We start from the raw sequence: 72,089 nt of genomic DNA, 5'->3' as shown, positions 1-72,089 counted from the left end.
AAAAGATGATTATCTTCAGCGTTCTTGTGTTGGCGAGTTTGGTCCTTTGGACCAAATGTCCTCATAAAAGAATTACATGTTATACTCGATTTTACGTGCATGTACAAAGTAATGATATCGTTGATATTACAAATTAACTATCTGACATTTGCTTTTTTATGTGACTTTATAAGAATCTTAAGAAAACCTGTCACAAAATCAGCATCATTATTAAAAATCCAATTCCAAAAGCATTTAAGGCATGAGTTGTTGTCATTTTTATAAACCGCTTGGAAAACCAAGGGGTTAGACACTTACCTTTTTCTTCGATATTATCCAGCCCGACTTCATTCATTGCCAAATGGTTTGTGTTAATATAAATAATATAAATATTCAGTTTGAAAAGAAAAAAAGTTGACTATTGTCGCTTTCCTTATCCATGCATATAAAGCATTCCTTTCTAAATATTCCGCCACCCAAATGCATTCAAATAATGTCATACATTGGCATTATGCCCACTCTATATTATATTCAAACAATACCATATTTTCACATTATGTATTCTCTAATTTTTATTTAATTTAATAAAATCTTCCATTCTCTGTAACATCTAAAATATTCCAATAATGAGACACTCTGTATGCTATTTCCTCGTTTCAATAAGAAAATATTTGCTCCCTTTTTTACTTCACTACTGAATTGTGTTGACAGAAAGCTAAATGTTCCAATTATATTCAAACAATTTCATCTTGATTATATTCAAATGAGGAACAAGTTTCTTTATATAATCCATATTCTTTAACAGACACAGTTGAACCAAGCCTTTTATTGTTTTCCACGGGTAAATTTTAGTATCCTATAGGATCGTCTTCTAGATTCATTTAACAAAACAAAACATATAGTTTGCACTAAGTAACAGAAACAAGACACGCATTTCTTAAATAAAGAAAAAATCTGGTCTTCATATAACACTTTAAAATAAATAAAAGATCTTTTCCCATTTTTGAAATTTTTATGCAAATAAAAAATGACAGCTTTCTCTTTTTCTTTTACATTATCGAAAAGTCATTAGTGTGTCCATAGTTCAATTTTAATAATAACAACACCGCTTTCTATTGAACCTATTTCTCACCTTGTCTATTCGCATCTTTTCAAAAGGCAGTTTTCTATCGCTTTACAGTGAAACAAAAACATCATTTGCAACAAGTTTATACAGATAAGTAGACTAAAATACATCTTCTAACTAAATCACTATTATATATATATAAATATGTTAAATATATATAACAATTATTATTACATATCAGAGACGACAACGTCTTTTCAATTCGTCAAAAATATAGAAGACGTCATTTTATTAGAGTAACGTCCCTTGCAACTAGTGGCAACGTGGTCATTGTTAATGAACATTACTATCCTCCTGATTATCATTTTATTGAAACCGGTCGAGAAATGAATAATAAATCATAAATATAACTTTGGACATTTATTTTCTAATCTTTTATAAATATGTGTATAGCGTTTATGCTATTTACGAAATCATGTAGTTGTACAGAAATCAAGAATTCAACTTTATCATTTTAACAAACAGAAAACAAGGCGTTAAACAGAATCAGAACGTTTTACAAAAATGTAATAACATTTCGCAAAGAATTTATGAATTAAAAAAGATAATCACATACATAGAGACTATACATTTAATAAAACACCAGAGGCATCTTCTGCGAAGAATCTATGCAGAACGTTTCATGACTTTAACAATAACAAACCAAAACAAATGAAACCACATACCTTTAACTAAAAATGCGTCTTCCCACAGAGAGTTTGTTCCCGCACATTTTAAATAAACACACCATTCGACAAAAGCAGTACCTTCATATAATTATGCGTTTCAAAAAATAAAATATATAATTGCATTTGTTTTTTATGTAAGCTTAAATACATATTTTCAATTATTAAAAAAGGAGACCTAGATTTGTTTCAAAACAAACTACAAGATCGTTTTTCAATAAATATAGATACTTCAAACAAACAAGATAGGTTGATGTTAAGTCAGTTCACCACTAGTAAATATGTCTTATTTCTCTGTTTTAGGTAAATGGCATCAACACACTTTGAGAGAATAAAGCAGATAATGGAGGACTTAAACAAAGTTTCCGGGTGAATATAATGAATACATATATGGTTTTATAGTTCAGACGTGTTCGGGATATAAATATGTCTTTGATAAGCTTTTCTAAAGCAGGAGAAACACAACATTGCCTCAACAGTCACTACATTACGTTGTAAGCTCTGTGGAATGTACCTTCGGTATGTTTTGTTTTTGTTTTTGTTTTTGTTCGGATTAACGTATGATATTATTATAGGATAATATTCAATACGTTAATTATACATTGTCAGCATCTGTTAATTGACAAAATAAAAGGACATTCATTATATAATAAAATCTGTAAAAAGATCCTTTGGAAGCAAACAATGCAACCAACAAGAATAGTAGTAAACTAGATTTTTTTTGCATTTTTAGTCCTTGGTTTGTCAGTTTGAAACTATGAAAGACAAACATGTAGGCTGTTCCATGAGAGCACATGTATTAGTGACGTAGTATAATTATTGCATGATAAGTAGTTTAAGATACTGGAAAATCATTGCTTTTCTTATGTTTATGCAGAAATTTCAAGTTCATTGTAATACAGTTATCAAAGGAAAATCAAATTCTACCATATTTTACAAATAATGTGTTGTCATGGCAAGGAACATTCCAAATCATTCATGCATGAAAATATAGAGATATGTAGATAACAAAAATCAGTAAAATTAGTTTAAAATGTTCCTTATTATCTTTAGTAAGTGATACGCATAATTTGTTGCATTAATGACTCCAAAAATGCACACCACGCACGACGACGTCATACTGTTTATATGTCGTTCTTAATGTCTTGTCTCAAAATGCCTTCGGTGACTTACTTTAAAAGCATTTTAACTCTTAAAAAGTGAAAACAATTACTTCAAATTTTCAGGTTTGAAATGTAAAAGAATGAACTTCGTGAATATTTTGTTACCTCAACTTTGATTTGTTGCCACTAATAAAGGTTTAGTCAAGGAACGGTCCATGTATTTTGTAAATGAAATATCAACCATTAACTTTTTGTACATGGCAATTTAATATTTACTTCAGGCTTAAAGAAGCTGGAATGAAAAACGTGGAAGTGAGGAACCGATGTTGCCGGGACTCAATTTTACACATAACCAGCTGTTCTATATAAACTTTGCTCAGGTATTGAAACCATATAATCTTGTATAAAATGGAAAAGTGTCTGCAAAGCACATTATATTATAGAATTGCTGTCGCGTGTACTGTTAATCTCTACTTCAAACAGTCTTTAGTTTATTTCACGTCTCTTTTTATTAGCTTGGAATTAGTTGGTGCAGCTAAAAATTATAAGCTGGGTTTAACAAAGTAGCATTGTAGTGTTGCTTATATATAAGTAGCATTTTTTTCCGTTTGAGATATTTTGGTTATAAGACAGTTTAACCATATAAAATGTTTATGTTTAAGGCAGTATATAAGACTTCATGAAATTTTATCCTCTAAAATTGTCAAAGTTCAATACCGGTTTTAAAAGTCGCCTACAAATATTCGTTGCACAATCGTTTATAGATATATTCATCTAACAACCAATTATAAAAATCCATCTAACAATCTTCTGTAAATGTGTATAAAAGTTTCGCATCAGTCATAAAGTTAACTGAAATATAGACTCTAGTCACACGATCTCTTTCACACAATAAAAAAGCTGCAAGTATTTCAATATCATTCTTTAGTTTGTTCTTTATTTTTGCATTTTGATTCTGTATGAAAGAGTTTAGTATAGCTGAGTGTGATGTTTAATGTATTCTAGACCTGGTGTAACAACATGCGAAAGGTAGGTATGATCAATTCCATAAACAATGGTGTTCTCAGCCCCGGACAGTTTAGGTACGTTTCATATTTTGAGGCACAAATATAGGAACCAGTGTTGAAATTTATATAGTTTATTTTTACAGCATTTTCTGACGACATGAAACCAGCCACAAATAAAAAATCAATTAGGATTTTCAACTTATATTCAAACATACACCACTCTGTAGAATTTTAACTATAAGTAGAGATACTTTTCAATAAAGTGCACACTGGACTTTAGCATGTTTTATGGTGTAAAGTGCTTTATTGCTTTTAAATGCTGAATGGGTAAATATGGTTTTGCTTATTATGTATTAGAACAACTCCTCAAAGTCCAATCCCACCCCATGAAAACAACGAAAAGAAAAAAGAACAGTAATTATTACTGGACGTCCTCAAATAACTCATGTCATTTCGACTCCAATTTGCTACTAAAAAATCGTTTAGGTCGCACGAGGTTTAATCGAAACCAGTACAGCGGTATTGTGTTGATTTAATATACTAGTATATTAAAACCTTTTAGCTCAGGTTGCTACTAGATTTAAATAATTGCTAAGGTCGCAGGTTGTTAGCGGTATTGTGTTGATTAATATCCAAAATGAGAAGATTGATTAACATTTTCTTCCCATTTGCCGAACTATTAACTTTATAGTGAACTTAATTATACAATCGTTATGTATTTGAACTCAAAATACAAACTTCAATTAGGCACTACCTTTTTCTGAAAAAAAAAATGAGTCTGTGAGCGGAAAAAAGATCCTGGGTAGAATATTTGGGAAATGGGGACAACTCCGCTAAAACTTTATTGTAGGCTTAGGTGGCTGTGTACATAGTACTTCATGCAAATCATCACTGTTTACCTCTATGCATGAAATAATCATGTTTAATTACTGCAATGGTCAGACTTTAAATGAAAACTTTGTAAAAATCAATCATTAAATACCATGGGGAAAATGTGATATTTTCTTTGTGGTGAAATTTGTCAATAAACAGACGATTTTTTCAAAAAGTTAAAACCCACAGAATATCACAAGGTAAAATATGTTGCGAAAGCTATTGCTGGAAAGAGAACAAACTCTTCTATCCATATATGTGCGTCAAAGTAAAGGAAAATATCTAGAAATATAAGAAAATCAAAGAAATAAACCAGGACTATTATATACATGACTATCTTATCCAGTATAGAAGAACTAAATAGATAGCTTGTTTTTCCATTGAATCGATATAACATCGACAGGACTGAGATTGACAAACGGTGTTCACTCAACAGTTCAACCCTATAAACATATTGTCTCCCTTGTGAATAGAGCGATTAGGGAAATGCTCTGCAATTGTATATCATCTATGAATATTTAATTTCTATTTTGAGACTACTTTCAGAGTGATTGGAACACTGCAGAATTCTCGAGATTTCCCTGCTGTATTCAATTGTAAGACAAACAGTTACATGAATCCACAGAAAAAGTGTTATGTGTGGTAATACGAGACACATTAAAAGTATTGTTGCCTTAAACGCACGAAGAAACTATAGATACTAGTATCTGAAAGTTTTAATATACATACGTTTTCACGAAACATAAATTGTATAAATTATTAAATGCAGAGTGAGTATCGCGTTATGATATACAGACCGTGTTAGTGTTGAAAGTACACAGAACAATGCCACATCACATCATCTTATATACATACTTAAATCGAGTGAATATAACACAAAAGTAGAGTAAAACAGTTTAGAATTTGCTTGTGATTTCCGCGAAGACAAACATTAACAAGGAATAAGGTTCACCAGGAAAGACAACACTATTTGGTAAAAGGAAACCATTTTTAATCAGTCCAGAAAAACAAAAAAGCAACACAATGCTTTCTATTTCATTATCTGAATTTTCCTAGGATAACTTGAAGCTTTTAATCCATACCTGCTAAAACACGATTAAATTTACTATTACATCAAAGATTTAAATTGCAAAACACAACTTGAAGTGTCATTTTTGTCGCACATTATTATTATTATTATTTTATATAGTAAATTGTAGTTTAAAGCAAGAATATATCATTTAAATTCTGAAATACTTTTTTCATGTTTTGTTCTGTTATCTGTTTGTATTTTGCTGTAGCTCTACGTATATGATTTAAATAAATAACTCACTATTGATATATATTAAAATGAACTATAAAAACGTACAGTCTCTCTGCTTAAAATTATATTTACGAATAAGTTTGAACCTGCAACATCGTGGGACTTCTATTTTCCCTGGTAAATATCGACAACAAAATGCCTATGCAATACACGTTTATATTTATATGTACATTACCTCGGACTTTAGAAATTTAATGAATAATCATTTAGATAAAAAAAAAAACTTTATTAAGGTATTATTAGTCGAGAGCAAGATCCCGATGGTATCTTTATTGGTTATTCCCGAGATTGGTTTACATTTATTTCCCACTTTTTCGATTAAATAGCTGAGGTTTTTGCTGGCTGCTTGATTGCGTCGCGTTAAGTGCTATACGTTTAAGTACGTTTATTAATAGCAACACACTAATTAGGTTGACCAATGATCATTTTCAGGATGTTTTTTCTTAAATATCAGAGTTGGGTATTGGATGCTTGATGTCAGGCTTATTCGTTAGCTGTTCGGATGCGTCACATAAAGGTGCATATTGTTACATGAAAGCAAGATACGGATCTGTTCTCATTTTTTCGTTTCAAGGAGCGCATTGAAGAAAAAGCGCACCTACTTAGCTGATCGAATATAAGTACAATTATAATAAGATGTAAAATAGAAGATCCTTTGGAAGCATAAAACGCAACCAAGAAAAAATAATATCGGATTCGGTTTTATCGAGTTGCTTCGTGAGAGGTTTAGAGGTGTGCAACAACCTACATGTTCTTTAGCATCGAGTTAAGCCTATTATCCTTAAACATTGAATGAACTCCATGGTCCCAAATGACCAGACAATTTTGAACTGTAAGTTTACTAGTTATGTCTATGAATATAGTTTTGTATACAGCAAGACTGTCTCTATGGTCTACTTGAATGTGTCACATTAAAATACAAACCTACAGGACAAGGCCAACGTCCTGGTTTGTAAGTTAAATTTTCATTGCCATTTTAAGGAGTTGCAAACAGCAGGGTAAGTACTGGTTCCTTTATTGCGTCATATTAAGATACATACCTACATGTCAAGGGCTAAACCAATGTCATTTAATAAAGCATTAAAACACCAGCACCAGGGTTGTCTATTATTAGCTTGATTCCGTTGCATATCGACACCTATCTACATGCATAAAGAAACATCCTTATCATTGGAAGTGAGTTCAAAGGATCGTTTATTGCCAACTTGTGTTGCTTCAGATCGGGACCAAAGTTCTGCTCCCTTGTCATTGTAGAAATTTATTTGTAATCAGTAGTGGTGTATTTTGGCTGTTAGACTGTATCACGTGAAGATAACAACACCTACATGACAAAATTAACAACCTTCCCATTGGATTCAAGGTCATTTCTATAAGTTCGCTTTAAACAACACTGGTGATTATTGACTGTTTGATTGCTTCTCATCAAGAGTAATGCCACTCTTACACTTGTGTTTTTACATGCTACACCTTCTCCGAATCAATCAAACTAGTCTCTTTAACGGGTACTCGTTCTTTTACTTACTTAATCGATTTGTGTTTACTGAGAGTTTGATAGCATTTATCGAATTTTGTACGTTGGTACGATAGACACAGGACGGATCTTTCCTTCATATATAACATTATCGAGCTAACGAACGGGAAAATTTATCTTTTGTAGACTTGTCGTCTTAGAAGATGCAATATGTGTTTGACAAATAAGAAGTCATGACTTACCGTCATTATCCAGATAACCATATCTGGTTCCATATGGAAACATAACACATTCAACAAGTAAATGGCAACTCATGTGTAAATGGATTACTTTAACGCCTTATGACTGATGTTGCTTCTGCATAAGTCCTTTGTGTGCTGCTGAATTCGGTGTTTCTTTTATTTTGAAACGCTTGTCTTCTTCTATTTTGCCGTGAGTACTGTCCGTTTCTATTATTTCTGTCATCTTCATCTTCTCGAATTCAGGATTTCTTACCTCCATAAATAAGATAAATAAGTCTAATTCATTAAATTCACTGCAGTAAAAGTGAACACCAACAAGCAAACGAGCATATTATCTGAAAGCTAAATGTTCTCGGTTAAGACAAATCTTCATTATTTTATATTGGTCGGAACATATAACTTTACCTTAAGTTATAGATTAAATAATATTGAACCTTCTTGCCGGGGAGTTACAGACCTTGTATGGCTTCAGCATATTCCAGTACCTGTGTAACTACGAACTCTTAATATAGTCTTTTTTGGAGGCAAGGGGTCCTGTGGGTTTGATATTGTCATGACATGGTTTTTAGGTAGGACTGGTATTGTTATTAAAATAATCGTTAAGTGCGTTTTTGAAAACAAACGGTACTTATATTTTTTATCAAGCTGACAAATAATAACAAAAATTCTAAATTGTAGGTCATGCGGAGACATACTAGTATCTATTCATGAAATTCATAAGAAGTATAACTCCATTGCAAATGTATATACTATAACAAAAAGTACTAGATGAACCTACATTGCTCACTTGACTTCAACAACGCAAATAAGTAACATTTTTGGTAGATTATCACCCAAGAAACATAACTAAAATTAGTTTAAAGCGGACCTACAGATTCAGAAAAGATGTTCAATGTTTTATAGCTTGAAGGAATTTGATGTAATTATTTTGAAATCGGGGTAGAGGTTTCGGAGTTGATGTTTTCTTTCGGTTGGTGTTGAAACAAGAATTTTGCATTTGAACGAATCTGATAATGGATCACCTAAGGAATATTGCACTGATAATTGGTTGAAATGTGTCCGGTGGCTTCTCACTTTGAATGCTAAGTATTAAGGTTCGATAAAATGATGTGAAGTTGCATTATATTCAGACTTCATCATCGTGTTACCACCATCGTTCTCTTACTGTTCGCCATCGTGTCGTCGCACTTCCCCATCGTACTTTCGCAATTAGTAATCGCGCTTCACCATTGAACTGTTATAATCGTACTTCGCATTTCTCATTCCTACTATCGCGCTTTACCATCGTTCCTTCGGTCTTCTCTATCCTACACTCGCGCTTAACCATCGTATTGTAACTATCGTACATTGTCATGCTTCGCCAACAACTTCACAATTTGTAAACGTACAACTACGTTTTACCATTGTACTGTCATCATCTTTCTTTTGCGTTTCGCCATCGTGACTCCGCGCTTGATCAATGTACCGTCACCAACATACTATCACGCTTAACCATCTTGATGTCACCAACGTAGTGAAGCGCGTCATCAGCTTACTGTCGTGCTTTACCATGGTTTTCTCACCATCGAACTATGGCGCTTTGCCATCATACTGTCGAGCTTCAGCAGCATACTGTCTTCCTTCATCATCGTTTTGTCACTATCAAACTGTCGCGCTTCGCCATCTTACATTCGTGTTTCAGTATCCTTTCTGGCTTCCTTCACCATCATATTGTTATCATAGTAATACCGCGCTTCGCCTCCGTACCTTCATGCTTCGCCAGCATAATTTCGACCTTCACCATAGCATTGTCACAATAGTCCGGACAGACTTCGCCATCGTATTGTTAAGCTTCAACATTGGACTTTCACCATAGCACCGTTGCCATTCACACTGACTTTCGCACTTTGCCATCATACCGTCGCGCATCACCATCGTATTGTCACAAACGTATTGACAGGCTTCACCATCGTTCTGTCGCGCTTCAACATGTATATTCTCTATGGCACCGTTGTACTTCACCATCTTTTTGTCACCATCGTACTGTAGTGCTATGCCGTCGTACCTTCGTGTTTTACAATCGTATTGTGACAATAGTTCTGACAGGCTTCGCCTATGACATACCATTTGGATGAAATATCTGAAATCTCCCGAGCGGTATCTTAATACACAACTGAGGTAGTGTAGTTGTCAGGTACTTCCGGCGTACAAGATAGTACTTGTTAGAATCCTATAAGGTCTGTCAATTAACTTACCTGCAATGTATGGAGTTCAGAACATCAAACAAACTTAATTGCAATAAACTGTTACGAACATGAAGCATGGCCAAATAATTTTACTCAAACTTTTAAGCAAAGCCAAATCAGTTCATGCGGACAGTTTGTCAGTTACTTCCGTACATTTTAGAAAATTGTTAGGGATGTCAAGTAACGTAATGCAATATAATGTTGAGAAAATCAATCAAAGCCAAATAATTTTACTTGACCAAATCAGGCAGAAAGTTGTGAGTTTCTTGTAGCGTACTTTAAAGTACTTTCTAGAAAACCGTAATGTTTGTCATCAAGCATAGTCAAATGATTATACTCAATCAGTGCAGGCGGAGAAGTTGTCATTTACTTCCGGCGTACTAGATGATACTTGTAAGAAAACTATAAGGGATGTCAAGTAACTTAATTGCAATGTAATGTTGTGAACATCAAGCAAAGCCAAGTGATGTAACACGATCAAATCAAGCAGATAAAGTGTCAACCGACAAATCTGATAGAAATATCAGGTAATAAATTTAATTGATTGCACTCTTATTTCAAAAATGCTTGATAACAAGAAAGGTAATATATAGTTAAAGGGATTTTATTAACAAACGCTAAAACAACATTTACAGTCAGTAAATATTATGAATAATTTTTTTTTTGAAGATAAGACATAACATCGAAACAACAAAACAATACACAACTTACGTAGGACAAGAATACACATTGCACTTTACTTTTTCAATTTGTCATCAATTACATCAGTTATACCGTCAGACAATAAATCGCTGGAAGAAATAGGGGACTCGAAATTAAGCTGAAAATTTAGCATATTCAAATTTAGTAACATATGTAATAAACGCTGCATCTTGGTAAAAGGATGCTCTGTAACATGTATATAAATTTCTGCAAAGAAGTATACAAATTTCATTTACTTTACGAACGCCTATTTACTAAGCTCTAAAACAAAACAATTTTTCCTGACATAGCTATTTGTTTGGCTTCATTACTTGACAAAAAAGTTCGCTTCACATAAACTTACTTATTCTGCTTCTTTGTCATCTTCATGGCCTATATCACTTACATCTACATGTATGCATATTTTCATCTAAATGGCCTATCTCGCATCATAAATGTGGCTATAAAGTCATTGAAAATTTACTTTCAACAAAACGACCTTCAGTTTATCAACAATTGTACCAGCTACTAAAACTCTTCTGAAATGATTTCTCAACTCCTTTGAATAATAAATAAAATAAGTATTTTTAAGTTCTTTTTTATAAATATGTACTAGCATTTATTAATTCGAATTTTTCTTTGAGTAAAATATATATTTAACTTTTACCTTTGAACATGTTATGATTTTAAAAACTATCAAATGTTTCTATATAAACAGCTGCAGAGACACTTATATTCATCTCAGTACTAAATACTGGCAAAAATATGTTGGTGTGAATGAATGTTAACAAATAAATACCCTGTAAATAAAATAATCATGTTTGTTTTTACTTCTGCTTTTTGTTCAAACTAATCCTTTATGAATTTCAATGTTTGTTAGGGATTTATTGTAGGATTTGAAAGTTATTAATGATAAAAAACTAACGGATATAAACTATGCAATCCTTAAGAAAAATAATGCATGAACTATAAAAGCATATAACGTAAATATCGATACAACCGTTAACTGAGTAATTTCTATGTATATCAAGGCTATAAATATCTGTGCTAAATATATTCACAAGCTATGTAGACAAAAGGGATATACATTAGAAACATTTTTGTCAACAATCAAGGACGAAATACAATGTATTTTTGTAACATTTGAAATAAAATTGTTGGCCAGATATTCATAAGTAAAGTTTATTTTTCTATATTCGGACGATGCATTATCTTTGTTATGTCTACACAATTGGTATAATCTGAAAATTAATAACAGTGGTTAACACAACAGTTATTCATTAGCAAAATTGTAGGCATTGGAAAACAGCAATACCGGACATTTTCTCGTTTTTTCTAAAAACATATGCGCATGTATTCAACATCGCATATTTTAAGGGGAAGGACACCAGACAAGAGAATGCTCGCAACAAATAGAACCATTGAGAAAATGTTGATATCTGTGTGATGTTTGTCTGTAAGAAGTCTTCCTTCAAATCTAATCACATTTAGGATTATCGATGTAGATTTTTATTTTTTGAATATAATGACCGCCAAAGCAGCACTAGAAAATAAAAAGCTAAACTATGAGGAGGATATTGAACTGTCTTAAATATTTATGGTATCGTACTTATCGATCACGTAAGTATCTTTATGATATACTCAACTATATACAGATTGTCTCTTAAGTTGTTTGTAAAATAAAAAAACGTCCCTTTAAGAAAGTGATTGACCTATTCTTCCAGTACAAGCAGTTATTCTTGGACTGTTAATGATTTATGATACTTTTGAAATTATCTGTAACGTATGTATCAACCTATTTCTAACCCTAGAGTAAAGATAGAAAGCAGTTCATTATATATCACACAAATCTGATTTGGTACATCACCGCTTTTTCCTTCGTAGTAAATACTGATGTCAGCTAAATAGTCGAAAAATATACTGTTGACGGCTATTTTTCATCTCTATGACTGATAATTATGGATGGCTACGTATGTATCAATCAATAGGGGGTCAAGCATTTTAACATGCTAAAATATACGTGTGACAGAGGTGATTATCATTACATTATCAATTGTTTCTTTATTTCAAAACTCTTGTCAATTATAAAACGGTTGCTGAATGACCTCTTACAGTTGCAAAATCATTATTCATGAAAATTCGACTAAAAGAAATTTAACCTAACAATCCATGAACAAGGGACAGGACAATGGACAACTTTGGATTTATCTGAGCTGTAATGATCTGTAAGAAAAAGATTATGTTTGTAGTTTGCATAAACTACATGCTCTTCTTGTAAAGAAAATCTGTCAACTGACAGGTACTTTTTAAGTTACCCCTCAAAACATGATTTTGTGAAATGTAGGGTGCAGCCAGTCAAAAATTGTTTTACATTGTCTCTTGCATCAGTGATTTTAGGTATGATAATACCAATTTATCTTACTTACCGAGACATTCTCCCTTGCTCTGAAAAATGTTTCCTGATCAGTTATAACAAGAATATTTTCAAAACCACCTCTGGAACGTTCTAATGACAGAAAATCAATAAAATTTCTATCTGTTGTGTAGTTGCAATGTTGACAAGTTGTGCTCTAGTCTTGGCTGGAGTCTTACTTTTTATACAACGATGACAGTGCTTCATTTTTAAGACTGCTTCTAAAACAGGACAGTGAAAACGAGATCGAACAAGAGCAAGTGTTCTATCACGACCTTGATGACCAAGACCATCATGAAGAGACCGGAAATTAAGATTCCTGAACTTAATGGCAAAACTAACTGTTGACCCGAAGCTGTGTTCCTTAACTAGATCAGTGTCAACGCTTTTGAATTTTACATTTAGATATATAGGTCAAGGGCTTTGTTTCCATGGTAACATCAATTTAATTCAAGAAACACAGTCTTATACTGAAATTTGAACAATTTTAGAGTTTAGTTTTAGTATATAAGTAACAAATTATCAACAGAAACTGAAAAATAGGTATTTAAAATCAACTGCCCTATTTTTATTTGAAAATGGCCGATATAAGTAACCTTTCATCCAAGTACATTCCCAAAAACATCAGTTATCATCAACCATTTTCTTACATTCCGCATACATTTCAATATAACTGCATAAAAGAAGCAAAATATTGATCATAATTCAGAGCGAAAGACTCATAAAAAATATTTCAGCAAATTATTGCTATTTAAAAATAGTTCAAATAAAGAAAATGCACAGAATCACGTACTTTCAAAATAAAAGCTTCTAATTTTGCGAGGTAACTGACACGTAACGTCATGGCGTCAGTGACGTCTTTTTAAGGCAACAATGTTTTGAAGCGTTTCTGTGGCAATTTATTCATCATTTATGCATTATCAAACCACGAAACATCAGATCGGAGTCAGGTTCATGATTTTTTTTCAGAAGAATGGATATACAAACACATTTAGTCTGTCGTAAACGTGGTCGTAAATTGTCACTTTAGCTTCCGGTTGGGCATGCGCACATACAAATATTAAGGTAACCTACCTCCTTAAAGCAAACTCATCTTCAGACTTCTTCTAAAATCACACTATGGGTTAATGTTTTCATAGCCATTGCCTACAAATTGTGTGATTTACATGTATTACAAACTGTACCTTACTGTTATAAAATGTGCATATTTATGTATACATTGAAAGAGTCATAAAGTAAAGGGGACAACAATATAGTTGAAAATAACGCAATATGATGTTCAGTTGAAAGGAGTTTAAATTTCCCCACCCCTGTTTCATACACTAATCGTAATGAAAACCTACTAAATGTTAATATTATGGCATATACATAAAGGCCCATACACTGTACATTAATTTCTAATGAAAAAAAAAAACATATGTTTGTAAGTTCTGTTTAAAAGTAAATATGAAATTGCTTACTCCAACCAAAATGTTAAAGCTTAATTTAGCCTATTTCAGCAAAAATAAAATGACAAAAATGGTAACAATGTACACTTATATTGGATGAGTATTTATCATTTCTAAATGTTTAGGCTCGTTTCTGAAAAGAAGTATCATTACATTATCAATTGTTTCTTTATTTCGAAACTCTTGTCATTTATAAAACGAATGATGAATGACCCTTTACAATTGTTTATGAAACCTGACTTATATTTGGCATCAGATTGATGCTTTACAAATGTAAATCGTTAAGACATGATGCAAACTATTTTAGAGAAAATCTAGTCAAAACTGTTAAGGGCTGTTAAGTCATGGAACTACATGTACAATTGTACTGATGAAATCATATTTTTCAGTTGCCACAAAACCCTTATATACCCACTAAAATAAGTAAATATGAACATAAATAGATAAATAAATCGAAAAAGGAACCTTGATATGTTTTTATGTAAAAGCGCGAAGAATCTAGTAAGAATTGTTATCAAGTCGATTATGCTCATAAGGTAATTAGAAATATCATGTCAATTATGCTAATAATGTAGCATAACGAATATTGTCAGCTATGCTCACAATATAACATTATACAAATATAAAATGCATTTAAGGTAGTTTTGCACATTTGATAAACCGAAAGTGACGGCGTAACATCATTTATTAAATTTATTGCACTGTTACTATCATTCTAACATTTTGTATGATATTAAAATATATAAATAAATAATTCAAAATAATGTCTTTATATTAGCGTGTAATGTCCGCTTCACTTTAATCATGGTTAGATATCTCAAAAATGAACCAAGGATCTATACATTTTATTTCACCGAATTATAGGCCACATGTTTATTTACAACTGTGAGAAATTTCACTGAAATCTACATTGTAGAAAAATTACTATTCGCGAAAATTTTATGGAAGTTATGATTTTCCAATAGGCTCCCTTTATGAAAAATTGCCTAAGCTCTAAATTTTTCAAATCAGTTTATCAGAAAAGCATGCATACAACCCTATCTTTTTTAGTTACTGAATTTTTTGGTATATTCTGAAGTTTTAAAAAAAATCAGAGTTTAATCAAATTCTACACTGTAGAAAAACTTTCGACCCGAACGTGCAGAACTACCTTAAATTTGTTAGTAGAAATTGTGAACCCATGAAATATAATGTCAAGCGAGGCGATAGCCGATGTTGACAATATTTTCCAAGCGATCACAATATCTGCTAGCACACTCAAATGTATGTTATGTCTGTTCTTTACCCAGCTGCCACCCGTAGCTTAATCTCAGAGTACCGCCGTTGGTTCTCCTCAACTATACTCGAGAAAAAATAAACACGCAACATCCATTTATGGAATATATTTCATTCGCGCAACTTGTATGCAAATATATTGATATTCGTTAAATCCGATCAGGGACTGTATTCATATTTAGCGTCTTAAGTATAAGTATAAGAAATTGATTATTTACTTAAGTATTACTTAGGTTAAAATTTGTTTTACTTAAGTATATTTGTTATTCATAAAACAATTTAATAAGTAAATCTTGTTTTTTATTGTGGACGAAAACATTAAAAAAACCCAATAATTTCAGACAGATACAACACGTGCAATTATGTTTAAAGTGCTTTTATCTGAAAAACAACACTTTAATCATGCCACGCTATTTTGTTTTCTGACTTAAGTCATTTCTTACGTATCTTAAGTTTTAGCTGCTCTATGACCAGGACTTAAGTTTTCACTTAGACTTAAGCTGAAATCACCACAAACTTAAGTAAAATCTTAAACCTAAGTCAAAACTTTTACTTAAGATGTTTTATGAATACGGTCCCTGATATGGTGTTTTTGTGATATAACACAAAACTTTAACTTGCATGTGTCGTATTCTAATTGGCAAGTACCCTACCCATCTGCAGTAACATTGTGAATACAATCCCCGATGAATATTCTTTTCCTTGTTTTTGACTTTGAGATGCACATGTTTGCTGATCAATCTCTTTTAACTCAAGCGTGCGAGTTTGTTTTAAAAATATGTATGTATAAGTTTGATAAGAAATTCTATAATGTTCTTAATTTTGACACATGTTCTGAATTTTAACACCAACGCATTTTTGACAAAGATGGTATAGTACTTAACATAGCCTACCAGTACTTAAATCATTAAATACCTTTTCCGATATTCAAAGCAAATATTTATACCACTAATAAAATAATACAGCATACACACAGAAGCGACCACATTAAGATTAGATTTTAGATTTACCTCAGAATACTAGATGCAATATCTCAAAAATGGGCCATGATATCTTCGAGGACATCTTTTATCTTTCATATCCATACTTATTACTCATTCCACACCAAAACATTTATTTTGGAATTTGTTCAATCCAAAAAGTAAAAAAGATTAGCCTATATTTTGCAAAATCTAGTTAAAAGCTATACATCTTCGCCTCTATGAATGATAGTAGGACGTTTTCTACATACTTGAAATGGACTTTTCCGGTGTAAAAGTATTGCCCCGAAATTTTAATTATTGTATGGAAGTGTATCTTTAATGCTAGCTTAGACATTCTTAAAGTTTTATTACAATTATTTATCTAAAACCCGCTTAGCTCAGTAGGTATGAGCGTTGGTCTACGGATCGCGGGGTCGCGAGATCGATCCTTGGGCGGGGCGTATGTTCTCCGTGACTATTTGATAAACGACATTGTGTCTGAAATCATTAGTCCTCCACCTCTGATAATTCATGTGGGGAAGTTGGCAGTTACTTGCGGAGAACAGGTTTGTACTGGTACAGAATCCAGGAGCACTGGTTAGGTTAACTGCCCGCCGTTACATGACTGAAATACTGTTGAAAAATGGCGTTAAACCCAAAAACAAACAAACAAAATTTATCTAAAAATCTCGCAACTGAAATTTTAAAACAGTGCAGTGTGCACAACGGCTGATATTAAACAATCGATTTAAGGCATGACAAAACCTAAACATTTAAATTGATCCTTATACTACCCTTTAGTACCCGTGGTGTTCATTCAATTTGTAATGATGTATGCTTTTAACTGTATTGTTTTATATTTTTTGAGAAATCAAGGTAAATGATGTTAGACAAAGGTGGGAGAAAAAATTAATTTAACATAGCGTGATAATACTATGTCGTGTCTTTCAGTTTGTAAAACAAAAACTTATTATCACCACTTTCGTTCAATTCATCAACCTCCACTTGGTACTTTGGAGATGATCTTATCTCTTTCGTCATTTGCCTATAGTCTTTTTCTGTTTTCACGGTGCACCGCTTCAGCTCAACTTTGACGTGTTGTGGCAGAACGGCAACACTGTCAATGAGACATCTCAGTGAAGTACTCGTCATAGTTACCCTATAGAAGTAAACAAACTCCAGATTTGTCATTTGTGGTGACAGTATGAGTGCAGTATCACCAAGATCAGTCAACTGAATAGCAACACTTTCAAGCCTTGGCAATTTTGGCAGAGTATCTTTAATAATATCAAACTGTTCGGGTTTAAAACAAGTGAAAGACACTAAGCTTAGATTTCTTGCTTCAGGCAGACACTGGACTAACGATGTTTGAACATCTGGTCGTAAGTTTCCTACACCACAGATCTCCAGTGAGGAAGAGTCAACATGCAGCATAGACACGGGTACGTCATCTAAATTAAAATTCTTAATATTCTGGTGACGGGACAGATCAAGGCAGAAACCTTCACACTTTTCGTGATCTATACATATTATATTTCTTAATGTGATATATGTCATTGTTTGTCTGGTCACCAGGTATTGAAATAAATGTTCGATATCAGCATGCCTCAGACGGATATGTTCCAGATTTATTGTTTGTAAATTTTCCATGCGTAACATAATGTGTACTGTTTTAGCAGACATTTCTTTGATATGTCTTTTGTACATATTGTCTCTAAACACTACGTAGCCGAGAATCAAACATGCAATTGTGTTTTCAGATCCAGAAAGTAAACGATAAAGATCTTGTTCTTCAGGAACAGCCTCGATGACTAATTTGAGTAACGAATGCATACCTTGCAGCTCGAGCGTTTCAAGTTTTTCTGTAAACTCCTCTGTAGACCGACATTCTGATATACTGATTGATTTAATCTTGTCTTTATTGTTCTCTGTTAGGATTTTAAGTATATTGCACGTGTCTAGTGTGACTGTGCTATCTATGATTATATCTTCGATATATAAAGGAGTATTATTTTGTCCATTATTGGTAATGATTTCTTGCGCAGAATCTGTCAGCATGGACTGCCAGGATTTCATAATTTCCCAATATTCAAGCCATCTTGGTAAATACGACCGGCCAGATATATAGTTATTCCTGAAATACTCTATTTTCTCATCAGAAGACAAATTGTCCATAAATATTTTAAAAATATGACCACATGCAACAGAATTTAGTCCGGCGAGAAATATAAACACATTTGACATTTTCAGTATAGCAGACAGTGTATTACATTCTCTGCGAATAATTTTTTTAATGTCTTGATTGTAGTAGTGCGACTGTATATAAAGGGCTGCGAAATACTCTTGGATAGATTTGTGTTGAAATGAAAGAGTGCTGCGTCTCTCTGAGACTGATCCATAGTCTTTAGTTTGTGATAAAAATCCTATTTCTAAACAAAATTGGAGAATGTCCTCTGATATAATGCAAAGAACTTCAGACCTATCAAATACAAGATTACTTTCCAATTTCGAACTAAACAGTTTTTCAAATGCTAGTTTAGCAAGAGCGATTAATACGTCGTAATGTGATTTACAAATTTCACTCAAATGTGGGCATGGAGGAATGTTTAATGATGTGCTTATTCCTCTTGGTGCTGAAGCTGCCTTTCCTAACTTTATTAAACCCCGAGATAGCGTAAGTTTTATTATATTAGTATATATTTCGCATTTCGATTTTCCTATTGACTTTCCGTCAAACCACAGGCAAATCATTTGCAACAGGATGTAGGGGATATATCGCAAGTTTTCGAGCTTCAGAGTCGACGTTGTACTTTCGAACTCTTTAGCGGTCTTTGATTCGCCCTGTACTGTTTTACTGTTCAGTACTTTAACAGCACTACTTATAAGCTCTTCCGATGAAACCCTGTCCAGCTCATTGATTTCTATGTGTCTGTCAATTTGAGTGGTACCCAGTCTGACATCGTCAAATTTCCAAGGCCGTGTTGTCGTAAGCACTGTGCATAGTTTTCGTGCTGGCATGTGGGGTGTTGCATGGACATCTCGGCAACCTGTATCACAGCTTATCGGGTGCGTCCATTCATCAAGACCATCTAGAAGAACTAAACATGTCCTCTCATTTAAGATATCCTCTAATACAACCCTTGAGTACCGAGAGCACCTTGCAAGATATTTGAGAAGGTTTCGTTCGATTATATCATCTAAACTGCATACAGAGGTGCTAACATCGCGTAAGGAAACCATGAATAAAAACTCAAATGTTTTCATCATATTTATATCTTCTGATTTGAATGTCTGCTCTAGCATTTCAGTGGATCTATGAGCTTTGCACCAGGTCATGCCGACTTTCTTCGCAAAAGATGTTTTTCCAACTCCAGGATTTGCTGTGACGTAAACGTCTTTGTACAATTCACCATCTTCGCGGAGAAACACGTCACGGTATGAATGTATTGGCGTCCTTTTAGGAAGTTTCTGAAACTGTCCGAACTTTGTTTGTATGTCAACGGAAGTAAGTGGTGGCTGCACATAAAAATCGGTCAATGGAACATTGTGTTCTTCTATGAGTGGGGCATAAGAAATTGTAGAGTAATGTTTTCTGTAGAACTCGATCAGGTCCTCTTTTATATCTGCAATGACAAAATTCTATAATCAGCATTTTCAGCAGCGTTTCTTTATTTATCTACATAATCGTATTACATGTTTAGCTTATGTACGTTTTTTTCTGTCATGGAAAATGAGAAAAAGGATCGTAATACAGCGTTTCTATTCAAATAATTAAATGTCCTTCTTGTAAATTAATGCATACCCGATATTTTTTTAATGTATGAATGGCATTGATAAATTCACTAAACAATCATACAAATAATAGTGCTAATTTAGAATAACGTGTACTTTTAATAACTAAAGGGAAACCGTTGTTAAACAACACGACAGCAAGAACAAGGAACTCAGATATGAGAGAGTTTAATTTAAATATTTAAAGGTGACAATGTCATTAAGACAATATATAAATTTATACAAAAATGTACATTGTAATTTAAATTAAAAATTTATTATTATTATTATTATTATTATTATTATTATTATTATTATACCAGATTTATATAGCGCCCTTTTCATGATAAACACGTTCAAAGGCGCTTTACATATAGCAGACGCAGCCACACAGGGCGCGAAATTCATCCTCTACTAGTACAAATACAGAGCGATCTGACAAGAGAGACAGAATGAGATAAAGCCCAGAACAGACAGAGAGAACGTTTTAGATACAGACGTATCCGGCTGAATTAGCCTAGCTCTTTGCAAATAGACAGTCAGCTTCTTTAACGTGCCTGGTGTATAGCACCGATACACGCGAAGCCGTCTTTCCTGGGAAAAACCAGTACAGGCCTCTAGTTAGTAGGAAGACACTCAAGAGCATCGCAGAAATTTCCAGTGCCTGGACCGGGATTCGAACCCCGGATCTCTGGATTGACAGTCCAGCATGTTACAACTAGATCATGGGTCATAACAAATAACTGACTTTTGAATTTGATCCCCGAGCTGTTTCAACATTAAATCATATTTGGAGAAAAATTTACATCTCAGAAATTAACACAAGACATTTAAACAATTTTAATTTCTATCTTCGAGCTTACCCTAAATACATTGCAAACTTAATATTCAAAGTCTAATATTGATACTTTGAAACTCGATTACTTTTAGCGCTTGTTTGTATTTCCGATATTATAACAATTTCAGATTCGATGGGAATTCAAATTTTCCGTTGTCACGATAGAGTTTGATCGTCCCGTTTTAGTTCGAAATGGAATTCATAATTTATTTGTTGGTGCCATCTTCGCAGAGCTTAAAAAAAACCCTGAATATCAAACAACTTGACTGCAATTTTAAAATCTAAATAAAAAGCGGTATGCTATCGGAGACACATGTAACACACATTTCATTACACCGATGTTACTCACTTTCTTGTACTTCTCGTTTGACCAATATTTCTGTTGCTATGAACTTTGTCTGACGTTGTGTATATTCACCTGCATCAATGTTGAAACTACAGTTTAGAGCTTATGCAACAGTACTTTGTCTACAGTTGAAATATGTTAGCGATATCCTGTAGAATTGTGGTATTGGACAGACCAATGTTAAATGACTTTTTGCTATTATAGTTCTGTCTTATCAAAAGCAGAAAGGGTAAAAGTTGTAGTGGACATTAACATATATCAAAAACATTCTGCATCATCGAGTGTTTATATGGATAACAAGTATTCGGTGCACACCATAAACCGGTTTAAGCTCCCCAGTAGTGTTTTGCCACTGACCGTTCCAAGTGACCCCACTGTGTTCCATTATTTGTTTGTTTTGTCGTCATGTGTTTGCTTTGTGTGTTAGCAGTGTGTACTTCTTCGTGCTGTGAGCTTCGTTTTGAGGAGGCTGCGTTTTTGGAACTTGGCATTTCCTGTTTGATATTTATTCTTGTTTTTACTCGTCTTTTTCCGTTAAGATAAGATGGACGTTCACATATTGAAATATAAATAGTTCCCATTGAACAACTGTGCAATGCATAAAATATATTTAGCAAACTTTCTGCCACTTGCAATTAAATATATAATGTTCAATTTCAATTTCATTTAGTGGCAATTTATGTAACGGCTGCGTGGTACATATGCATAATGCTCCGTGGAAGGCACCGGACATAGAATAATACATATTTTCTAACTAAAGGGCTAAGAATTATAACTTTAGTTCTGCATGTTCAGATATTTTTCTTTAAAGTAAACCTTAACTAAAACCTGGTTTTCAAAAATTCAGAATATAACAAGAACGATTGGCAAATAAAAATATAGTGCCTATGCTTGATTGTTTGCTAGATGGATTTAAAGAAGACATAATTGGGTATTATACCGGGCGTCAATATTTTTATTGTCATAGCTAGGACTTATTTGATATATTTTTCAGATACGTAAGCTAAATGACATTGTACTTAATTCGTGTTACGTGTTTACATAATTTTTCAAATGCTTTACATCTTTCGATCCTGTTTGGAGATTATTTTACCACACTCAGACAAAATATTTTACTACAGACAAACTCTAAGAGCTGATCAAATATAATCGCCGCTTAGTCCATTCGGCGACTAGTGATGTGCAGTCTAAAGACTGATCTTGCTGACTTGTGCACATTTCACCTAGTTATAAAAAATCCAATTCTTACAAAAATATACTTTAGAAGCTATTTTGATGTTAACGCCTGTTTAGAAATAAAAATAGTTGCAAAAAAATATTCATCAATAAAAAAATCTAAGAATGATACTCACTATTTACATGTAGGTATTTACAAGAATAAAAGAGAAAAGAAAGAACATTTGACCAACAAAACTATACACTCACCTGTAGAAATTGAACAAATCATTCGAAATTTATTATACAGAAAATGACTCATGATATTATTCATTTCTGCAAAACGCATTCATCCATAGTAATTGTGTTAACTTTATTCAATGATAATTGACCAAGTTGGCTAATACACATCATGATATTTATCATGATAATAATATTGTGGCATATTATGTGGAATACAACTCTCCTACTGCAACATTATTTTTTCATTTGAAGCAAAGTATGCGAATATTTTTTTATGTACATACTTCAGTTTCTCTTTTATTCTAATGAAAACCAAATGAGTTAATAGTAAGTAGAACATTTTGATAGACAAGATGATGAATAATTGTTTTTTGTGCATATTTATTTCCTAAAACGTGTTAGCATCAAAATACTTTCAAGAATCTAATTTTCGCAATCTTGGTATTGTATCTGTCTAGGGGAAATGTACTCATATTAGTAAGATCTATCTACCCGTAAGAAGAGACGCAGATGTTACCTTTTTCAATTCTTTCTTTTTCTTTTTCACCTGTCTTTGCTATTTCTTCTTTCTGCTTTTCTGCTTCTCTCTTGATTTCAGCAATAGAAGACTGTTTCTCTGCAATGATCAGATCCAAACTTGTCACTGTTAATGTTTTTACGTCAGCAATTAAGGCTTTAACATCCTGCATGAGCTGGATGGAGGACTGCGTTTTCTTTTCAATGGATTTCAACGCATCAAGTTGCCTATCTTTGATTGCATTGTCTAACACTGTAGTAATGTCTGCTGTGGTTATAGTTAACGTGTTTGATTTTAACTGAAATGAACAATTTGGTCGTTATAAAATCATCTAAAAAGGAACAATGAACATGAAAATGCCCATTTTTGGAAAGAAGCATATTTATGAAAAGGATTCACAAACAAGTAAAGGTTGAATTTTCAGGGTCTACACACTCGGTTTGAACAATATTAGGGTCGTAACTAGGAAGATTAATAGTTCTCATCTAGACGGTGGTAAATTTTACTCAGTCACATTTCATTATGAAATGTACCTGAGGTTATACTTTATTGGTCAGTATCTGTTGGAAATCGACACATGTTCAGTTGCCCAATTAGAAACTAAATCAATTCAAATACCGGTGTTAATTTAAAATGTTTGCTCTAAAATAATGTAATGTACAATATAAAAATTAACCGTATATAAATCATCAAATAAATCATCAAATTTTTTTCTTTTTTAGTTTACCTGCTTTAGTTTTTCCACTGCATCCTTAGCATTCTGATCAGTGGCCAGGTATTTTGCATCAGACAAAAGGTCAATTAAGGTATCGATGTATTGCACCAACATTGTCTCAGAGATATTCAAATCTGCTGAATGTCGTATATCACGACCTGCCTCCCGTGCCTGCATTGTAAAACAGTCATATATATAAACATGGTATATGTAAATAACACAGAATGGCCCTGAGCTAAGGATAATGAAACTGAGCAAATCGAAAGCAATTGTGTGAATATCACCCAAGGTTATTTTCTATTTGCAAATAAAAATAAAAGTCACCACTTTGGTTCTATTTAACATTAAAATCAGCTTCACGGAAATTCTGTGCAGCAGACAGGAACAACTGCGACGTCATCTAAGGAACGTTCTCTTTGACTTTACGCGGACATCGTCACAACATCGGTCCGCTTCCACTAAGCAGCGTTGACGTAATTATCATGCCGTTTCTTTTGCTGTTCATACTAAACGAACGTCATAATTTTCAATGGAAAAGAATAGGGCGAACGTAAATGTTTAACAATTGATCACCTGCGACGATCATGTATTTCAAGCGATGATAAGATATCAGAGGTGACTTGTAATTGCTATAAAGGACTTGATCTTTTTAAAATACTACTCAAATAAGTGCATATGTTCATATTTCCATCGCAGCTTTGAAATATCTGAACATTTGAATATTAGTATATTTAGCGTTAAAGGACCCAGTGCATCTTTTTAAATGTACTTCTAAAAATTTCTGTTTGGCCAACATTTATCTAGGAATTCATTTGAATTAAGTAATTGTACTTATCGCATGTTCATAGCATACAGTATAGTTATACTCAAATCATACATTTCAAGATATGAATAAATATTTTTGAGACGGTTTTACAAATTCTGATCGATTTAACCTAAAAGTACAATTTGTTACTTCTCATGCGGATTCAGTAATCCTGAACTCTTAAAATTAGCATTACCTTAGTACACACATTGTTCGGCTGACTAAGTTGGGCTGACATTTTGTTTTGGAAACGTTTGTTGTTGATGATAACAGTCAAAGTACCATTGAAATCAGTATCTGCAAGTCTGGTTACACCTGAATAACCATCCGGAGGCATGTAGCATTTTGCTATTTCAAAGGCATCATTACTCCACCTACTGGCATTCGTGTTCTTCCAGGAAGACCCATCATATCTGTGTTCACGTCGAATACTTTCCCGCATATCTTGGCATAATCCGTTTGGACATGGTTGATTAGGCTGTTTATCTGACTGACCTGTATCATGTAATTTACATCGGCCTTTCGAGCAGAAGTTTGGTGTTGGGCAGGCTAGAACATTTTCAGTAGTACAGGAGTTACAGACGGTTCCAGCAGGCAAAGCTTTCTTTTTGAATATTGATGCCAACATGTCCTTTTGAAATTGTGTCATTTCGTCACTGACAAAGTCGTCGAATCCTTGTTTTGCAAAAAGCAAAGCAAGAGCGCCTTTAAGCCAGTTAACGAACTCCTTATCCTGAATCATTGGTAGTGATGACGCCATTATAAATGTCAATCAACTGACTTTCCTAATATTTTGTGTTTCATAAGGTCGCAAGTAGAACCTAAAATAGTAAAAACGTAAGGTCAAACATATGTCTAGTGTTAAGATTAACACACTTTGTAAAATTTTATTCTTCATAAACGTAAACAAATGATTTTTTAAATAGATTTAGAAAGCATACTAACCTATACAATTTTGAGACAGTTAAAAAGATTTAGGAAGAAAAAACAGCTATAAAGAATGACCTTTTTCTAAAGTCGTTTAACATAAGGCTGTGTTGTTGTTTCGAAAGAATTCTTGACTTAGTGTTAAAGGCCGACATTGGTTCTCCTGGAGAACTTTTCTTGTGATTGACAACTTTAATTGCTTCTTGTAGAAAGTGCTGATAATCTAATGATAATGTGGTCAGCAGTGGTCACATTTTATAAGACTGCTGTAGGTCATCAGGTCAAGCACAATTTATGATCAGAGAGATACACAGGTAATGTGTAAAAAATAAATTACTAAGGCATTTCTATCTGAATTGTTTTATTATCTAAAATGTCTCTTCCTTTTAGATTTAGTTTATATTATATGTCTTTTGTATGTATAACCACATAACTGAAGTAGACATGAAATAATAATAACAATGATAATTATAATAATACTGTCTATGTGATGGGAAAAAAATCATCTAAAAAACAGCAGCCAATAGGATTCCTTGCTTTCAAATTTGACCTATGATTTGAAATCTGAACATTGCGCCTAAAATTGAAACACACTCACACTCACACTCACATAGGTTTTGAACAAGCTAGTTTCTTTACAAATAAGTGGAATAGATAATAATGTTATAAATGAATTGATATTAACTTGGAAGTTTTATTTTGGATTATCACTTAGGATATGAAATAGTGACTAAATTGCTGTTATATGAAAATATTAATTGTCACACTGAAATACAAAAAAAAATGAGCCTTAGAGATATAACTAATTCCAGCAGTACTAGAGTAAATAAGAAGAAACGTTTGAGTGACGGTACAATTAAAGTATATAGTTATACAAAAAGCAGAAAACAGTTTGATATAGCATTTGCTGACGACAAGGAAAAACTGATATTTGAAAACAAACTTGAATTATACAAAACAAAACATGGACTAAAGTCAGTGAAGGACTTTTTTGATCATGTACTGAATCATCCAGACACAAATGATAACAGAAAAAAAGAATTTAGCTCGGACTACAACACTGACAGTATTTTAGGAAATTCAAAATGTTCAAATTTTTTATGTGAGAATAAAAAGTTGTTTGATCTAGTTGACTGCTTGGGTCATCACCACAGAAACTGTGGATTAGAACTTAGACCTTCTTCCCTTTCCAATTGTGGACATGTTGCAGAGGTTGTTTGGAGTTGTCAGAATGGACACAAAATTCAGTGGGAATCTTCAAGTAAACTTTCAGAAAATTATGCAATAAATTATCGTGTAATGATGTCTTATCTATGCTCTGGAATTACACAAATAGGTTATGAACGTTTTAGCCAGTTTGCAGAAATTGGAACACTGACAGAACATTTCCGAAATAAAGCATCAAATACATTGTCAGCCATTATTTCTGTTATTGCAAAAGAATCAATTCAATATGCTCTTTATGACGAAATACAACATTCCAAAGACAAAGGTGAAAATGGAATTTCAATTATGACAGATGCTCGTCACCACTGTAGGAAAAATAGCTATCACACGGATCATGTGACACTTGGGCAACATTCTCATAAAGTTATTAATTTTCAGCACATTAATAAGAACCAGGAACCTTCTACCCAAAAACATGAAAAAATCGGTTGTGAACAAATGTATAACGATTTCGAAAGACAAGGTGTAAAGGTGAATATCCACTCTCATGATCGTAATCTTTCTGTCAATAAATTTGTGAGAACAAAGGATGATGTAAGAAACTGCAACGAGCGGTGGCATGCAACAAAACCAGTAGCACAAGGTCTCAAAAAGATATCTTCGGGCGCAAGGCGCAACATTGGAGTAACTTGGCATCCTCAGCTCGCAGACAAAGGGGCTCGTATCCGAAACCATACATACTATGCCATTGACAATTGCCGAAACGATCCTGAAATACTACGTCAAATAATTGACAATTGTGTACCTCATTTTCAAAATAACCATAACAACTGTGCTATAGATTCTGAATGTAAAACTCCAAATTATGTTCCGGATTATGTAGTTATTGATGATGCTTCAGCAGTGCGCTTGTTGACACAGTTTTTACATTCCCTGACACTTTACAAAAATGCACAGGATTATGCCCTTTCAAAAGATACGTATTATGTTGAAAGTTTCAATAAGACTTGTTTGATTTACCTGGACAAGCGTGTTCATTACAAAGATAAGTCATACATGATACGTATTAATTTGGCAATTATTTCCTGGAATGAACACGTAGACAGGCCTTTCACATCACGCTGGAACCCAGAAGAAGTGCATCACAACAGGCGTCAGTTAGGGAAGAAGAGGTATAAGAAAAAAACTTATAATTTTGTGAATGACATTTGGGTACTGCTTGTCGAAGTGCTTGATGGAAGACAGCAGTTGCCAAACATTCAAGGAAACGATGATGATGATTCGGATCATTACCAGGAGGACAGTGATGATGAATAAAGAAACATTATAAGAACAGAAACACAATTTATCTAATATATTTTATGAGATAGTAAAAACATTCCAGACTTTATATAAATGTATGTTGAAAATGTTATTCAATACACTGTAAAACTTTTCACCTAAACTTATCTTTATTTTTCTTTCCTTTTATAATGATATATGTTTATAATTATATTTTGTTTCTAATTTATCCTGTAGCAGCCAATACTAGAAAAAAGTCAGTGCCATTTATGTCCCATATAGGACTGTCCTTCCGGATTAGGATATAAGCCTCTTACTTCATTTAATACACACAGTGGCATAACCTCCCTGCAAGTCCAAACTGTATCATCTTCACATCTGTCCCTGTTTAATAATTGCTGTTTTTTTCGAATATATTGTGGAAGATTCCAAGCCCCTGCATTTGACAACATATTCCAATATTTCTTGTATCTAACTTTCCGTGTTTGACTATTTCTTATATGTGGTTGTGCTCCCCGACCTAACCACAGGGGTTTCAGAGAAGTAATGCAAGGAGCCAGAAAACAATAGTTGCATCTGGTATCTATTTCATCAGGAGCCAAGATATTAGCATGTCCTTCCTCATTTCCATGATCACTGTCATCATCATCATCATCATCATCATCACCAGTATTGGTGTGATGGTTACCTGTTGGCTCAGTCTGATCAGTTCCTAGTGTAATTTCCATGTCCTGTGGCTGTTGCTGTTGCTGTTGCTCCCATTCCGACCTAACAACACAGTTCTCAAAATTCCAGTTACTGAATTCAAAAAAGTGAGATACAGTTTCATATTGCTCTCTAGTAATCCTCAGTGTAATTTCACGAGTTTCAGACATTTCGGAGGAAACTTTTTCAACTGTTATCGAAAGTCAAAGGTCAGTAAAAATGTATCGGATCCCTTCAGAAGGTTGTAAGAAATTCATATGACAGACATCTGCATCTTTTGTTTGATACACACTTATATTGCCGTATTCTAGAAGTGATTTTTTTTCAAATTATACAGTCAATAATATCTGAAGTGCACTTGAACACAACTTTCAGAAAATCCCAGAAATAACAGTAATGCTATAAAAGCAATGAATATTTTCATGCAGTCTGACCAAATAGTAAATACTTCATAGCCTTGAAAACCAGAGTCTGCAGTAATAAAACCCCCTAAACTTCAGTGTAGCAGTGTGTAAACCTTCACTGATTCCATAGGATCTTTCAGAATGATTAATTGCCCCTAGAGAAAATACCAACATTTTATAGCCACTGCGGTCACTCTCCAAAGGTTATCCAGGGTCAGCAATGTCGGTCTTTAAGTTTGTCACATGTTTTCAAAGTCTGATTCAGTTTTTGTAACTGATCGTATTATTATCAGTTTGTAAATAAAGATATATCTTTTTAAATTTCTGTTTCAAAGTTTTCAGGTTTTTCAAATTTTCTTTCATATAAATCCATTAGGCTAAGAAGCCACTGAGATATACATATATCAAATCTTATGGCTAAAGGTAAATGGAAATACATGTATAATGGCAATGAATACATAGTTATCATATAAATAAGTAACTGTTATACTAGTATTTTTTTAAGTTTACACGATGATTTTTAAATTCTGTTTCTGAAATTCCCATTGACTGATGGCGTTTGTTTAGTGCCGTTATGGCTGTAGTATCTAAAACTCTATCTTAAAAATCTGACTCAATTTTGGATGAACTTCTTTATTAACATGATTAATGAATTTAAAAAAAAGTCTAATTAACATATCGTTTACTTTATATAAGTAACTATGTTGTTTTAATATATGAAGAATTGATTCAAAATTGCAGTATTAAAATTATATGGACCAGAGTGATTGAAGTTTACAACATAAAACACCCTATCACACTAGATAACTAGCTATCCTGACGCCCGCTTAAGAAACAGACCCGCTGTAAATGGGCTGGTAAAGTATTTCATTTATTTCTACTGATACCAACACAATCCTTGCAATTCAGCATGGCAGTGTTTTTTTCCAGAAATTCCCTAACAATTCTGAACACAATTCCAAAGTTTTACGCATATTTCTTTGTATATGAACAATCTGTTAACACGCAAATCATTTGGTCTGACAGATGTATCTTTGCGGAGCATCTGTTTGAAATTTCCTTGTTCTAACATAATTAGCCGTTAAACATGTATTACTGAAATAAAATATGACTGTCGAAAACGGCCGGTGCTACTGTCGTTTAACTCTTCTGTTAAGGCTGAACACCACTAAACCCGGGTGTTCTTTCTTTCATATAAAACCCACTTACTTTATAACGTTTTTTCGACATCTTCTAGCATATCAGATTTTCAGAGACTTATATTCTCATAAACAACTACAGTGGCGCCTGCGTGTTTGTTCCCCGAGTTTGCGTGAAAACGCGAGCAACACGCGTGTTGAAGGCGAAACGTGAAACGTGTTGCACGGTTAGAAACGCGTGCATAAACGAGAAATAGTTATTGCGCATGCTCAGCGTGCAGCGTGCGCTGCCGCGCAAATAAATGTTCTCCTGCGCATGCCCAGCGTGCCAAACTGAGAAGGTTAAATGCGCATGCCCAGCGTGCAAAACCGAGCAGGTTAAATGCGCATGCTCAGCGTGCAATGGATTTAAGCGTTTTAAAAAGTATATGGATTCATCGTTTTACGGTTCTAGGTTGAACGATGATATATCTTTCAAATTTTAGTTTTGATTTGAAATTTAACATTTTGATCATTTCCGTAAAGAATTTTTTGTAAACGGTATACCCGGAAAGTAGTGTAGACAGGATCAAGTAGACGTCAATGTTGTCTACGTCATAAAAAGACGGCAGTTCCACTGCATATCAAAGTGGCGACATTGAAGTTCTACATCGCCAAGAATTGGATTCGCCTTCCATCAGTAAGTGTAGAAATATAACTATAGTTACGCTTGATTTTATTGAGCACTATGTACAGTATGATAAACACAAATGTAAAATATACTTCAGTATATCTCTCATAATTTCGCGCATTTGAAAGATTTTTAATACAAGCGCGCAATGTAATTACAATCAAATTGACTAACAGTGGTGACTTCCCTTTAATATGTTTACACCATTTGCTGTCAACGAAGGTGTTGTCATCAGTTCTTGAAAATATGAAATATTCATGTTGGTTTTTCTAGTTCTATGGTAGGTACTGTACATCATTGTACTTTTTCAATGTATATATTCCATTTTTCATGATGCTAAGCCTCCTAATAGTAATACCAGTGCTAACAGGGGCGTAGATATTACTCAAGGGAAGCTGTTTTACAGAACTTCACCAAGTAGAGCACACACAGTAATTAACAGATCATATATAAATCAGTATATCGCCTGTTAATTTATATATCAACACATCTTTTTATCAATATATCAGTAAGTAAAATTGTTTTAACTTTAGAAAAAAAATCACAGTCAAATCCGCACCTTTAAACGCACATCTGGGGTTTATTTTTGATTACACCAGCACATAAATTTGTAAAGGTGATTTCAACTTCGAACGCTGCGAATTTTGCCTTTGGGGACATGTTTTCAAAGAACTATACAAGTGACGTACTTCAGGATTATAATAAACCCCAAAAATAAGTCGACAAAATTTCGTTTCTCTGCCTTTCTATCAATTCACCGGAAGCATTTTGATGTCGACCAGTACTTTTCCATCATTTATTTTAACAAGCGCCGTGATCAAAGAAGTATAAAATACACAGAATGGCAACTGGCTGTAATCTCGCGTGAGCTCGTGTCAGAGCGTGATTCGGCGTTATCTTACTAAAAACAAACATCGGCGAGCATGGAGTTACAATTTGTACCTTTAAAAGTACATTTAAAATACACGTTAGCTTCTAAAACAAAATTAGTTTAATGTGAAATGGTCTTAAGACACGAAGTACACGTTTTTTTTTTGCCATCGAAAGAAGCATGGTCATACGGTGATAATTATTTTACCGATGAATAATTGCTTTCGCATACAAAATGGCGCGTGGAGAAAGCGCCACTTCCGGTAAACGACTCTTACGAGATCTCGTTTTTTTGTCACGGGAGGTTGGCGAGATTTGCTCTATATGCCTTTTAAGTTGCCAATCTATTTATTTTTATAGCTCTTTGCCGTGATTGATGCTGACAAAGAGATGCTATTCATTACTAAGAAGCTGTTGATGAAATTGAATGACCATGTTGTAAACCAGTCAATCATGACCTTCACCTCGGAAAAGAAAGGAGAAGAATGTCGACATTATTAGTTGAATAAGTTATATTTTGACATATTTATAGCATCTGAAACTGTTAAACATGCGTATGTGGTGATATGCTAATGCAGTTTATTTTACAAACGCATCATGGGGATATTGCCCATATCCTTTCCTTAACATAATAAAACATATTAGCGTCTGATGGCCCTTTCACGCTTCCATAGAATCAACATATTACACAAAATTTATTTTGAAAATATTTCTGAAATGTCTAGGTCTGCAGTTCTCAAATATGGTTATATCTTACACCCAAGGCATATACTGACACCCTCAGACAACATCAAAAACAGCCTTTTGAGCGATTTGATGAAGTTCCAAAATTATCAGTGTACCCTTGGTCCGTTACGGACCCCTTTGGGATGGGTGTTTATTTGAGCTCAAATATCTTTTCGTAGATGAAAAGCTGACATGCCGAATTAAAGCCCAGGTAATTTCAGTTTTAATTCGTTAGAAAGTGCTGAAAATTGACTCCCCAACAGCAAAACAAAAAAAACAACAGAAGTCCATGAGCGTCCAGACGGGGTAACCCTTGCGCGTGACCCCTGACTATCTACGAGTACGAATCAAATATGGCTTTCGTTTTCAAGTTTAGCATTTCTACTTTCATTTTCTTTTCTTCCGGAAATAGCTGAAGGTCAAGTGACATCATTTTCAATAGTGGAGCGCGCTGTCTTACGGACAGCTCTTGTTTAAAATTCTATTTTAAATGTAATACTTTGTCACAAGCAAGATCTAATTACATCAAATTTGGCCTCACTTGGGCCTCTTGTTTTCTGAAGTCTTGTTATAAAACTTACTGAATGATTTTCCAGTCAATAGTCTAAACTGTGATCTGTGACAGTGCAGACCTCGGGCAAAACTTTTGACTGTATACCTGCAAGTTATGCAATAAGTGTATATTATCAGGACTCCTTATAATAGTTAATGCTGTCTGCTGTGTTAATAGTTGTGCACAACTTAAATAAGTCATTAACTTAAAAATAAAATAGAGTAACTGACAGCCATATATTCAGAGTTGAAATCGTTTGGAACAGAGATTTGTTATTCGGACATTTAACCACAATATAATTATGATATTTTAATGCAGTTAGAAACGTCTTTGAATATTTTGAAATTTATCTTATGCTATCCCGGACATAGATTTTACAACACTAAAGCAAATATACGTGCATGATGCGGTTCGGAATTTCAGTTTTGGAAATAGTCAACACATTAAAACAACTAAGCAAATGTGATTGAGGCCATTAAGGTTTCGGGATTACGGACAGTTAGAACAATAACTATCGGTAATTTCATTACGTCAGTCACCCAATGGATATCTCAAAAATGGCATATAACAAATTGTACTTTCATTTTCTTTAAATGTGCTGGTTTCCTGTGTTCTAAATATAGTTTTAAACCTTTACCCTGCTAAATTTCTAAAATGGACTGGTCTGTCATAAAGTTTGGGCAGTGTCATTTATTATTAAAAGGGGGTGTTCACTCAAAATTTACTGACCGAATAGCAAACAATGCAGACCAGATCACCCGCACATCTTGGCCTGCACTGGTCGCAAAGGCAGAATAACTTGCCGCCAAAAAGTACATCATTTTGCTAAGGCGTAGTCAGGATGGTTCGACTGGTGCGGCCGCGTTGAACTTTTTCCGGCAAATTTTAAGTTTTTACTGATAAGATAAAGATACGTTTTCATACCAATTGTACATTTTCGTGTAATTACAATTGCCACTTTTTATTTATATGTAATATGTCAGACAGTCGGTACACTTTTCGGAAAGAAATCCAAAATATCTTAAGATTTCTAAATTCTATAAGTTTACGAAGATGTAACTCGAACTCCGAAATGACAAGTGTGCGTTATTAGCTCCGCTATTCAAGTAATAGGTATATAACTTATATAAGGACAAAAAAAATCTTTTTGTCTGAAAGTTCAAGGCTAACGCCTTTGCTATTTGGAATGTAGCATTGCCTGGTGGATCTCTAACAAGATTGTTCAAATTATGCCTCTGGGGTGAAAAGAGGACACACACTGGGTCTCTTGTTATATGAGTTATTTAGGAATAAATACTTAAAAAATTATCAGATCATATTTCCTACACTGTTTAATTATAATTACCTGATGACCCCGAGCTATAAGGGGTAACTTTGTCCTTGACTTACTGACCTACTTTCTTGTTTTTTTAAGATGCAGCCTTGAAATTTGGATGACATGTACAGTTTTTTGCACACTGATCTTAAAACTGACTTTCAGTGACCATGAATGTGAGCTACTGACCTACTCTCTAATTCTTTAGCGTCAGTTTGCCATTTTAAACATGTGGCTCATATTACTTAGGTGAGCGTTTCAGGGTCAACATGACCATGTTGTTTTGTAAAAATATATTTAAATAATTCGTCCTATAACTGATTCATCCGCAGATGTGTTCATACGGCGGTGCACATGGAACCTTCAATGCTACACTAGTGTGTAATTCCATGAAAAGCGGCGTATGGTCCCCAGTTAAAATAATGGGTTTGCCCTAAACGAGAAAACAATGAGCAGACCTAAACAAACTGGAATTTAGAAAGGGGATCTGAGGTTATGGAGCCTGCATATCACAGGAACTGCCAAAAGACAAAATTAAAAAGCAGGCGCCATATCCAAGGGGTGATTATACAATACCCAAAGCTATAAAAGCGGGAGTATTGGAACCACCCAGGCCGAAATGCTCATGTTCAGAAACTAAACAGTACCAGTAACACGACATAAAAGTCGTGCTGAACGATCTGAGAAGATCGAAATATAACAGCCCTGATTGAATGTACGGGGAGACTTTTTTTGCTCAAACACTGAAAGAGTATTTCGTACCAACTTGCGTTGTATAAATGCCCGCCACACCCCATCTCGTTGTAATTTGATTAAAGCGAAATCTAATATGGTGACCTATCAATCTTTTTGTTTTAGATTAGGTAGACATAACCAAAGGTATGTGCAGAGTTTGATTAAATTCTATTATGTGAAAGTCGATAAAATAGCAGAAGTACCAACTTAAAACTGACAAAAATATGCAAAAATACCCTTGGGTCTGCTAAACAGGTATTCTTTTCTTTACAAAATCATGTTCTTTTGATTTCTCTGAGCATGCTTCAAATAGATATATTGTTTTGCGTTATAAAAATGCTTAGATAATCAAACTTATGCTGATTATTGTACTTTACTGAAATATATTTTAGGATTACAGAAATTCTGAAAAATGTTTAAAAAAGCACCATATTTAGGGGCAAATTAAATTGAAACAAGGCTGGTGACCTAGTATTTTTATTTCATTTTTCAATAGTTGATTCCTGGTTGAATAAAAAAAATTACATCAAAATAGAAATATTGTCACTTCAACGTAAATCTTTTAAGTATGTTAATATAGTAATATAATGGGTCGATAATAAATTCATTTTCAGCTTGGTTTTTGACGTTTTGAAAAAGGGTTGAAGGTTGACATTTATAAAAGGTCAGATCTACACACCAAATTAATTAAGCTATAATGTGTCCAAATACTAGTAGTCGTTACCATAGAGCCTGCGTGTGCGTAATGAAGAGAGCCTGCCTTTGCATTAAAAACATGAGTTTGCAAGCAAAATCGCTGATAATTAAGGTATTAGGTCACCAATAGTAATGTTTACAAAATGGCCCTTGCTTGGTATATTCTGAAAGGTAACCGTGTTTTGCACTATTTTGCAAATTTTAAAGAACTTTTACCGTGCCGTTTTTTATAAATTTGAATAACTCACGGTATCTCCTCAAGCTCAAGTACAGACAAATTTCAAAGTGATAGCCACTATCCAAAACGTTTGCAGAGAACTCATTTTATCATTAATTTCAATAAAAGAAATACCAAACTATCTGTAAACAATTATAAAACACAAAATAAAAATGTCAATATCATTTTTTTTCTATGGTGCCTCAAGTACACCTATTTAATGAGACAGAATTCTACCTTCAACATTGAAGAAATAAGGTCGAATGCTGTGTTTCTGTTTTGAATTTTGCTTACTCCATTTAAAAATAACCTTAGGGCAGACGAAAACCCTACCTAAATATATTATCTAAGAGTAAAGCAAAATAGAGAACTTTTACCGCATGTAACTCAATATTTTTAAAGATGTGTAACTCTACCTCTTCTGTTTAAGTAGTAAATTCACTTTGAACACCAAGAAATTGCTTATATGATTCATCTTTTTCCATTTTTGTACAAGAAATCAATAATAAGTCTTGAAAGAAGGAAAGACTTACTAGAAAAAAGGAAAATAAGGAAAAATAAATTGGCCCCAGTAGGGCTTTAACTAACGCCACCCTAAGAATTGCAGTTAAAATAAGTTTATGGTAGGAATTGAATACTCTTCAAGAAGAAGGTTCTCTATTAGAGATCTAATACCTTAAACAGTAAACACTACTGTACCAATACATAGTAAAGACATTTTAATGTTCCGTGCTCTTCTTATTTTTGAGCAGCATACCTATTATCATGGATGGTAGCTCGATTTTTTTACATTGTTTATAGCAAAGAATCTCAGGTGCCGACGCAAAGATTCCGCCGATATAGCAGATTTCGCAAAGAGTCGATATGGATATGCACCGTGAATTATCTTACAACTCAACATCTCTTAAGTCCTCATCAGTTAGGATTCCTCCAAGATGACTCGACCACAAATCAACTTACTTATTTGTATAACTTCTTCACAGAGGCCATTGATTCTGGCAAGGAAGTGATAGCAGTCTTTTGCGACATCAGTAAAGCATTTGACCGAATGTGGCACAAGGGTCTGCTGATTAAACATAAACGATTGGGCATAAATTGTTTGCTACTCTCCTGGATTTCCTCTTATCTCTATGGTCGAAGACAATCTGTTGTCATACCCGGTGCTCAATCCAAATCAAATGCCATTGAAGCCGGGGTACCACAGTGACCAATATTAGGTCCCCTTCTGTTCTTGACGTATATAGATAACATTGTCATAGATATACAGGCCAACATCAATCTCTTTGCCGACGATTCGAGTCTCTTTCTGGTAGTCGAGTATCCTCTCTCCGCCTCACGTACTCTAAAAATTTATGAACAATGTCAAATCGGGCTAACACTTGGTTGGTAAAATTTACACGAAGAAGACTGAATAATTGAATTTTACCCGTATAACTGTTACCAGAGACCATCCAAGCTTACAAATGAGCAACGAGACTATTCAGGAGGTTACAAGTCACAGCATCTTGTCGTGGTTCTTTCCACCGACTGGAAATGGCACTATCACATCGACTACACTGTAGGGAAAGCTTATCAGCGCATAAATATGATGCCTTGCAGTTTTGGACAAGAAGATTTTTAAAGTTTTTCCTCTCGGTTGGCAAACAAAGTTCTGCATGGAATTAAAATTCTTTGAACAATTTTGAAAGAGGACCACCCAAGGATCATACCTGTGAAGTTAAGTGTAATTCTGCCTAGTGGTTTTCAAGAAGATTGTTTCAGAAAATGTTGACGGATGGACAACACACGACGGACATTTAGCGGTCACAAAAGCTCACCATGAGCTAAAAAACACAAACAAGGAAGCCTCGTTCTAAAATGCAGCCTCCCAAAACGTGCACACGATGAAAACATGCACATCACATGCACACATACTACAAGAATAAATATCAAACAGGAATGCCACGTTCCAAAAACGCAGCCTGTCCAAAACAAAAGACACGCAAATAAAGGAACCAGTGGGCACCGCCTAGGACCTGTCAGATGGTTAATGGTGCGCACCCATCCTCACTCTTATCCCCAGTCATGTTCCAAAGTCACAGGACAGCGTAAATTAAAGTAATCCCCGCCAGGTGAATATCTTAACACAAAAATGATCCAACAATTTTTACTCATTCCAAATAAATAATCTTTTTCTTTCGTTAAAAATTTCCTAACTTCAGATAAAATTTTAAAGCAAATACACATGGGCTCATTAGAAAAATATTGTCACTTAACACTAGTCTATAGTCTAGTTGAATATTCATGAATATTTTACAAAAGAGTTCAAACACTCTTCGTGATTGCATTTAGTGAATTTTCGTCTACTCTAATTCCCTCCACAAATTCTGTTAGTTTAGAAAATTGCTTTTTTGATAGTTGGAGTTTACGTATACATATTTTATCGAATATATTATTCACTTTCAACAGTGAATATCTGAAACTGTATCCAATGAGAAACTGTCTGGAATTGTAAGTTTATAACAATCCTCTTCCTGTGATATTGCTTTAATTTTTTTATCAAACCTCTCATCAAATTCTTCATCAATGCTTCCATCAACAAACACAATTTCAATGTCATTATCATGTGGAACAAAGGTACATGTAGTTCTTTGATATTCAAGCTGACCACCTCCTTATGCCTTGATATAGAAAGAGGTCATTAAAAAAATAGTGTTTATGTTTTTTAGTGGTGAACATTTAATTTTTTTCAGCTGTCAGCGAAAGAATGTTATTTGTAATAACGAGTTGGGCTCAAACTCAATTAGAGGAAAACACAAAATTAACGCATGCACACACACATATACATACATACACACACTTTTTGTTACATAACTTGTTTGATAGATAGAGAAGAACCGACTGAAAAGGGGAAGGTAACTCGACACCTTTTATGCTCATTCTGAGAAAGGGTTGCTTCCCATTTTCTGATGAGATGACCCATACCTTTAAATGTTAGAATAATTATCTTGATGTACAGGCATTTTTTTTGTTACATGCATTTTTCGATAGATAAATATCTGGACAAAAATATCAAACAATGGAGATAAATGCAAAACACTGGAAATGCAAGATGATCAATTCAAACAACCCACTCTTAATAATTGCCAGATAAGATATTCGCTGAAAAGGGAAATGTAACTCGACACATTTAATAATCATTCTGAGAAAGGGTTGCTCCCCTTGTCCTGAATGCTAATTTTAAAAGATGTTTGATATATAGGCATTATTCTTTTAATTTTCGAAATTGCTGAAGCTAGTTTTAACTTTTATCAAGTATAATGATTTTGCAGAAATTCTGAAAAATGTTGGACAAAATATAAAAAGAAGATTTGGCTTACCAAAAGGTTCCTTCTAGCGCAAATAAAATAATTTTTAAGGGATATTATTTTACCATAATGTTAAAAATGTTTAACAATGCAATGACACAAATATGTTCTGTCATTGTTTGGAACACACTTAACTATATAAGAACTAATCTAAGTATCAAAAGTTTTATCATAACCCAAAGTTTGTCTTTATAAAACGAAACGTCACAACAAGCAACGAAAACATCAAAACAATAGCATACGAAACTCTTGTCCGTCCGCAGTTGGAATTTGCATCTACCATCTGGCACCCGTACATCCAAGCAAACACACATAAAATAGAAATGTTTCAGCCTCGTGCACTTCGATGGGTAACAGGTGATTTCTCAACTTTCTCCAGTGTTACTTCATCTTATTGCCATCAATCTCCCGAGTTACTTTCAAGTACCATCTAGATTTTCTAGACAGATGCACCCGTATAGTTTCAGACAAGTACAGGTCACCTCTGAAAACCACAAATTTTCATTCTTTCCACATTCAGTTGTATTGTGGAACAACCTGCCTGGCCATATAGTTGCCATCCCTGACCTTAATACCTTCAAGGTGGCTGTGGCAACCACACAGTACCAGACCAGAGAGCAATGTTTTTATCTTTATCTTTTAATACTTGTTCTTGCTAATCACACTTACAATGCAAACATCTTTTAGCCTATTCTCACCTTAGCTAATGTTGGACCCATCAGTCTTTTACAACTCTTTCACCGTAACTAATAAGTCGACGCGCACCCATTGTCTATAACATTCGAAAGAGGAGTTGACATTATTTTATAGATAGATAGATAGTTGTTTTATTATATAAGCAAAAGTAGTACATATTATGCTATTTGGAAGCATTTGTCTTTCAGTCTGTATTTCAATTCTGGATGTTTTCATCACGCGACTACATCAGCGAGTACCAGCGAGTACACTTATAATCCAGTAAATCTAGTGTCAAAAATGCAAATAACGGAAAAAATTTGCACAGAAATGCTTTTTGTGTTTTCATATTCTACAACATGTACTGAGTCTATAGTGAAAAATCTACCGAAATCTAAATATGCAAAATATGATTTTTTCGGCAAAAAAGCTGCAAACTGTATTTAAAACCGCGATTTTCTTGAATATTGATAATACGCCTATATTTATGAGATAATTGGAATTTTGAAGCTTAAAAATGTTGAAACTAATCTTGTACATTGTTTTCAATGACTTCTTAACATTGCATGTATAAAAAGATACACAGAAATACCTTTGATACAATTTTTAGTGCATTTTAAAGTTCTTTAACTGTGTTGCAAATATTTTTGTTTTAAATTTGTGGATCAGGTTTGGAAGAAATGGGTTGGAACCCAATTAATGTCTTTAATTTGAAGAATAACTATATGAAATCTCTTTCAAAGTCAAATACAGGACCGTAGGAAGCATGTTCAGATTAGGGGGTGGGGGTGGGCGCACACATTATGAAAATCAGCTAAAACTGACTCGCTGTCAAAATATTTGCTATGATAATTACCATAATCAGTCAAATTATTGGGGGGACCCCTCCTCCACTGTTCCTACGGCCCTGAAATACACACTTAGGCAAGTAAGCATGCGGATATGAATGCATTATTTTATTTGATTTCCATGTCTAACTTACATAGTTACTTCCTGTATGTTTGTAATCATGATGTCTGCTAAACATTTAACATTCAGGAAGCTCTGTCTCTCAGCAAAACAGATATTTCTGAATTAGTCTATCAACCTACTCACCAGAGATATTCTACAAATATGTTACCCTTTATTTCTTAAGAATGAGAGTAGTGCTCTCGTGCTGGGCGAATGTCCAAAACCTTGGGGACAGCAGACAAATAGCTCTGGGGCTGTTCTCTACTGTGTCCAGATTTTAGTCTTGAGGAAATCAGTGATGAGTATCCACAGAAAGAGAAGTACATTGACTGGTAACCAGCTTAATGACTGTATCAGATGATGGTGCGAGTAATATTGCTGACTGACGCCACTAATGCTAGTAGGCCTGGTAGGAATAACACCATATTTAATCCCAACAAGTTAATTAGTACAGGAGATCATTAAGAGACTGAATCCACTCAAAATGTTTGCACTAAATGTGTTAGTGCAGATACTGACTTAACCTTTCTCGGAACGCCCCTTACAGTTTAGAAAATACGGCCACCGTATCAACCCTTAATTCCAACATCCAAAGCAATCTGGCTAGTAATACAAATACAGTATCTACAATTTTGCCCAATGCCACGTGCAATTTAGACAATGTGGATACCGTAGTAACCCTTAAGTCTAGCACCCATATGACTTATGCCATAAATCAGATACCTTACTTACCCTTTCTTTGGATGCCCTAGAAAGAATGGATACTGTAGTCACCCCGTTTCTAGCACTCAATGTGTTCTCTACAATAATGCAGATACTATGTATCTAACTTTTCTCCTAGTTCCACGTGTGCTATAGACAACACGGATGCTGCATTCATCCCACTTCTGACACCAATATAGCGAAAATAGCCATCGCTATACCGGGTCCGATACTCTTATTATGGGCAGAAGAGGTTTAACAGACATATATAAATACAATGCAGTCACTTACTACCCAAGATGGCCTTGGATTTCAGTTGGTGATACAGAATAGTTTCAGTTGGTGATACAGAATACGTGTAGATTCAATGGAGTCTAAAAGTTAAGCGATGCTGCTCGTCGATAATTGGTCCTCCTGGCAAGGTGATTGGGATCCTCCTCTCTGATTGGCTGTTTCTCCTGTGACCTCTTACAGTGATCTAATTAAACTTAATTGAAATCCAACTACATAACTTTAGATTGTTAAAGATTTAGTCAGCACTAAACTCCGGTACAAACGATTTATCACAACTAAGTCCTCTGCACGTCGAACAGACGGAACTGTTGTCATGAAAGTTGTTTGCTGTATCTGCCAATCAGGGTCAAGTTGTTCGAAAATTTAACAGGCTGTTAAACTGACCGCCGGTTAAATTTTGATCCAAAATATTAGTTAATGTGGAACACTAGTATGATGTTTTTATTTTATGGTTAGGACATTTTATTGTTCATATTCCTTTCTGTCCGTCCGTGCTAACATTTGCACACTTAGGTGGCTTTAGGGACAGTAGGTACTTGTACTTTTTCTTTGATGTCATTCATTCCGTTAAGCTTTTATGTGGCGATTTTTCTTTACGTGGCTAAATGAACAGCAGAAGGGAACAAAAGACTAGACACATAAATATCCATATGTAGGAATTTCCGTCTGTATGTCCATAGATACAATCTTGTGTGGACCAACTCCCTTGACACAATTTAATGAAACTTCACACAGGTGATCTGTAACAACAGTAGTTGTGCATGATTCTTTGGAGGAAAAATGCAGAGTTACGGGCCTTAGGTTTTCTTTATTTTTCTTTTTGTTACTATACTCTACTTGATATTTACAAATTTCATTTGTCACTTGTCCGAAATCAGTTTCTTTGGCTGACTGTGTAATGAGTTTACAAGCACAATACTTGGTAAAAATACTACTTTGGAAAGAAAAGTGTCCTTCATCCTGATACAAAGAATTGTCAATCGGTGGAAGCTGTAAAAAAATCACCACAAAGTATGACTTGCTAAGTCTGTCAGGATCATTGATTTCAGCTCATTTAGATTTTGAAGATTGAATACTGCTTAAGCCGGTGCTAGGGGGCGTGGGCAGTGTTGCATTTTCCATTATTGCTCATGAACAGACTCAATTAAACCGAGTCTGCAATTTTCACTGTTTGCCTTGTTTTCGGTGCTTCCGAGGGATCTACTTTTCTGATTCTATTTACTTCACAACAGCAGGCGTTAATGCTAAGTGGCGGTCGTAAAAAAAAATGTACCGACTTATCTCAGTGTTGTTATATTTTCTGGTCCTTCTGGTCATTCGGGATCATTGATTTCAACTCATTTAGATTCGAAGACTGAATACTGATTAAGCCGGTGCTAGGGGCCGTGGGCAGTGTTACATTTTCCATTACTGCTTAACAACAGACTCAAACAAACCGACTCTGCAATTTTCACTGTTTGACTTTTTCTCAGTGCATCCGAGGCATCTACTTTTCACATTTTACTGTACTCCTAAAAAAAACTTTGATGCATTCTTCTACTGGCAGACAGAATTTTAAAAAAAGTCAAATGTTCTTTGACTCAGCGTAGAACATTCATTTATAATTAGAATATCAGTTTCTTTTTTCCGTTTGACAACTTAGCAAATCTCTTATTTAAGAACTACCATATCGACAGTATAAGATATCCGCAAACATGTCTATAATGGTGGACATCTCGATTTGATAACCAATCTGATTAAAATCGTCTCCAATCAACGCTACGCATTGGATCTGAATACAGGCTATTGACCCACTCGTTGACATATTGGAGCCTTGCTTTCAACATTTTGAAAGTAAGTTTTTAATGCGATTATCACGTGCGGGTTTATAGCTTATAGAAACACATGAAAATTAGTTGTTTTTCCTTTTTCTTATTTTCCCCTTCAAAACTGAAAAGTGTTTGTAAGGGGTACCGGAGGCATACTATCTCAATTATAAAGCTAAACATATATAACCATCCATAAGTAAGTGTTTCTCTTTGGTGTATTGGTCAAGAAGGCAGGAACATATTTATTCTGTGCTCGATTCCCGACTCGTGCATGATTTTTTTTCTTGATTTCACATTTTTTCAATAAGTGTTTAGAAACATAATCTCATGTTCCTATGTTCATTATATAATGAAACTTTTATTCGAAAGAAAAAATACATCAGACAAAATCGGAGTCCGGTTCCTTTTGGCCAAACGCTTGTTGAAACGAGTAGTTTGACTGGTTCAATTAAAAATAGATTGGTGGAAATAAAAATAGCAATATTGGAAATCCGATTATACAGAAAGATGACTTTCGAGAACTCTAGACTTGATATACTACACATGAAACGAAACACCAGTTGTGTAAGTCAGATGCACATTTTGACCGATCTTTCACGATTTTGAAAATACTAGTATGCCGGAGCATAAGCCTTCCCGATCCCAGTGACACCAGTAATCAACAAATTAAGGCTTTGTAAAGCTACACCAACAACGTTTAGTTGGTCCGTTTCCATTTGTAGCATGTGTGTTGGTTTACAAAATGAACGTTTAAATTTAACTGAAATAACTACCGATGAAATATGTATAAAACGCGACCGTCTTTTTAAATGAAAATCAGCCAACCCAGCCAGTGAAAAAAAAATATATATATATATACAAAAAAAAGAAAAAGTACGCGTATTCTTCACTGGTGCACCTTTGCAGTTACATTCTAACGGTCGTGTCGGCATATAACTCCGTTTCTTGCATTGAGTAATGTGCATGGTTCGTTTGGTTATCTTTAATTTATTTTATACAAGCATTTTAGTGCTTAAAAAATCATTCCTTTTTATACCAATAGGTTTGGCGGGCACTGTGTTCAATGCCGTTTAACTCTGGAGATTTCTGAGGATAGAGAGTTAGCACAGTTGAACGGTTTAAACGCGGTGTCCTACTGAGTTCCCTAATGTGTGTTTTGCCCTTAATATCTATTTGTTTTACTTTGTTTATATTTTGATGTGTATATCCCTGATATTTAAGCTGCTGTTGGGTTTTGTTTTCGTAGGTGAGTTCTAAGAACGTAACTACATTGTATTCTTATTATGTAATTATTATTGTTTTACTTGGTTGGTGTATAGTCACATTCATAAAAAGCTATTTTTTTTAATTCCAAGGAAAGTTTTAAATCAAACAAAAAAAACGTCGGTGCACAGTAGAAGATAAATTAACACAAGTACCCGCTTACGGCACTGTGTGTTTTATGTGAGAAATGTGCTGGTATATTTTCCTGTTCGTGGCCTTGATTCTTATAGTATACATGTACCTTGCGCTAGAGTATAACATGGTACACCGGATGTTTCGTTCTGGTCTGGTTCCAGTGCACTAAGCCGTTCAGTTTTGATTCACATTTGCCAAGTCAACCGTTAACAATTATTTCGTACAAATGCGTGACGGTATCATTTCATTGGGTACTTCAACAAGCGACGGAGGCGGCACAAATAATTATGATTATGCACAAGATGTAGTTAAACACGTTCAAAATGTATTCGTAGAATCTAAATACGGAGAATTTGCCAGGTAGATTTACGTGTTACGGGCAACGTGTTGATATTATTTGGGCAATTATTATCATGTGAGTTATTTTCACGGACGCGTACACGAACATGAAAACCTCTATGAAACATAACAACAGACAAAGCAGGTTCCTTTGAAAACTTAAATTTAGTTCTATGGATGACATTATTTGAAGTGTTAGGGAAGAATCCTTGTTTTATAGCAAGCATTGTGTATACAAAACATGGCTTTGTAAGAGTCGTGTTGTGACAAATCTGACAATGGTAGAGCGCCCGCTTCAAATATGGGAGGTCGTGGGTTCGATCCCTGGCCACGTCATACCAAAGACGTTAAAAACATGGTACTAGTTACTTGTAGTAGCTTTCTCGCTTGGCACTCGGGATTAAGAGGATAGTGCTAGGACTTGTCAGCCCGGCGTCAGTACAGTATGACTGGGTGGGATATCGTGTCTACGGCGTGATATTCCAGTGAGGCAGCACTGTAAAGTTTGGGCATTGTGCTTACTGCTACAAGTAAACATGTAGTCACCGTCGTTATATGACTGAAAGATGGTTTCTCACGAGCATAACAGATATGTTGTATAACAAAACTACAAGTCTCATAAAGAGAAGAGAGGTTTAAACTCCCCAGCAGTGTTTTAGCCACAAACAAGGCGGTGCCCCACTGTGGTCCTTTATTTGTCCGTTTTGTCCTCGCAAGTGTGTGCGTGTGCACATCTGCGCCTTGGAACGGAACGGTCATTGGCATAAACATCACTGGCGAGCATAAACCTGTTTATGGTGCGCACCCAACCTCACTCTTACATGCCAGAACACAGAAATCAAAACAGTTCAGTCCAGGTGGGATTTAAGAACTGCTTATCACAGAGTTCTTCCCCTCTTTCGTCACTCTTACATGCCAGAACACAGAAATCAAAACAGTTCAGTCCAGGTGGGATTTAAGAACTGCTTATCACAGAGTTCTTCCGCTCTTTCGTCAGACACAGAGTTGAATACCTATACCTGCGGTGTGTCTCAAAACAGTTGGGTCGAAACCTCTTTAATAAAATGTGTTATAATTTTACCAAATACAGTTGGAAAATTACCATGACCCATAAGATAAACATATATACATGTATATGTATTTATCTAACTATCTTACAAAATCTTGGGACAAAAGGCAGTTTATAAGAGATACAAAAACAACTTTTTTGCAGTGCTCTCGTTTTATTACTGTTAAATATTGTGCAAATTATAGAATTTAAGTTTTTAATAATTAAAACATAAATTTAAACAAGCATTTTGTTGTCATTTATGCGGATCATTGAAATAGAATATAAAGATTTCGAGGTCAGCTTGTCAATATGAATATTCCGAAAAAGTTTGGTTCAGTCGTTGATATATAAAAATCAAGTAGCTGAACTCTGATGTGATGTTTCTCAGCGTTGCAACAAGGAGAGCTCGCATTTCTCTTTCTTATCTCAGCGGTGATGCCTTTCCAATCTCAGCGTCATCAGTCTTGGCAACTAAATTAGACATAAAATATAAACATGATCATCCTTACGTATGTGAAATAATAAGTATTATAGTTATCAATCTGGATCAATTGCTGTAATATAGAGGAAGTAACTAAATTAATGAATTATGAAAACAATTTAAAACTGGACATTTGTTGCATTTAAGACCGTTGAAGCGGTGTGTGTGTGTGTGGTGGGAGGGGGAGGGGGGGTGGGGGGGGGGAAGTAGGGAATGCAAATTCCATTACATCTCATTAACATGCAAAATCAAAACGATATTATTTTCTTGGCAGCGTTATATGCTTCTGAAGGATCATCTTTTAGAATTTGTAAAGACAAAGTAAAACATTTGTGTATTTTAAAAACGTATTTAATATGAGTTTATGTAATGAAATGGCTTATATTTGAACAAACAAAACAGCAAAATCGAAAATAAATGGCATTCTTACACACAAATCCACGACAACCACCTTATGATGAGACAGTTTCAACAGAAAATAAATAACCTGTACTTAGTTACCAACTTAGTCTAACTAAGGATATATTAGCTAAGTATATATCTTCAAAGTTAACAGCATTGTTAGGTATCTGCCGACAAAAATGCCATAAATTCTAGCATAGCGATCGGGCGAATTTACATTCTGTCATGTTAAGCTATAAAATCCCGTATATGAGAGGCGAAATACAGATAGCCAGAGGGAATAGAAAAAGTGGAAATCCCATAAGTATTGTATAGTTCTAGAAAACTACTTTTATATATAACAAAGAAATAATTTTAGTTTGCACCGTGATCTGTATAAATTCATACGGAATAGTAAAATCGGCGCGTTTCGTGTTAATGTAATGAACCTATCACGGCAGTCGGCACGTTTCGTGTTAATGTAATGAACCTATCACGGCAGTCGGCACGTTTCGTGTTAATGTAATGAACCTATCACGGCAGTCGGCACGTTTCGTGTTAAGGTAATCGACCCGTCATGGCAATCGGCAATTTTCGTGTAAAGGTAATGGACCCGTAATTGCAATCGACAATTTTCGTGCGAATACGTATTTTCCGTATTCAATTTCTATAACATAAAGTTGCCCACAAACCCTATAATTTGGTGCGTCTGATATTGATTTACTTGCAGAGAGCTTATGATTTTACATAGAATGACGCCAATCCCGGATCGCTGTGCCTAATTGTTCGCCCACAATTCCCGTTTTTCTGTCACTTTGGTTTTGCAGCACCGCAACCGAACGTAGCGAGGGTACCGATTGTTATGTATTGGAACGCTTTAGTGATCTTACTGAAACATGTTTCAGCGATTATCGGTCTTACTAATATACAATATAATCAGATATGTTTCTTGTTGTTGTTGCTGTTGTTGTACAATTAAAGGGCGGATACCAGTAACGATTTATTATAAAATGTCAATATATTACTGTTTACGTGCCTAAAATAACATTTCTCAATGCAAGTTCTTCTGTGAAATTTCATTTATTTGTTATTTAAGGTTCATGTAGAATAAAAAAGTATATAATACATTTGTTACTGATGGAAAGTATTTAAAATATTTCATTATAATTCGGACCTTGTTAGAACAGTCGGACATTTAAAAAGATATCTACATTTAGGCAACTTTGTCAAAAGTGTTTTGTTCAGTAAATATTAGAACCATTGTTTGTTTCTAAAAACGGATAACATGTATCAAAATATTGCAGACAATTATATTAAACGAAAATAACCTGCACGTTTCTTCTGAATCTGAAAAACAGGAATAGGAACAGGCCCACCGCCACCGCACTCGCTAGAGGAGGAGTCGGATGAGGAAGAACAACCTGAAAGTAAATCAACAGAATTTAAACATTTTTGATACATTGATACCAAAAAATGTCAAATGATTTCAAGATTATTCGTTCCTTGCTATAAGGAGATTTATTTTTATGACACTTTCAGCATTTTTTCATTACTGTTCGAACATTTACAGTCAAACAACTCGTCCCCGATTTGGTCATTTTGGACCCCACGGTGATTTCAATTTTTTTGTTTTTTTTTTTTTTTTTTTGAGACATTTTTGCTTTAAAAATGATCGATTTAACAAAGAAGATTTTCCGTTTCTTTCTTCTGTTTTTTTTTCCTTTTTTTTGCTACAACAAGATTGCTGTTTAAATGTTTGTATTTGATACTGCTTATTTTCAAACTTTTTATAACAAACACTTTCCTCAATCCAATCAATTATTAACACATTTCATTCAATCAATTATTAACACATTTCATTTAATAAGTCAACAAAATCTCATGCAATTGAATACCATTAACTCCTTCCAATCAGCTCAATCAACGACTTTTTAATGTTTATTTCTTTTATTACTTTATCCCACGCAATTATTTCAAGTTAATCATTCTTAATATAGCTCCTGAAAAACTCACACTGATTTTAAAAACCAATTTCCAAAGTTAAACTTCGGATATCATAAAAAATAACTAAAATGCCTCAAATATCTATGGGGACAAAATTACTAAAAGTGGGTTTGGGAGGGGGGCGAATTGACCAAAACTGGGACGAGTTGACCAAATTTTATCATGAGGGGGGCGAAATGACCAATTTTGGGGAAAGAAATGACCAAATCGGGGACGAGTTGACTTGGCGATGAGTTGACTTGGGGACGAGTTGCCTTGATACCTTCTAACTCTGTTCGAATGAATAACTTGAATGCTTAAAACTTATTCTTGTAAAAAGACAAACACTTTTCGAACACAGTTTAGGTAAGCAGTACTAAAATTCACTCGAGGGTGCATGTAATAGTAGCCAGATTTTTAGATGAATAGACATGCATTAAGACAATTTAGATGATTGAATCCACAATTCTGCCCAGCAATTATTATGTTTTCTTCAAAAAAAAAAGCCCTTGTTAGTAATGTAATGAAAAAAAGCTTTTGAATTGTCAGGAAATTCTAATTTTATATTCCAATGCAAAATCCTTAAAACTTCAGGTATTGAATTTTTAGGAAAATATTTTTTTTTTCAAGTATAACTTTTGACATTAACATAGTACTCTTAATATGTTCTGTAAGAAATCCGGATTTATGTCGACTTAATTAAAAAGTATAACCTTTTGGCATGGTATCTAACTATAACAGATGTCCATTTTTTTATTCTTATCTTTAAATCAGATAAAGCAGCTGTTCAAACAGAGAATGCGCATGCGCATGGTTATACGGTTAGAAAAACACTGAATTTATATCATCAGAGTCGAAAAGGGTGGTACTCAAAATAATAAAGTAAATAATATATTCCGCTTTGTAAATAAAGTGCTCAAATCTTTGATAGAGTTGAAAAAAGAATATCATCAAAATGAGATTGAACAAGCGACTGGTGTTTGTTTTTTTTATGTTCAAAAAAAAAAGTCAGATAAAGTCAGTATGGACCTCCAAAGGATGAAAGTTGAAATCAATTGATTTATTTTTGGTGAGGGTATTTATTTTTTACTAGCACATTTTGATTTCTATGAAATGATATCGATGTATACACTAAAATTTAACTAAATTTTCTATTGTTACAAAAAAAACAAGTGAAAGTGAGTCTGGATTATAAACGGACTAACTTATGAAGCGATGGTCGGTTTTAGAACAAAATGAAAGGAGTAATGAGCTAGTAAAAATTATTAGCATTAAATAAAAAAGAAAAAGGGATACTTTATAAATTGGATATTGCCTATACTTATTCATTTCATTCATGTTTTTTTATTATTATTATTATTATTATTATTATTATTATTATTATTAATATTCTAACGAAAGTTTTTGGGGTTTTTTTTATTCTAACGAATTTTTTTTTCGATAATCACCAATTGAACAGTATTTTACACAACGTCAATAAAATACTGACAAATCCTCAATCACAATCACGTTTTACTTTCTGTTTAAGATGAATGGTTTACATAGCTTTTTGTATTTATCAAAAACGGGCAAAATCTTCAAGAGATGACGAAAACAATAATGGGATACAGCGAAATGTCAACAAAACTTGCCTCATACTCAATCAATCATAGTGTTTTTACTTTTGTTAGAAATAAGTGAATATTTTTTAAATTGTGTATAACAAATACAAAGTGAAAGTCATTTTGCACTTACTGAAAATGAGGCGATGATCAGTCGTAGAAAAAAAAGTGTTGAAATAGTGACAAATTGTAAAAAAAAATTAATAGGAATCGAAAAGTAATGGAATATATGCGATTTATAATATACTAGTAATAAGTAATATAAAAGTAAAAAAAAAAGTAAAAAAAAAAAAAGAGTATAAAATAACGATGAATTAGAATAAACAAATCCACCAACCTTCGCTTCCACTAACACTTGCAGCTAGCAGTGCCCAAACTGTGACAATTATTAAAAATTCCTTTTTCATTGCGACACGATGATGCTTCTATTTTATAGGTAGCACTTGTATAGATCCGGTATGACAAGATGAGAACATTACAAGCTACCAAATGTTATATAATAAATGTTTAACAAAAATATGCAGTCATGTGATGATTTTGCTATTTGATAGGCAAAAAAACGGGTTACCGTGCTGTCCAGAAAATGTAACAATTTCCCGAGGGAGTGAAAAATGGTAATGTAATTCAGTGATTTCATCATTGATATTCAAATAAGTTGAAAGAATGAGATACTATTTCGAATTTCAAGTGGAGTTTGTTTCTATTTTATAAGTTTTATACCGTTAGAAGTAAAATTCAATGAAAAAGGGTAAGTCCGCATCTTCTGGTAGTTGTCTTTGAATAGCACTCTGTACATCATTGAAGGTTCCATATGCACCGCCGTATGAATACGTCTATTGTATTCTGGTACTTATAACATGTGTGAATGTTGCCGGGGCTAGAGGGCGTGGACGGTAGCTTGCATTTCCACTATCGTCCATGAACAGCCTAAATCAAACCAAGCCGGCAACATTTTCGTTTATGTCGTATTTGACGACCTGTGGTTTCCATTTTGTGTCGATTCACCGTAAAACCCAACTCACTCGCTCACTCCACCCTTTCATTTTATTTGATTATTATTTATTTAATGATTTCCAATTTTCAGACCTAAACAACCTTGACCTTTGACCTACCGATACTAAAAACAAGTTACTGGAATACTGCATGGCAATACGTAGTCCCCGACAGATTAACGCCAGTCAGTGATCCCTACGATTTGATCAACAACAATTGTAAGACTGACTCACTGCTCTATACATTATACAGCCTTGTAACATTGCCAGATCGGGCTTAGAGGTCCAGTCAAGGTTTTATTGCCCGATCGGGCTTAAATTAACTGAAAGAATTTATTGTTTTAGTTAATAAATTGAAAACAATTTTATAGTTTAAATCTTATGTCCTTGAAAATGTCACCTGCAACATTACATTATGTTAGAAGCTTATGTTATCCTAACGGCCGCTGCGTTCTTAGGGACTACATCGAAGTTACATTCACATTCAATAGTTTATATTTGTAAATGAATACTTCTGGTCAAGTATTTTTTGTTTGTGTTTTAAAAAGTAGGTGAGTCATATAAGTATAGTACTTCTGGTCAGGTGTTTTGCGTTTGTGTTCTAATAAACATCTTTGTTGAACCGTAATTTTAACACATACGAATTCGTCACATATGTAAAAAAATTCGTTCCAGAGACCATTGTGTGTTCACCTTATCAGAACAACACGCAGATTTCATTTTTCAGGGACGCCGACTCAAGGTCAAGTTCAAGGAAATAGGATTTCGTGCCTTCTCTACAACCCCGTTTAAGGATTTTCTTCAAACTTGGGCCAAATACTCAAATCACAGGTACACTAATACAAGGTCAATATCACCAAAGAAGGAAGCATTGGAATTTCGTAAATTCATATGTCCTTGCCTATATACAAAGATTTTACTTGAAACTTGGCTCAAATTATCACCTCATTGTGACAACGTGCTGAACCCTTAGGTATTATCTGACCACGGAACCTGGCATTCACAACAGTAAATTTTCGGATGATAATATTAGCTGGTAAGGGACATTTTAGTGCATGGCAATACTCCATGCACTTAATTATGACTATGTTAAAGGTCACTGTCACAGGTATTACTCTATACGATTTTTCTTCTTTTGTTTGTAACAGAGTTACTTCGCCGGATGAATAGATTTACAGGTGAAGTACATTTGTTGTTTTAAAGCACACTAGATCTAAGGTCAAGGGCACAAGGAATATAGGTCAAAGTTCAGCTAAAATTTATGGATGAGTATCTTTAAATTTTACAGCATGATTTTAGTGGTTTATTTATTCAAAGGTCAACTCAATACCTGCTACAAATAATTACATAAGTACTGAAAAAAATATCCCCCACCCTCTCACAAAAAAAGAAAAATCCCCCGCCCCGCAAAAAAAAAATCTTACCAAGATGTTCACTTTTGACCTTGACACCTCTTCATCTCAGATATATTGGAATTTGTCGTTCTGCTTTTCTACCCGAGTTATTCTGCTGTTCTGCTGGAATTATTCTGCTAACTTCATACAGAGCCTCTTTGGAACCCTAATTTTCACACACGAATTCGACACATGTGTGAAGAATTCGTTCGAATACTCTCCCCAGCGTCAATGTTGGCGTTGGTTACAGGTTTTTGATAAAGTCAAATAGTTCTGTTACTATCAAGTTATTGACTTGAAACTTAATATATTTCGAATTTTGATGGAGTTATACCCCTTTTGTACTTAGAATTTTTTTATTAAAGCTTTTGATAAAGTCAAATATTTCTGTTACTAGCAAAGCTTTTGTCTTGAAATTTAAAATAGCTATTTACTATCAAGGTCAACATCAGGAAAAACTGTCCCATTATTCCGATTTGAATTTTTGACAGAGTTATGTCCCTTTTTGGTAAAACTTTTTGATAACATCAAATTCAAATATCTTTCTAATTGTAACTATCAAGTTATTGACTTGAAACTTAAAATAGAAACAAATCCCATAACTTTGATTTGAATTTTGATAGAGTAATTCCCCCTTTCTGACTTAGATTTTTTTTTTTTTTTTTTTTTTTTTTTTTTAACTGGCAAAGTTCTAATTCAGAGTCAGGCACTGGGAAAAGTTTAGCCCGCTGTCTTATGGGCAGCTCTTTTTATACTTTAATATCTATATACTGTAATTGGGATCTGGGTATCTATGCCTTCATACAGTATGTTAGAATATTTGAGTTAAAATTAGAAGTGAACCATCTCTTATAACTCAAATTTATGCGTGGCAACACATTTATTTTATATATGTTTTATGTATGACCTCTTTGTATTGTGTTGATGAGATGTAAATAAACTAAATAAACTAAACTATATAACATAGTTGTGAAAATTTCTTTGGTACTAAGAGGTGGTTAAAAATGGGGCTCGAAAATTTCACAATACCTACTTGTGAACTATTCGCACGTATTTGTCACGCATAAAAATCTTTCGTACCAGTTTGCATTTTGTGTAAAGTGTTTGACATATGGCTTCGAAACTTTTATCACTTGTTTATCATAACAGTCTCTATCTGTAGGCAAGAGTACATAACTCTGTCAGCTATTTTGGCCGGATTATGGCCCTTTTTGCTCTTGAAAATTGGCATAATTTTTGTACAAGTCAGCATTTTGTCAAAACTATTTGACGTGTGACTTTGAAACTGAACACTTGTTTATCAGCATGATTCCAATCTTAAGACAAGAGTACATAACTCTGTCAACTATCTTGGCTGAATTATGGCCCTTTATGAACATGAAAATTGGTTCAGTTTTCATACAAGTCCAAGTTTTGCGAAAACTACTTGACGTATCGCTTTAAACTTTTGACACTTTATCATCATCATCATGACTTCCATCTGTAGGCGAGAGTGCATACCTCTGTCAGTTATCTTGGCAGAATTATGGCCTTTTGTTTACTTGGGAATTGGTTCTGGTTTTGTACAAGTCAGCATTTTGTCAAAACTTCTTGGCAGAATTATGGCCTTTTGTTTACTTGGGAATTGGTTCTGTTTTTGGACAAGTCAGCATTTTGTCAAAACTATTTGACATATGTGGCTTTGAAACTTTGAACACTTGTTTATCGTTATAAGTTCTATCTGAAGGCAAGAGTACATAACTCTGTTAACTATTTTGGTTGAGTTTGAATTATTGCCCTTTTTGGACTTAGAAATAAGTTATTTTTTTCTTACCAGTCAATATTTTGCCCTACCTGTTTGCCATATGGCTTTGAAACTTTGATAACTTGTTTACCATCATAGTCTACATATGCAAGCAAGACTACATAACTAGGACAAGGACTTTAACTCAGTTATGGCCCTTTTTGACATATTCATTAGTTTAGTTTCGCATACTATTCCATATTTTGTCTAAACTGTTTAACACTTGCTTATCATTGTAGTTACACATTGCCATATAATGCAAGACTTATCCAAATACACAAATAAAGGTATATTGTACATTGTTTGTCTTATCTATTATCTTTCTTTTGTCTGAAAATCTTTAGTAATATTTTGACCCCATTCTTCTATCAATTCCTCGAATAGTCGAGCGTGCTGTCAACAGACAGCTATTGTTTATATATTGTTTTCTTGTTCGGGTCTGTTTGTAAGTGCTTTATTTAATTTTGGCAAAGTATTCATTATTGGATAATGTATCGAGTTTTCACAGATTTATATAGACATCTAAATAAAAAAATCTAAATGTTGAGTAAGACAAGTTGTGTAAAGTATGTTATATTCTTCATAGTGGAGATTTAAAGGAATATCATCTGACTTTAGCCACACACTTAAAAAGAATAGTTCGCACCAAGTATAACAGGTAATAAGCTTCATATATTTCGAAAAACAAAATCTTTGCAATTCACATGAGCCGTGCCATGAAATAACCAACATAGTGGGTTTGTGACCAGCATAGATTCAGACTAGCCTGCGCATTCGCTGGTCGCAAACCACTATGTTGGTTTTCTCATGGCGCGGCTCTCTTAATGCTGCAGTTGCTGGTGAAATGGTGTGGAAACCACTTATAATCGAACAATGGAAATGTGTCTGTAACCATTGGAGCCATTGTTATAGCCAGCCTAATGTTAGGTTAAAAAAAGAATCTTTCAATGGACTTTAAATAAATAAAGCGAGAGATGCAAGAACTGGCCCATTTTTGGTAAAAGAAAAACTAAAGAGTTTAAACTTGGAAAGATTTATTCAATCTCCCGTGTCTGCTATGCCAGTATAGATGCAAGTATAGGTCATTCCAAATAGCACAGATGTCCCGCTGTGCATAACCATGCGTTTATGTTCTGTGCAAATTCATAAGTTTAATTAAGAAACGTGTGCAGTAAGGTAAGTTTTAACGCAACTGCAAAACTTTAGTCGTATAAATTATTCATTTAACGGTCTTATCAGATCATCGCAGTCACAAACATCCTTCTGAGTGAAAACGCCTATTAAGGCCTATTTAATAAAACCGCAACTTCAAGTGTTACTAAAAGTATGCAAATAGACACAAAAAGTTATGATAAAAATGTCATTTTCCATTTTAATCAAGAGTGTAGCTCACTTTATCTACATGTCTTCAATAGATCATTATTACATTTTATAATTTAATGAACGATTTAAAAGGTAAAACGTACATATCTGGACCTTCTCTTTCTGCCATTATAATGCTTGATCAATTAAATGTCTATCAGATTTTTTCAAAATGAATGCCTTAGGATTATATAGGTCTTGAAATGAGTTCCAACGAAATAGGGTATACGTTCAACAATGTGTAAGACAATGACTCTCAGGATGCCGCTGTTATTGAGTTATATTTCTAAAGTATCATGTAACACTACTGGACTAGTGTCTGGGGTTTGATGCCAAAAATTTCATACGTAACCACAAGCACAATGTCTTTTAGCCAGTTATATTCAATGCTTTTCTTCCATCCATTTCCAAGTCTTTGAGCTTATCACGCACCTCAATATGATATAACTAAACGACATCACTTGGGTCTCTATGCAGACATTCGTCATTCTTTTCTTGAATTTCTTCATATAAAATTTTGCGGAGGTAATGGATTAAAACTAACATTTATATGAAGATAATTTGCTCCCATGTAAAATTATATTAATCAATGCATATTTTCCATTACAACATTCTTTTTAAGGATCGTTTTAAATACATAAAATACGTTTTAACAATTCTGAATTTGAATAATAAGCTTCGGGCCTCTAGATTCCAACTATGATTTAACTTCCATAATGACACTAAATGACGCACATAGGGATTGTAATGAGCAAATTTATTCAAATTTGTATTCATCGTAATAATGTATGCCTGATTTGATACAGGTCATATAGATTGACAATGGTATTATTTAAATGAGCCGCGCCAAGTGAAAATAAACATTGTGCATTTGAGACCAGCATGGATCCAGACCAGCCTGCGAGGTTCGCTTACGGTTTCTCTAATTGCATTAGGCTTTGACAGCGAACAGCATGGATCCTGACCAGATTGCGGTTGTGCCGCACACTGGTATAAATCCATGCTGGTCACAAATACACTATGTTGGTTTTCTCATGATGCTGCTCAATTTATATTTAAGACGTGAACATGTGCAAGCTTCAGATAAAAAGAATACGCGTTAATACTTTGCTATTTTCCGAGACCTCAATTTAAAAAAATAACCTTTTTATAAACTAACACCATACTTGCACTGTTACAGAATCAATATTTACGCCATATATTTATTTTAAAAGGTTGATATTCACTCCTTGCCCAAACCTTCTGTAATATAAATGTGCTTGGTAATCATTGTGTATTCTCAGATTTCTGTGAATTTTTTTATTATTATTTTTATAGATTTTTTTTTATTTTTTTTTTATTTTTATTTTTTATTTTTTTTTTTCTGATTTTTAATTTTTTGACAAACTTACTTTAAGCAACTCGTTCCCGCTATCTGCATGAAAAATTGGTGAATTAGGCAAAAGCAATTATAATGTTTAATGAATAACATTTTATTGAAATAATGTAATTTTTCGCACAATACTTGATGTGTTAGGTTAGGTTTTGCCAGACTTTATTTTTGCTGTGTATAGTCTTTATCTATGTTTTAAAACTATACAAAATGTTGAAAACTACAGGCTGCCCAACACGACATAAACGAAAATGTTCAGGTTCGGTTTAATTGAGCCTGCATGGATACCCATGCAGACAGGTCAATCACTTAGTTTATGAACTTCTGGTCAATTTTATACTTTGTATATCCAAACAAATATCCCACATAGTGGTTCAAATATTCAATTATGCTTCAAAAATTTTGTTTGCGTCAAGTAAATGGTGGAAAGTAAAGACTTCTATTTTTTAGGTTTTACAAAGTGTGGGAAAATGAGATAACTAAAAGTAAATATCCAGCTAAAGTCTATGTAATGGCATTATTATGCAGATCTATGTAAATTTGACTTAGCTGAATTTTGAAATAACTCACATCATTTAGTGTTGCCGCAAGTCATTGTATCCAAACTAACATGTATTGTCACGACTGATTTATGCAAGGTGGTGCATTTTCAACTGCTACAGACAGAAAATATAACAATACCATTTTCATTGTTTTTAAATCAATTTATCATTTCGAGCACTTAAATGACATCCTTTGAAGTTAATTAATTATTATAATTAATTAATTGATTAATTAATTAACTAATTAATCATTCTCGCATTTTTATTGAGATTGCCAAGGACATGAGAATGTGTATTTAGGAAGTTTTCTTTATGTATTTTATCATTAAAACGCAAGGGGCGAAAAAGTAACCTAGTTTTTTAACGCTTTGTTTATATTTCTTTCTCATCAAATTGTATTGATACCTGCTTTACATTTGAGCCGCACCATGAGAAAACTAACAATGTATTTGCGACGTGTATTGATCCAGACCAGCCTGCGCATCCGCGCCTTCTGGTCAGGCTACATGTTGCTTGCTAACGGTTTCTCTAATTGCAATGGGATTTGAAAGCGAACAGCATTGATCCAGAACAGACTGTGCGGATTCGCAGGCTGGTCAGGATCCATTCCGGTCCATGTTGGTGTTCTTATGGTGCGGCTCATTTAACTTGCGTTGAAACTACTACTATTATTATCATTAAATATACCCCTGATTATTATGCAATATTGTCATGGTTATTAGCAACAAGTATCGACGTGCACTCTAAACAATATTATATAGGCAATTTATATGAAATATAACAATTATAATATAAACTTTGGAAAAAAACACGGATAAATTGATATGATAGTGCTTATATACATTTTATGTCTTGATATCTGCTTGCACCTTGTTTACTACGAGAAATTTATTTCAATATTTGAGCCACGCCATGAGAAAAACAACATAGTGCGTTTGCAACCTGCAAGAATCCAGTCCAGCTTGCACATCCGCACAGTCTAGTCAGGCTCCATACTGTTCGCTAGCAGTTTCTCTAGTTGCAATAGCACAGAAAGCGACAAGGAACCAGATCCGCACAGGATGGTCTGGATCCATGCTGGTCGCAAACGCATTATGTTGGCTTTCTCAAGGCGCAGCTCGTTTAGCATTTAGCCACACAACATTATGTGATCTCCAAAGACGATTTTTGCAGCTATCACTACACGGTATATACTGGAAGTCTCTGTTGATTTCGTTATCTTAATTCTAAAAATTCAGCTCTTATTTTTTCTGAAATGTTTATATCATGATACATGTACATCTTAGGACACAGTTTTTTCCTTATTCTATATATCACAAGTTCAGAGGGTATGCGGCATACTGTTCGAATGTTGCCAACACAGTTTCAGACACCGATTAATATTACTGTTTCATTATGAACAGAATAGATCCTGACCAGACTGCGCGGATGTGCAAGCTGGTCTGGATTTATGGTGGTGACAAACACATTTTGTTGGTTTTCCCATGGTGCGGCTCATATTTTTCTGCTGATTTTCATTGTTAAAATAGCTGTTGTGAACTTTTCAGTTGATATCGAGGGAAAATATTTACAAATGTAGTATACACTGCTTTCGTTACACCGACTTATTGAATTTGTAATCACCACTTTTCCGCTCCCGTTTCTTAGCAATTTATTAACAGCCACTGAAACAAGTATCAAATTACACAATTGTAAATACTTTTCATATCTTCACTTTGGTGGTACGTGCATTTCAGAGCGCTCAAATTTATCTTTTAGTGCATGAATAAGCTATGTATTAACACGCAAATGTTTCACATATCAGGTATTAATAGATGCTTGTATGTTTTGGGTTCAACGCCGTTTTCCAACAGCATTTCAGTCATGTAACGGCGAGCAGTTTACCTAACCAGTGTTCCTGGATTTTGTACCAGTACAAACGTGTTCTTTGCAAGTAACTGCCAACTTCCCCACATGAATAATCAAACATATGATGTAATGACAGAACTGCACCACAATATCTTTCACGTAAATGGAACTTTATTTGGTACCCTCTAATTTTCTTTTGTTATAGATGGGGCATCAGTAGTGTGTCGGACTTTCTTAAATTCAAAATTCGACACTAAACCTTTCTGCTTGATGACTCTCTGATTTCGGTGTGTCTTTGAATGTTCCTGCTTGATGACTCTAATGACTTTGTTGTGTCATTGAATATGTCTTCTAGATGATTCTCGGACTTTGGTGTGCCATTTAATCTGTCTTCTAGATGACTCTGAGACTTTCATGTATCATTGAATCTGTCAGACTTTGGTGTGACATTGAACTGTCTCCTAGATGATTCTCGATCAGACTTTCGTGTGGCATTGAATCTGTCTTCTAGATACCCCTCAGACTTTGATGTGTCACTAAATCTGCCTTCTAGAAGCCCCTCAGACTTTGGTGTGTCATTGAATCTGTCTCCTAGATAACTCTTACACTTTTGTGTGTCATTGAATTGTCTCCTAGATGCCTCATTCGAACCCCGGACCTTTAAATTGACAGTCAAGCGTGTGACCTCAAGACCACTATTATAGATGACTCAGATTTTGGTGTGTGTTTTAATATCTGCTTGAAGTCTCTAACACTGTTGTGACTTTGAGTCTGTCTGCTTGATTACACTTCTTTTTTTAATGTGACTTTGAATCGGTCTGCTTAATGACTCTTAGATCTTAGTATGTCTTTGAATCTTTCCGCTTGATAACTCTCAGACCTTTGAGATTTGTCTTTGAATCTTTCTATTTGATGACTCTCAGGTTTTACGTCTCTTTGAATATTTTGCTTTGTGACTGACTCTTATAGAGTTTGAAGTGTCTTTGAATGTGATTGTGAGTTAGCTTAAATAGTATAATTTATATAAAAAATAAATATACGAGGGATGTTCGAAATGAATTGCATATTTCTATCTAGAGACTTCAAAAGGGCTCACTTCATGCCCTCGAAGTACTCCCCGTGGCTAGAAATGCAAAGTTTCAGCCGATTTATCAGAAACGACGCCCTGCCACTGGTTTTAAACATGTCCGTCTTCTACATGACAATGCCCCCGCTCATACCTCCGCAATAGTTACGGCGTTTTTGAAGAAAGAAAAAGTAACTGTTTTGCCTCACCCCTCGTATTCCCCAGACCTTGCCCCATGTGATTTCTTTTTGTTTCCGAAATTGAAATCATTCCTTGCTGGGCGGAAATACCAGTCCCGACAGGCACTTGGATCTGCCATTCATCAGTACCTTATTACTGTGCCCAAATCAGCGTACCGTGACGCCTTCAGGAAGTGGATAATACTTTTTCAGTTTCTTCAGTACTACGTCTTTGTAGTATTTTCCGGTGATGCTTTTGCCCTTTTTCACCGACACTTTTATTGCGACTCCTTCACCAGAGAAGAAGATTGCATACAAAACCTTCTTTGCACTCAAAATACGCTTGGCAATTATTGGGCGTTTGCTGTGTTTAGCGGCCCAGATCTTATTGCTAACCTTTCTGACGGGCTCATAATATTGGACCAGGTTTCATCACCTGTGACGACATTGGCAAACTGCTTTTTGTCATATTTTGGAAACATTTGAAGCAGCATTTTGGCCACTTTAACCCGTTGCCTCTTTTGCTCATCAGTCAACAGATGTGGCCACCATCTAGCAGAAATCTTTCTGACTTTCAAATGCTTCTTCAAAATAAGGTGAACCGTTGATAGTGATATGCCTACCTTTCGTGCAATATCACGAACTGTAAATCTGGCATCTCCTTCAATGATTTCCTTTATTTTGGAAACGATTTCTTTACGAGATGCAGATTTTGGCCTACCTGATTTCGGTGCATTTTTGATGGACTCTACACCAGACTCAAATTTCTTTTTCCACCGCCGAACTGTGTCATAGACACACAAGAAGGTCCATAAGCAGTAGGAAGTTCAGTCATCAGCTGCTTCAAAGAACAACCAAGTTTTGAGCGAGCTTTGATGTAAGCCCGTATTTCATCTTTCTTGTCGACGCTTCTACCAACCATTTTTACTACAGTGGCCAATGATTGCGTGTATTCAAATGGCAAATTTTATGTCTTACACTTAGTCTAACATGTACATTTATACACCGTTGTGTAGGTATTGAATAACCCTATACAGGTAGGTATTGGTTTTTATCGTGCCCCAAGTGGATATCGAGCTAGAGGACAATAAGCAATTCATATCGAACACTCCTCGTATACAAATTAACCTTGCACAACGTCATTACAAAATATGTCTTATAAAGAAAACCTTTTTTTGTGTATAACTTTTCTAGAAAGAATCCATTTCAACTCGCTTGTAGAAAATAAAAACGCACTAGTATGCAATATTTAAAAGATATTTTAATGAATAATATTCTTTGAAGCATTAAGCTCAATATATGAATGTACCATTTATAGCTAAAACACACGTTTGCATTGTTAGTTCTTTGGATTATTTACATTTTCATATCATTTGTTTTATGTCAAAACTTGATTTGTAAAATGATTCAAAATATTATTAAAATGGTCATGCATATAATGACTAGAAACAATATAATATCATTGCCTTTTTTTTTTTTTTTTTTTTTTTTTTTTTATTTATTTATTTTGCTGTTTTTGATCTGACTATTCTCAAATATTCTAAGATGCACCTAAAAGACCTTTTAATGAAAATATTTGGGATGTATCACTGAAGAATTAGAAATTTGTCAGCTACAATATTTGCATACTGTCTTCAACCGTTCCATACGTAGGAGTGAAAAACAAATGCAATTTGTATGCTGATTAGATACTTTATTCCCTAGATTAAAATTCCAAAGAATTAGGATTTGAAAGAAGATGAAACGAAAACCTGATTAAATATCTGAAAATATTTATCTGTAACTTTTGAATGATTTCTGAACAGATGTTAATACTATTTTTGCAAGCTCGACACGGTTGAAGGCTTTTGAGACAGTAAACACATAGTCGTAACTAAAGGCCAGAGATGTTCAATGTAATTAAACGTAATATCATATCCTTAGATGACTGTATTTGCTTGAGTTATAACAAGATTACCAGATAAGTTTAAAAATCTTAAGACGAAGTTGAATATCTAGCTTCCGAAATCTAAATATTCCATGGGAACAACGTTGTCTAATAACAGATAAAGGCGCATCACTAAGGAGCTGGCGCCTAGACTCTAGTTTAATCTTCCCATTTAAGCAATTTAATCTGAACATATAGTATATATTTGTATTAAATCATCCCCCCCCCCACCTCCCACTTGGCGGGACATATTGTTTTTGCCGTCTATCTGTCCGTCCGTCCGTCCGTCACACTTCATTTCCGATCAATAACTGAAGAACCATTTGACCTAGAATCTTCAAACTTCATAGGATGGTAGGGCTTACTGAGTAGACGATCCCAATTGTTTTTTGGTCATTTTATGAAAGGTCATGGTCACAGTGGCCTGAACATGGAAACCCATTTCCGATCAATAACTTGAGAACCACTTGACCAAAAATCTTGAAAAATCATAACATGATTGATCACGCATAGGAAAAAATTACCATTATTGATTTTGGGGTCAATCTTTTAAAGGTCAAGGTCACAGGAGCCTCAACATGGAAAACCGTTTCCGATCAATGACTTGAGAAACACTAGACCCAATATATTGAAACTTCATAGGATTATTGGACATGCAGAGTAGATGACACTTACTGATTTTGGGGTCACTTGATCACAGGTCAAGGTCACAGGCGTCTGGAGATGGAAAATCATTTCCGGTCAGTAACTTGAAAACTACTTGACACAGAATGTTTAAACTTCATAGGATGACTGGTCATGCCAAGGAGATGACTCCTATTAATTTTGGGATCACTCAATAAAAGGTCAAAATCACAGGGTCTGAACATGTAAAAGCATTTACGGTCAGTTACTTGAGAACCACATGACCCAGAATGTTGACACATTTAAAAAAAATCTTAAGATACTGTATTTCAGAGATTTCGCGGCTATTATATTTTTGATAACTGTTTATCATGCGAAAACAACAGGTGACAGTTCTTAAAGTTTTGTAAAAGGGCGTACCAGATGCTTTAAGCACTGGTATTGGCAATAAGGGTAAAGTGACCTCAAGGTGAGGGATGCGGTCATGACTGTTTGTTACAATAAGGTTATCATTACTATTATTGTCATTATTAATATTTATATAACAACAACAACTACTACTACTACTACTACTACTACTACTACTATTATTATTATTACTATTAACATTATCGTTATTATTATTATTATTATTACTATTACTATTATTATGTACAACGCCATTGATTATATCATTGTATAAAAATAGGCGTTTAATCAAATTATTCAGTTTCAGTTTCAGAATGATGGAACTTCATAGGATGATGAACATGCAGAGTAGATGATCCCTATCGATTATGGGGTCACTCTTAAGCAGGTCAAGGTCGCAGTGGATAGAAAATGGAAATATATTCCCTGTTAATAACTTGAGAACCATTTGATCTAGAACCTTCAAACTTTTTGTGGTGATAGGAATTACAGAAAATGTGACCCTTATTGTTTTTGGGGTCAATCCATCAATGGTCAAGGTCACAAGGGGCTGAACATAGAAAACTCCAATCAAAAACTTGAAAACACTTGACCCAGAATGTTGAAACTTTATAGGATGATATCAGCCAATGCAGAGTAGATGACCCCCTAATGATTTTGTGGCCACTTGATTAAAGGTCAAGTTCACATTGGCCTGAACAAGCCGTATCCAATTCATAACTTCAGAACCACTTGGCCCAGAATGTTGAAACTCAGGATGAGTGGACTTTCCAAGTAGATGATCCCTACTGCAGGCAACCATCAGTGTCTTTTTGACGTTCGCGCCTATCCCTTGTCGACTTCTTGCATATACGACTGTGCATCGAGAGAGAAATGCGCTTTTTTACAAAAGCATCTTCTAGTTAAGAAGTAAAATTGTTGACTGAAATACTGTAAGTTGTCCAACAGAAATAAGATACGTTTAATTTTAGGAAATTTAAGTATCAAAATTGCAAGCTCTTGTGGTTAATGTTTAGTTAATTTGTCTCAAATATTTTATTCCGATTGCAGAGGTATATGGTAATTTCGTCAGATTTTGCGTATGTATCTAAAATTTCATTTTGGTGAGAAGAGCGTTTTTTGTCACAATCGTGTAACATGTAGCATGCCTGAAGACAGGAAAGCCATTATGTTTGTCTGAAGTTTAATCATCAGTTGGTCGTCGCTTTAAACATATATTGTCATACTGTATTATGCATGACTGATTAGTGTTTGTTTTAGGTTTATTATTTTACACCACTTCTACAAAAACGTCTATTTTACTTTTGTTAACATTTACCCTGCTAAATTTCTAAAATGGCCTGTTCAATCATTCAGTTTTGGCATATCGTATTATTATTCGAAGGGACTTTTACTGAAAATTTATTGACAAAATATACTGACTGAATAACGAACAGTGCAAATCATAATAAGCCTGATCTTGGTCCGCATTGGTTTCATCAATGCACCACTGTTCGGCAAAGACATATAGAAATAAAAATGTGCTATTTTAGAGGCTCACAATTTACTCATTAAATGTTTGCTGTATTTATTAAAACTAACCATGCAGCCAGGGAGCCAGGCTATACATACGCCTATATTACAAAAAAGAAATTAGTGTCTGACATATTATTAATTGAATAATCACGGTTCGGGGGTATTTAATGACAATCTGTTTTAAGTAGCCCAGAAACAACAATATTGTGCGTGCCAATGAATGAATTATAGTAGCATATTTTAAACATGCCAAATCTTAAGATTTTACTACTGAAACCTGAGAGGGTTCAAACCCGATTTCAACGTGCATTCTTCTTTTCTTTGCAATATTGGCGAGAAGTTCGACATTCGAAATTGAACATTGGATAAGAGAATGATAATGGACATTTAAAGCGTGAAGTTGGCGAGAAGTTAAACATTCGACATTGGACATTCGATTTCAGAACGACATTGGACATTCGAACCCAGAACAACATTGGACATTGGAAACCAGAACGACATTGGACATTCGAAACCAGAACATTGGACATTCGAATCCAGAATGACATTGGACATTCTCGAATCCAAAACGACATTGGACATTTGATACCAGAATGACATTGGACATTCGATTTCAGGACGACATTGGACATTCGAACCTAGAACGACATTGGACATTCGAAAACAAAAAGACATTGGACATTCGAACCCATAACGACATTGGATATTCGAAACCAGAACGACATTGGACATTCAAACCCAGAACGACATTGGACATTCGAACCCAGAACGACATTGGACATTCGAAACCAGAACGACATTGGATATTCAAACCCAGAACGACATTGGATATTCGAATCCAGAACGACATTGGACACTCCAATCCAAAACGACATTGAACATTCGATACCAGAACGAAATTGGACATTCGATACCAGAACGACATTGGACATTCGATTTCAGAACGACATTGGACATCCGAACCCAAAACGACATTGGACATTCGAAACCAGAACGACATTGGACATTCAAACCCAGAACGACATTGGATATTCGAATCCAGAACGACATTGGACACTCCAATCCAAAACGACATTGAACATTCGAACACAAAAAGACATTGGACATTCGATACCAGAACGACATTGGACATTCGATTTCAGAACGACATTGGACATCCGAACCCAAAACGACATTGGACATTCGAAACCATAACGACATTAGACATTCGATTTTAGAATGACATTGGACATTCGAACCTAGAACGACATTGGACATTCGAACCCAGAACGACATTGGACATTCGAACCCAGAACGACATTGGATAATCGATACCAGAACGACATTGGACATTCAATACCAGAACGACATTGGACATCCGATACCAGAACGACATTGGATATTCGAATCCAAAACGACATTGGACATTCGATACCAGAACGACATTGGACATTCGATACCATAACGACATTAGACATTCGAACCTAGAACGACATTGGACATTCGAACCCAGAACGACATTGGACATTCGAACCCAGAACGACATTGGACTTTCGATACCAGAATGACATTCGACATTCGAAACCAAAACGACATTGGACATTCGAATCCAAAATGACATTGGACATTCGATACTAGAACGACATTGGACATACGATTTCAGAACGACATTGGACATTCGAACCTAGAAAAACATTGGACATTCGAAACCAAAACGACATTGGACATTCGAAACCAGAACGACATTGGACATTTGAACCCAGAACGACATTGGACATTCGATACCAGAACAACATTGGACATTCGATACCAGAACGACAATGGACATCCGAACCTAGAACGGCATTGGACATTCGATACCAGAACGACATTGAACATTCCATTTCAGAACGACGTTGGACATTTGAACTCAGAACGACATTGGACATTCGATTTCAGAATGACATTGGACATTCGAATATAGAACGACATTGGACATTCGAACCCAAAACGACATTGGACATTCAAACTCAGAACGACATTGGACATTCGAACTGAGAACGACATTGGACTTTCGAATCCAAAACGACATTGAACATACTATTTCAGAACGACATTGGACATACTATTTCAGAACGACATTGGACATTCGAACTGAGAACGACATTGGACTTTCGAATCCAAAACGACATTGGACATACTATTTCAGAACGACATTGGACATTTGAACCCAAAACGACATTGGACATTCGATTTTAGAACGACATTGGACATTCGAACCCAGAACGACGTTGGACATTCGAATCCAAAACGACATTAGTAGTTTCCCTCGGCATCGATCCTGAAAGTCTGCGAGTCCTCCTGAAAGTGTCACAGACCGTTTAAAATGGTTTTAAAAGAAACAGGAACTACTTGGTTAGTGTTCTCTCTCCTGACACCGGTTCTTGAAAGTCTGCGATTCGTCCTGAAAGTGTCGAAGAGCATTCTAAATGGTTTGAAAGGACCCATGGATTGCTGGATCGGTGTTTTCTACCTTGGCACCGATTCCTGAAAGTCTGCGAGTCCTCCTGAAAGTGTCGAAGACCGTTCTGAATGGTTTGAAAGGACACATGGATTACTGGGTCGGTGTTTTCTACCTTGGCACCGATTCCTGAAAGTCTGCGAGTCGTCCTGAAAGTGTCGCAGACCATTCTAAATGATTGAAAAGGAAACACGGACTATTGTGACGATGTTTTCTCCCTTGGCACCGTTTCCAGAAAGTCTGCTAAAAGTGTCATAGACCGTTTATAATGGGTTGAATTGACACAGAGTCTGCTGGGATGATGTTTTCTCCCTTGGCACCTATTCCTGAAAGTCTGCGAGTGTTCCTGAAAGTGTCGTAGACCGTTTTAATGATTAAAAAAGAAACAAGGTCAACATTGGACATTGGAACCCAGAACGACATTGGAAATTCGATTTCAGAACGACATTGGTCATTCGAAACCAGAACGACATTGGACATTCGAACCCATAACGACATTGGATATTCGAAACCAGAACGACATTGGACATTCAAACCCAGAACGACATTGGACATTCGAACCCAGAACGACATTGGACATTCGAAACCAGAAAGGCATTGGACATTCAAACCCAGAACGACATTGGATATTCGAATCCAGAACGACATTGGACATTCCAATCCAAAACGACATTGAACATTCGATACCAGAACGACATTGGACATTCGATTTCAGAACGACATTGGACATTCGAACCTAGAACGACATTGGACATTCGAACACAAAAAGACATTTGACATTCGATACAAGAACGACATTGGACATTCGATTTCAGAACGACATTGGACATCCGAACCCAAAACGACATTGGACATTCGAAACCATAACGACATTGGATAATCGATACCAGAACGACATTGGACATTCAATACCAGAACGACATTGGACATTCGAACCCAGAACGACATTGGATAATCGATACCAGAACGACATTGGACATTCAATACCAGAACGACATTGGACATTCGATACCAGAACGACATTGGATATTCGAATCCAAAACGACATTGGACATTCGATACCAGAACGACATTGGACATTCGATTTCATAACGACATTAGACATTCGAACCTAGAACGACATTGGACATTCGAACCCAGAACGACATTGGAAATTCGAACCCAGAACGACATTGGACATTCGATACCAGAATGACATTCGACATTCGATACCAAAACGACATTGGACATTCGAATTGGACATTCGATACTAGAACGACATTGGACATTCGATTTCAGAACGACATTGGACATTAGAACCTAGAACAACATTGGACATTCGAAACCAAAACGACATTGGACATTCGAAACCAGAACGACATTGGACATTTGAACCCAGAACGACATTGGACATTCGATACCAGAACAACATTGGACATTCGATACCAGAACGACATTGGACATCCGAACCTAGAACGGCATTGGACATTCGATACCAGAACGACATTTGAACCCAGAACGACAGTGTACATTCCATTTCAGAACGACATTGGACATTTGAACTCAGAACGACATTGGACATTCGATTTCAGACTGACAATGGACATTCGAATATAGAACGACATTGGACATTCGAACCCAAAACGACATAGGACATTCAAACTCAGAACGACATTGGACATTCGAACTGAGAACGACATTGGACTTTCGAATCCAAAACGACATTGAGCATACTATTTCAGAACGACATTGGACATACTATTTCAGAACGACATTGGACATTCGAACTGAGAACGACATTGGACTTTCGAATCCAAAACGACATTGGACATACTATTTCAGAACGACATTGGACATTTGAACCCAAAACGACATTGGACATTCGATTTTAGAACGACATTGGACATTCGAACCCAGAACGACGTTGGACATTCGAATCCAAAACGACATTAGTAGTTTCCCTCGGCATCGATCCTGAAAGTCTGCGAGTCCTCCTGAAAGTGTCACAGACCGTTTAAAATGGTTTAAAAAGAAACAGGAACTACTTGGTTAGTGTTCTCTCTCCTGACACCGGTTCTTGAAAGTCTGCGATTCGTCCTGAAAGTGTCGAAGAGCATTCTAAATGGTTTGAAAGGACACATGGATTGCTGGATCGGTGTTTTCTACCTTGGCACCGATTCCTGAAAGTCTGCGAGTCCTCCTGAAAGTGTCGAAGACCGTTCTGAATGGTTTGAAAGGACACATGGATTACTGGGTCGGTGTTTTCTACCTTGGCACCGATTCCTGAAAGTCTGCGAGTCGTCCTGAAAGTGTCGCAGACCATTCTAAATGATTGAAAAAGAAACATGGACTATTGTGACGATGTTTTCTCCCTTGGCACCGTTTCCAGAAAGTCTGCTAAAAGTGTCATAGACCGTTTATAATGGGTTGAATTGACACAGAGGCTGCTGGGACGATGTTTTCTCCCTTGGCACCTATTCCTGAAAGTCTGCGAGTGTTCCTCAAAGTGTCGTAGACCGTTTTATTGATTAAAAAAGAAACAAGAACAACACTGGACATTGGAACCCAGAACGACATTGGAAATTCGATTTCAGAACGACATTGGTCATTCGAAACCAGAACGACATTGGACATTCGAAACCCAGAACGACATTGAACATTCGAAACCAGAACGACATTAGACATTCGAACCCAGAACGACATTGGACATTCCAAACAATAACGACATTGGACATTAAAAAACCAGAACGACATTGAACATTCGAAACCAGAACTACCTTGGACATTCAAAACCAGAACGACATAGGACATTCAATTTATTTCCATTTTAAAAGAAATGAAATGTATAAACGGAAGAAGATCTGATAATGATGAAACATTGATATTTTGCAAATGAACCACTAGGTCATGGTGGAGGTCATAATATATCGTAACTTTACTCTGGTACAATTTAATACTGAATATTTTTACCTGATTCCAAGTTAATATGATCCAAGTCACTGTTCAGTCTCGTGGGCGTATTTAATAATAGACGATCCAG

At 34.8% G+C, this 72,089-nt stretch overlaps 1 protein-coding gene and 1 long non-coding RNA gene across 3 annotated transcripts; both read right to left on the bottom strand.

Moving 5' to 3' along the window:
* Window positions 1-10,583: 10,583 nt before the first annotated feature.
* LOC128548361 (uncharacterized) lies at window positions 10,584-25,985 on the bottom strand. 2 transcript variants are annotated; one of them, XR_008366971.1, is made up of 5 exons: window positions 25,360-25,985; window positions 24,371-24,529; window positions 23,644-23,941; window positions 15,118-20,396; window positions 10,584-14,578 (listed from the first exon to the last, which is right to left on the bottom strand). XR_008366971.1 is itself a non-coding variant. In XM_053522930.1 (4 exons), exons 1-4 carry the CDS (start codon window positions 25,921-25,923, stop codon window positions 17,707-17,709), a joined length of 3,711 nt encoding a protein of 1,236 aa, XP_053378905.1. In that variant the 5' UTR covers window positions 25,924-25,985; the 3' UTR covers window positions 14,587-17,706. The 2 variants fall into 2 exon arrangements, 1 of the variants encoding a protein (XP_053378905.1); XM_053522930.1 differs by lacking the exon at window positions 10,584-14,578 and having other exon boundaries at window positions 14,587-20,396.
* Window positions 25,986-47,331: 21,346 nt separating this feature from the next.
* On the bottom strand, window positions 47,332-52,052 carry LOC123527915 (uncharacterized). The gene is made up of 3 exons (XR_006681846.2): window positions 51,917-52,052; window positions 49,324-49,416; window positions 47,332-47,604 (listed from the first exon to the last, which is right to left on the bottom strand). It is a non-coding gene; the product is annotated as an uncharacterized LOC123527915 (long non-coding RNA).
* Window positions 52,053-72,089: the final 20,037 nt, after the last annotated feature.

Source organism: Mercenaria mercenaria, chromosome 14 (assembly GCF_021730395.1).
Source record: "Mercenaria mercenaria strain notata chromosome 14, MADL_Memer_1, whole genome shotgun sequence".
In the NCBI taxonomy this organism is placed as follows: domain Eukaryota; kingdom Metazoa; phylum Mollusca; class Bivalvia; order Venerida; family Veneridae; genus Mercenaria; species Mercenaria mercenaria.
The sequence above is the reverse complement of the archived record's forward strand: the minus strand, read 5'-3'. Positions and strand labels throughout refer to the sequence as shown.

What these genes read in the sequence shown, in the direction of transcription:
- LOC128548361 (XM_053522930.1), bottom strand. Translation starts at nt 25,923, where the DNA reads ATGGCGTCATCACTACCAATGATTCAGGATAAGGAGTTCGTTAACTGG. An exon ending in CGAACAATGTGTGTACTAAG is followed by an intron (nt 24,530 to 25,359) that starts GTAATGCTAATT and finishes TTTACAATGCAG; the next exon opens with GCACGGGAGGCAGGTCGTGA. An exon ending in AAAAGAAAGAATTGAAAAAG is followed by an intron (nt 20,397 to 23,643) that starts GTAACATCTGCG and finishes TTGTCATTGCAG; the next exon opens with ATATAAAAGAGGACCTGATC.